This window comes from Lethenteron reissneri, chromosome 68, assembly GCF_015708825.2.
Source record: "Lethenteron reissneri isolate LAM-NWPU_2019-01 chromosome 68, ASM1570882v1, whole genome shotgun sequence".
NCBI lineage: Eukaryota > Metazoa > Chordata > Hyperoartia > Petromyzontiformes > Petromyzontidae > Lethenteron > Lethenteron reissneri.
In genome coordinates this window covers 573,490-634,437 of record NC_083846.1, presented here as the reverse complement: position 1 = coordinate 634,437, position 60,948 = coordinate 573,490, and the positions used below count along the sequence as shown (strand labels likewise).

Genomic DNA, 60,948 nt, shown 5'->3' with positions numbered 1-60,948 from the left:
AACCACACAACTACACAAACACACAACCACAACCACACAAACACACAACCACACAAACACACAACCCGGGCCCGCCGCCTCGTAGGTGACGCACACAGCCAGCGGTGAATCTGATGCCTCTGATGCCTTCAAAATTCCACCTTCGCTTGGTACACTGAGATGCAAAGCACACGCGACCGTTCAGGCTCGTCTTGATCCCCGAATTCAGCCGTTGGCAATGCCATTGTAGAGCTGCCTGTATGCAAATCACGCGGTGAGCGGTCCATGCCAAGCTGACGATTCGCTTTATTCGCCTGCCCACAAGCAAACTTCAGAGGGCACAGTGAGAAACAAAGAGGCGGCTGAAATGGACAATGAGCGAATATTCCGAGACGTGGTTTGCGATGCTGGCAAACACAGGTTCCAAGCACCTGTGCAAACTTCCATCTATCGTCGATGCCACCACCAAGTCCACCACCACCACTGCCACCACCACCAACTTCCACCACCACCACCCCATCACCACTTCCATCATGGGGTGGTGATGGGGTGGTATGGTTGGTGGTGGCAACGCTGGTGGAAGTGGTTCTGGTGGTGGTGATGCGGTGGTGGTGGTGGAGTTGGAAGTGGTGGTGGTATAAATGGTTATGGTGGTGGAGATCGGATGGCGGAAATTGTAGTGGTTGCATGAACGGCTCGTGGAAGTTTGCACAGGTGATTGGGATCTGTGTTTGCCATCGTTGCAAACCACGGCAGGTGTGAGCAAATACGACCTGGAACATTCGCATTGTCCATTTCAGCCTCCTTTCATATCTTACAGTGCCTCTTAAGTATGCTTGTGGATAGACAGCGTGAGATGTATTACACTGCCCGTGAATCAGAATCTGTATTTATACTGGAAGGGATCCGATGAGCTATATCGATCTTTTTCAGAGATGTCCAATCGGGTCACGTGGTCAGAACGTAACAACAACAAACACAAAACAAAAACATCTCACAGTCATATTCTTGGTTCTTTCGGTAAAGTCACGTAGAAGGGAGATAATAAAATAATATAAAAATAAAACAATAAAAATTATCACGTTTCGACTGCAACACAAGCAATCATCATCAGGTGTGAAATCCACTTTTTTCTAATTTTCTTGGTGTGGATTTCACACCTGATGATGATTGCTTGTGTTGCAGTCGAAACGTCGTGAGAATTTTTGTTGTTTTATATTTATATTATTTTATTATTTCCCTTCTACGTGACTTTACCGAAAGAACCAAGAATATGAATCCCTGCAGTCACGAAAGCTTTAAATAAAAAATCTCACAGTCAGTCCACTACGTGACTTTACCGAAAGAACCAAGAATATGAATCCCTGCAGTCACGAAAGCTTTAAATCAAAAATTTCACAGTCAGTCCACGGTTGCCCCCCCTACCTTAAAACTTGGCAGCGCGCAAATTCCTCACGGCCGAACGGCACTCGGGGAGAAAACGAAACACAAAAACGAAACGAGTGTAAACGGATTTGTGCTCTGCGATTTCGTCATCGTGTTAAGCTGCCACCCTTATCATCGCGGTGTCTGTTCAAGGTCGACTGATTTGTTTGGAGGAAGTTGATGGACCGTCACGATACACGTGTAACGGGTTCCGGAGACACTTGTAGAGGTAACTTCTTTATTACAATACAACACTCCAACAGTCCTGATATTCTGTTACAGCCTAGGTACACAGCCTAGCTACACAGCCTAGATACTCTAGATACTCTACTCTGGCTACGCTCGCCCTCACAAGGTCGTAGAGTCGGGAGTTCCAGAGTCCCAGCGCTGGCTCTCACAGCATCCCAGGGTCTTCAGATGGCTGGTCGTGGGTCTTGGGTCTTGAGTTACAACTGGGCCCTGATCGTCCAGGGAGCTCTCCTTTTATGCCTGGTCCGACGAGGGGTGGGGCCGTGTGCGCCACCAGACATCCCACAGAGCACACACAGCCCGTTGGCGGCGCCAAAAAGGCTTAAGCGCCTGGGAACCCAACGCCTGGCGCCCAAAGGCTTAAAAGTGTCTGGACCCCCTGGGAACCCAGTGCCTGGCGCCCAGAGGCTTACGCGTCTGGACCCACCTGGGAACCCAGAGCCTACAGCAGCCCCTCCCTTCTTATGTCACTACACACGCCAGCGACGCCGGTGATGCTTCATCTGAGACGGTCCATGGTCTTCCCCCTAGGTCGACTCAGCCTCAGAGTTAGTACCTGGTGCGGTGTAAAAAAACATCACCACTTGGAGAGACAAAGGCGGTCGGGCGTGGATGTTGGCCACCCACCGCCGCCGTGTGCCACAATGACGGCCTTCCCAGGTTGCTGCTGCTGCTACTCGCTAACAGCACTTGCCCCAACAGTCTGTTCGAGGCTATACGGAGTGACCTTTGTCTTTGTCTCGCTTGTGCATGGGTCAAATGCCACGCGCTCGGCGGATTACGGTTCGACCCAAAGCGACCCCCCGGTTAATACTTCCCTCGCACCTCTGATTAGGACGGTTGGATACGTATGGTGCAAAAGAAGTTCAACAACAACCACAATCCACGGCGTCATCATTGGCATAGTCCCACACATAAGAGACCCATAGACTCATAGAAACCCATAGACTCATGTGAAGACCCATAGACTCACACAGACCTATACACTCACACAGGGACCCATAGACTTACATAGAGACCCATAGACACATAGAAACCCATATACTCATATGGAGACCCATATAATCAAAGAAACCCATATACTTATTTAGAGACCCATAGACTCACACAGAGACCCATAGACTCACAGAGACCCATAGACTCACACAGAGACCCATAAACTCACATAGTGACCCATAGACTCACATAGTGACCTATAGACTCACACAGAGACCCATTGACTCACATAGTGACCTATAGACTCACACAGAGACCCATAGACTCACATAGTGACCCATAGACTCACATAGTGGCCTATAGACTCACACAGAGACCCATTGACTAACATAATGACCCATAGACTCACACAGAGACCCATAGACTCACACAGAGACACACAGACTCACATAATGACCCACAGACTCACACAGATACCCATAGACTCACATAGAGACCCATAGACTCACACAGAGACGCATAGACTCACACAGAGACCCATAGACTCACATAATGACCCACAAACTCACACAGAGACCCATAGACTCACACAGAGACCCATAGACTCACACAGAGACCCATAGACTCACACAGAGACCCATAGACTCACACAGAGACCCATAGACTCACACAGAGACCCATAGACTCACACAGAGACCCATAGACTCACACAGAGACCCATAGACTCACACAGAGACGCATAGACTCACATAGTGACCCATAGACTCACACAGAGACCCATAGACTCACACAGAGACCCATAGACTCACAGAGACCCATAGACTCACACAAAGACCCACAGACTCACACAGAGACGCATAGACTCACACAGAGACCCATAGACTTACATAGTGACCCATAGACTCACACAGAGACCCATAGACTCACACAGAGACCCACAGACTCACACAGAGACGCATAGACTCACATAGTGACCCATAGACTCACACAGAGACCCATAGACTCACACAGAGACCCATAGACTCACACAGAGACCCACAGACTCACACAGAGACGCATAGACTCACACAGAGACCCATAGACTTACATAGTGACCCATAGACTCACACAGAGACCCATAGACTCACACAGAGACCCACAGACTCACACAGAGACGCATAGACTCACACAGAGACCCATAGACTCACACAGAGACCCATAGACTCACATAGTGACGCCTAGACTCACATAGTGACCTCTAGACTCACACAGAGACCCATAGACTCACACAGAGACCCATAGACTCACACAGAGACCCATACACTCACACAGAGACCCATAGACTCACGCAGAGACCCATAGACTCACACAGAGACCCATAGACTCACACAGAGACCCATACACTCACACAGAGACCCATAGACTCACGCAGAGACCCATAGACTCACACAGAGACCCATAGACTCACGCAGAGACCCATAGACTCACGCAGAGACCCATAGACTCACACAGAGACCCATACACTCACACAGAGACCCAGAGACTCACACAGAGACTCACACAGAGACCCAGAGACTCACACAGAGACCCACAGACTCACACAGAGACACATAAACTCACACAGAGACACATAGACTCACTGTTACAACGACGGAAAGGAAGAGATAGCGGGCGCGCTGTTGCCCATCAACCACAACACGAGGCTGGAGACCCGAGTCCCCCATGACCTGGGATTGAACTTGGACGCCTCCCATGGCGGCTCACTTTTCGGGACGACTGCGCCACCCAGTGGCACTACGGGAAACAGATCTCACAGTGAGACGGCGATTCACAAAATACATGAACAGGCAGGCAATGAACGGGCAATGCGTCTCTTCCGACAGTTCACCTGCATTGGTCCAAGCGACCCCGCTACGTCATGAATGACGCCATACCCCGCGTCATTGTGCTATGACGCGTGCTCCAGCAACACGTGGCCATTCGCGAGCAAGGAAGCGTGGGAGAGGCGCTTGCTGGGGACCTACACCGGCAGAGAGACCCCCGCAGGGTTAGATACGGAGTGATCTTCATGCAGCAGTGGATAGGCCTTGGTGGTGGTGATGACACGATGAATATATGGAGAGAGACACGCGCGCTGAGAATCACACAGAGAGACTGACACGTGGACTGGAGAAAACACACGCGGGTAGAGACTTGGAGATCTTCATGCAGCAGTGGGTGGGCTTATTATAACAACCTTTCTCAAAATAGAGTAATACAGCTGAGTGCACCGTGCCTGGTAAGATGAAGCAGAGTTTAGGTTTATTTGCTTATATTTTTTTAAGCGATGGGTTTACCTTTCCTATACTTTGCACTGCTTTCGTGTTTGTTGTGCTGTTGTAACGTTCTAATCCCGTGCTCCCTTACTGACAGTGCCGGATTCTCCTCGTAGCAATAGTAGTAGCTACTACACGTGTAGTAGCTGCTACACGTGTAGTAGCTACTACACGTGTAGTAGCTGCTACACGTGTAGTAGCTACTACACGTGTAGTAGCTGCTACACGTGTAGTAGCTACTACACGTGTAGCAGCTGCTACACATGTATATATTTCCATTTTGAAAATAAAACATGCTTCAAATCGCTTTAAACTATTGTCATTGTAGTGCGTATTTAATGTGGCTCTGCACCCTGATGTTGGAGTGTTGTTATAACAATTAGTGTTGTTATAACAATTCTATATATATTTAAAGTTGCGCATTTTGATGTGACGTCATATTTCTCCCGCCCCCCTCGTCACACATCGTCACAAATGTCTGACCCGCCCCCCCCCTAGGTTCGTGACGTCATTTATGGACGGCCCCTTAAAGCTTTCGTGACTGCAGGAATTCATATTCTTTGGGTCTTTTGGTAAAATCACGTCGATAGGTTTAAATAAAATAAAAATAAACGACGACGTTTCGATCACAACACAAGCGATGTTCGTCTCTGTCCTCCTGATGACGGCTGCTTTACATTGCCACACGATGACTCAGTTGGGCCCCTACCTGCTAAAATCAACAACACAGGTTTAAAGTAAATACAATAATCAATAAAAAAAACCATCGACATTAAACGCCGCCACTCGCACGGTGGATTGGGACCGAGACGTCCCCTGGGCGTGACCACAAGCTGTCTCACAGCAAATCGCCGCGGACCCCTTTGCGGCGTAGGAACCTCGCCGCAGGGAGCGTGGTGGCGACCACGGTGGGTGCGGTTGACCGCGGTCCCTCGTGCCCCCCACCGACAATGGCGGCTTCCAGTGGCGTGATGGAGTCGTGTAGCGCGCTCCCCTCTCCTCCACCTCCTCCTCCTCCACCTTCCTCTTCAGCGTCATCACCAGCGCTGTAGAAAGTTGTCCACCTCGCCGCCCGCCCGACCGCCCGCGGTGAGAGTCGTGGCCGCGTTCTCCCCGCGCGATGCTGCTGCTCCACTCGGCGCTGATGGTCATCTCCCGTCGCGCCATGCCTCTGGCTCATGAGCAGTTGTTCCTCTTAGACGCAAGGTTCGTTTAACCGAGGGATGGACGTGCTAAGGAGAAGACAAATACATGCTGGGGCCCGTTGGGAAGTCGTAAGACACCTGGAACAGTCTGTACAGTGGGACGCGTCCAGTGCGCGTGTACAGTACATCTCGCGACCTATACACCTCTTTGTGACGGATGTCCAGCAGGTTACGTCTACAGCACATTTACAGTATGTTAGTAGCATGTGCTGTGCTGCGTGTGTGTGTGTAGTGTTATACACGTGTGTGGGTAGTGTTATACACGTGTGTGGGTGGTGTTATACACGTGTGTGGTGTTATACACGCGTGTGTAGTGTTATACACGTGTGTGTGTGGTGTTATACACGTGTGTGTAGTGTTATACACGCGTGTGGTGTTATACACGCGTGTGTAGTGTTATACACGTGTGTGTGGTGTTATACACGTGTGTGTGTGGTGTTATACACGCGTGTGTAGTGTTATACACGCGTGTGGTGTTATACACGCGTGTGTAGTGTTATACACGTGTGTGTGTGGTGTTATACACGTGTGTGTAGTGTTATACACGCGTGTAGTGTTATACACGCTGTGTAGGTGTTATACACGCGTGTGTAGTGTTATACACGTGTGTGTTGGTGTTATACACGTGTGTGTAGTGGTGTATACACGCGTGTGGTGTTATACACGCGGTGTTGTTATACACGGTGGTGTGTGTTATACACGTGTGGTGTGTGGTGTTATACACGTGTGTGTAGTGTTATACACGTGTGTGGTAGTGTTATACACGTGTGTGTGGTGTTATACACGTGTGTGTGTGGTGTTATACACGCGTGTGTAGTGTTATACACGCGTGTGGTGTTATACACGCGTGTGTAGTGTTATACACGTGTGTGTGTGGTGTTATACACGTGTGTGTGTGGTGTTATACACGTGTGTGTAGTGTTATACACGTGTGTGGGTAGTGTTATACACGTGTGTGGGTGGTGTTATACACGTGTGTGTAGTGTTATACACGCGTGTGTAGTGTTATACACGTGTGTGTGTAGTGTTATACACGTGTGTGTGTGGTGTTATACACGTGTGTGTGTGGTGTTATACACGTGTGTGTAGTGTTATAGACGTGTGTGTAGTGCTATAGACGTGTGTGTAGTGTTATAGACGTGTGTGTAGTGTTATACACGTGTGTGTAGTGTTATACACGTGTGTGTAGCGTGTTATACGCGTGTGTGTAGCGTGTTATACGCGTGTGTGTGGTGTTATACGCGTGTGTGTAGTGTTATACACGTGTGTAGCGTGTTATACGCGTGTGTGTAGCGTGTTATACACGTGTGTGTAGCGTGTTATACGCGTGTGTGTAGTGTTATACACGTGTGTAGCGTGTTATACGTGTGTGTGTGGTGTTATACGCGTGTGTGTAGTGTTATACACGTGTGTAGCGTGTTATACGCGTGTGTGTAGTGTTATACACGTGTGTGTGTAGCGTGTTATACGCGTGTGTGTAGTGTTATACACGTGTGTGTGTGGTGTTATACGCGTGTGTGTAGTGTTATACACGTGTGTGTGTAGCGTGTTATACGCGTGTGTGTAGTGTTATACACGTGTGTGTGTGGTGTTATACGCGTGTGTGTAGTGTTATACACGTGTGTGTGTAGCGTGTTATACGCGTGTGTGTAGCGTGTTATACACGTGTGTGTAGTGTTATACACGTGTGTGTAGCGTGTTATACGCGTGTGTGTAGTGTTATACACGTGTGTAGCGTGTTATACGTGTGTGTGTGGTGTTATACGTGTGTGTGTGGTGTTATACGCGTGTGTGTAGTGTTATACACGTGTGTAGCGTGTTATACGCGTGTGTGTAGTGTTATACACGTGTGTGTGTAGCGTGTTATACGCGTGTGTGTAGTGTTATACACGTGTGTGTGTGGTGTTATACGCGTGTGTGTAGTGTTATACACGTGTGTGTGTAGCGTGTTATACGCGTGTGTGTAGTGTTATACACGTGTGTGTGTGGTGTTATACGCGTGGGTGTGTAGTAAGCTGGGAAGTGGTGGCGGTGTTGGCTATGCACGTCTCGTGATCCGGCACCGTGGAGGCGAGGGTTGGTGGTTCACACAGAGATGGGCCACGAAACTCCTCCCTCCCCGCGGGTGGGTGTCGAGGAGGAGCCCCTGGCTCTGCCTGGAGGAGGCGGTACAGCGACGCGTGTAAGCCAATCTCATTTAAAGAACGAAACAGGTGGACTTCTTCACAAATGTGGCTGTCGCCTGATGAAGCTGGTTGTAATTACTGGCCAAACGTCGTACTCGGATGGTAAATGTTGTGGCTTAGCTCTCCAACACACCGGTTAGTGCTGTACTAGTGACGAATTGGCACGTTCTGTTTACGTGACAACCCTTACTAGTTGGCTGTGTCGGGTGGTGGAGGGTTTAACGACACATTTTTTACGCGATCTCACCCAAAAGAAACCTCTTATGGATGATATTGGTCCCGAAAGCCGACGTGCTAAACTAATGTCCATCAGTTTATTTCGTCTGTACGGGGATAGAACGTTGTCCTCTCGCGCAAGGTATGGGTTTCTTCAGGTGGCCGCAGAAGCACATCTGAAAGCGCGCGAAATAAGTTCAACAAACTTGGGTACGTGACGAAGCACATGGCTGCCTGTAGTCTGGGATGCTCTTCCCCCGCACCACTGAGTAGCACGCTTGGCTACGTACGGTGCGAATGAAGTTCAACATAAATGGTGGTGGTGGTGATGTTAATGATGTGGCCGTCTGGAACGCTCTTCCCTCCGATATTAAGAAGCCATTGGAGCTCTGCATTTCTAAATAATCTAGATTGAAAACTCGTTTCTTTAAAATTACCTTTTGTGTTTAGTTTGTTATCCTCCCGCATCTCCGATTGAGCACGCTTGGCTACGTACGGTACGAAAGAAGTTCAATGTACACACACAGAGAGAGAGAACTCCCGCCATTTTGCTGATCCTCGTCCGTTGAAGGAGTGCAGACCACCTGCTCGAGTGCTCCCCCTCCCCTCCTCCGTACGGATGATGTCGGGTTGTAACCTCCAGCCAAACTTCGTATGTCCTTCGTATATCCAGCGAGGTCCTCGTTTTTATAACGCACCACTGCTCGTAGTAGCGGTAGTCAAGTTAATCGAAAAAAATTCCCAATACACAAAGTAGTAACGGCAAATTAGTCATGATAAAGTTTGGCGAGATGCGACGGACTACGCACGCCACGCGGTGAGATGCCGGGACATCTGCGTGACCGTGTCGTTCCACGTACCGTATCGCTCAGCAGTGCAGCCCAAGAAAGTAGCCCACCGTCGACCGCTCAGAAACTGTGTTATAACCACGGCGTGCGGTCCGCTTTATAATGGCGCATTACAATGGAGCGCGTTCCGCATTATAACGAGTTTGTGTGCCGTAGACTACATGAGTGGTGCTTACGTCACTGGAGCTGATTGTACATTTCGATTTCAGATCGGAGTCGGGAGTTGTGCGACTCCATTAAACACCAACGCACCTGGCGCTGAACCGCCGCTGAACCACCACTGAACTGCTACTAAACCACCACTAAACCACCACTAAACCACACCTGAACCACACCTGAACCACCACTGAACCGCAAGTGGACCACCACGGAACTGCCACTGGACCACCACTGAACTGCCATCAAACTGCCGATCCGGCGCTGAACCCCAGAGCCGATGCTCGCCAAGTCCATGGCAAGATGTAAACCGGTTACTGCTCGGTGAGCCCCGCTAACCGGTTAGGTGAGCCCCGCTAACCGGCTCGGTGAGCCCGCTGACTAGAAGAGCAAGACGGCGCAGACGGCAGCAGCGGGGACGGCACCGGGGCCACCATGCGGCGCTACAGCCAGATCTGGAACTTCTTCGAGTTGAACGCGGACACACCGAACCGCGCCGACTGCAAGCTGTGTGGCGCCAAGGTGTCCCGGGGGGGGCGGCGCGCCTCCGACTACACCACCACCAACCTCATCAGCCACCTGTGGCTGCACCACAAGGTCGCCTACCAGGTGAGCTGGCGGCGTTGTGCGGAATGTTAACTGCCTCGCCCTGGTGTCTTCCGGTTGTTCACTCCACATTTAGGATCAACGTCACACGTTTAGGGGAGTTGGCTGCTGCTATGAATTCCCGCACGATGACGATAGGCCGCTTCGTTGAGCTGTTATCATTTGTGATGTCTTCGTATATAGTTTAACACGTAGGCTTCTGAATATAAATCTGTCGTTAAACCCGCCACCACCCAACACAGCCAATTAGTAACGTAAAACAAAACGTGCCAATTCGTTACTAGTGTTGCACTAAACGGTGTGTTGGAGATTAAACCCACAACATTTACAATTCGAGTACTCTATATAGCTCAGTGGGCCTTACCTGGTAAAATAAAAAAAAACTGTTGAGTTTCTCGGTGCACCTTGAGGCCGCCATCGTGTGAAGTGTGGAAGGCTCGCCGGACAGGCCCAGGTGTAATATGGGTTGACCTCCTGAGATGACTGACAGATGCACCACCTGCACTCCCCCCCAATGTAGCACCACTTCCACACTATAAAATGATCAGCCACTTCGGGCAGCAATTCGTGATGATCAGGTCACTTCTGATTTAAAAAAAAAGCGACGTAGCTCAGTGGGTCAAATAAAAAAAACTTTTAGTTTCGTCACATTGAAGCCACAGCCAGAACTGTTGGCAGGCAATAAAAAATACTTATCCTGGGAAGCCACAATAAGCCTCCTTCTCAGCAGGGTCTTGCCTTGGGTATTCATGTATGTTTACATGTGTTTAATTTCCTTGGCACCGTACGTAGCCAACCGTGGCTAATCGGAGGTGCCGGAGAAGGGGGAAGTGCTGTTAGCAAGTAGCAGCACCTATGAAGGCCGGCACACGAGGGGGTAGGTGGCATTGGTGGCCGCGAGCGGACCGCCGGGTTCGTAGCACAGCGCGCTAACACCTAAACTACCGCTCCCCACTATTACCAATAACACAGACACACAGACGCACGGTCACACGCACGGCCAACGCCGGTAGCCCGGTACGGGGGGGGGGGGACGTGGCGGAATCGGCTCTAATGCCAGCGGAACGGCGGCGCCTGCCAGGAATATCGCAAGCGGCAGAAGGTGCACACAGCCCACGTGACTTCCTCCACTCACCCCCACCACCACCACGCCGTCATCGGCGCCATCGCCGGGGGCGGCGCCATCATCGGCGACCCCGTCGGCAGCAGCGGCAGCAGCGGTAGCGCCGGCAGCGCCGACGACTTTCCAGCGGCCAAGCGGTGGTGCGTGGAGGCTGGAGAGGAGGTGCCGCCAGTGCTCGTCGGCGTGCCCGGCGGGGCCGGCACGCCGGTGGGGGCCGGTGGCGCCGCCGGTGGCAGCGGCGCCGTCGACTACTTCTCGGCGTCGCCCAACGTGCCGAGCGCGGTGGTGGTGGCGGCGGCCAATGGGAGCGAGGGAGGGCCCCACGACGGCCTCGTGGAGATGAAGTTCTGCATCAATGAGGTTGGTCAATTTGGGGGGTGGGGAGGCTAGAGGCAGGATATGGTTAGCAACTTGGAGGATGGGAAGGGGACATGGAGGGTGAGTGGTGGAGATGTGATTGGGCATGATGTGGTGGTGGGGGGGTGGTGGTGTTCATGGTAGTGGTGGGGCAAAAACAACTCCCTATTTCGGGGGTGCCGGATGGTAATGCTGTGGTGGATGTGAGCAATGCCATGGAGGGATGGACAATTCCAATAAGCTATACCCTTCATGGTGCATTGTAGCCACCACAAGTGGCCAAATTGGGGCTCTGGACAGGTGCGAGGGGATGGTACCCCCACTTTCAATTCACCTACTCCTAAACTACGTGAAAAATATCGTACTAAGTTTGTACTGAAAGCTCCGGGGAGACCGGCGTCTATGACGTCTCCTGGCCAAATCCTATTTGGCGGAGCCAGGAGATTGAATCCTTACCCTTGGAGTTCCTCTAGAAATGGCAAAAAGTCATTGCGGGTGGCCACGTGGAATGTTTGAATGCTCACTGCGGAGAAGAAGCTGCCACTCCTCTGTCAGGAGCTGGCCCGGTACTCCCTGGATTTCTGCCGTATTCAGGAGGTCCGGTAGACTGGCTCTGGCTCCAATCACCATGAGGGGTGGACAGTCCTCTACTGGGGGCAGGAGACTGCAAAGCAACAGAGAGTGGCTCTTCTTGTGAACGAAAGAATGAAGAGGGCGTGGGAGTGTGGCTGGGAGGTGTGGGAAGCTGTAAGCCCCAGTCTCCTGTGGGCTCGCCTCCCCATCAACCAGAGGCAAGGAGTGGTGGAGGTGGTTGCTTATGCCCCCCCGAAGATCAGTGGAGGGATGCAGTCAAGGCCAATGAGTTAGATGCCTTTTATGACCTCCTGTCGCAGTCGCAGCATTATCTATTCCTCGGCTGCGTAATACTGGAAGCTAACTTGTCTGTCGCTCCACATGAAGCTTCGGGTCTTCTCGGCCACGGTCATGCCCTCCCTTCTCTATGCTTGCGAAACGTGGACCCCCCTATTAGAACATCTTCACCGGTTAGAAACATTTAGGCTGGTCTGCCTACGATCCAGCCTGGGTTTAACCAGGGCTGGATTATGTGAGAAGCTCACTAATCCTCGAAAGATGTGGACAAAGTCCCATCGGTGAGCTCCACCAGCAGGTAAGGCTGCATTGGCTGGGTCATTTAGCCCGCGTTCCCAGCCACCGCATGCCAAAACAGCTTTTGTTCGGCTGGATAGAGGGGGCTAAACAGGCGGCACAGGCTAGAGAAAAGATGGAGTGATGTGGTAGAAGAGGATGTGGAGCTGAGTGGACTTGCCGACGACTGGTAACACCAGTGTCGAGATGGGCCTCTGGAAGAGGCTCGTGATGGACAATAGAGGGCAGAGAAGCGGCGCTGACAACAACGAGCGGAGCCTTGGGGGGCTAAAATGCAGTCAGCGGGCGTTCGACACTTCACGTGGCCTTAAAGTATACATAGCCTGGCACAAGCCACTTATTGGCGAATGCTGGTTGTTAGTGAAGGGGCTTGTAGTGGTGGTGGTGATGGGTGGTGGAGGTGGTGGAGTTGGTTGCGGAAGTGGTTCTGGTGGTGATGCGGTAGTGGTGGTGGTTGTGGTGGTGCTGGAGTTGGTGGTGGCATTTCTGGCTTTGGCCACAATAGCATCTCTGGTCTTCCCCAGGTAAAGGGCAACGTAAGCAACGTCTCCATGGAAATACCCTCACAATTTCAACATCATCTGCAGCATCATCAGCAGCATCATCAACATCATCAGCAGCATCAGCAGCAACAGCGTCCGCAACATAATTATCAGCTGCAGGTGCGTGGCCACACGCGGGGCCGTCCTATGGCGTCGCCGCGAACGTTATCATCATCATCGGCGCCGGCGCCGGCGTTCGCCCCGTTCTGCGCGATGCGCGTCGTGCCCCTGGACTGCAAGATGGTGGAGATGGTGGCGCAGGACGGGCGCCCGCTCTCGTGCGTGCGCGACGCGGGCTTCCGCCGCCTGCTGGCGCACCTCTCCCCGGGCTACCGGCCCGGCTCGCCGGCGCTGCTCGCCGAGCGGGTGGTGCCCGACGTCCTGGCGGCGCTGCGCGCCCGGCTGCTCTGCCTGCTGGGCAGCGCCCGCAGCGTCGCGCTGTCGGCCCGGAACGCTGCGCGCCGGCGACGGGGAGCCCTGGCTACTGATGGCGGCCCACTGGCGCCAGCAGCAGCAGCAGCAGCGCCGGCGGCAGGGTTGCCGGCGCCGCGCGCTGGTGCGCTGCGCGCCCACCGACTTCGCGCCGCCGCGCGCCGCCGCCGTCGCCAAGGAGCTGCAGAAGGCGATCTTCTGGGGCGTGCGGCGCGTGTCCGTGCTGCTGGTGTGCGGCGGCGGCGGCGCCGGCGATTTCGCCGACGACGCGGAGGCCGTGGGGAGCGCGGAGGAGCTGGCGCGCGAGGCGTCCGCCCTGGCGGCGCTGCCCGCGGCGCCGTGCGCGTCGCACCTCCTGCGCGTCGCCGTCGCCCGCGGAGCGTTGGCGCTCGCGGCCACGGAGCGGCTGCTGCTGGCAGCTGCGCGGGCGGCACGCCGGCCGCGGAGACGCCGACTCGCGACCCCCACCCGCCGGCGCAGCGGGCCTCGCCGGCGGGTGGACGAGCGCGTACCGGCTGCTGCGTTCCGCTTCGGCGCGCCGGCACAAGCAAGGCGGCGGCGCGACCAGCACGAACTGGAGCTCTCCGCGTCTATCGGCGAGCCAGGAGCGGCTGCTGCAACTGCTGGCGCTGCTGCTGCGGCCCGTGGCGGAGGTGGCGCGGGAGCTGGCACGCCCCGACGCCACGCTGGGCGCCGCCATCCCCCTGCTGCGCGTGCTGCTGCGCTCACTGGCGGCGGGGGCGCCGGCTTCGTCCGGGGAGCGCCGGACGCTGGCCGCGGACGACGCCCGCGGCTCCGGCGGAGGCAGCGCCGTCGAGGAGGAGGAGGACGAGGAGGAGGGTCTGCGCGCGGGGCTGCTGGCGCCGCTGGGCCGCGCGCTCGAGGCCCTGGAGTCGTGCCGCTGCGCCGCGCTGGCCACCGTCCTCGATCCGCGCTTCAAGTGCGCCTTCTTCTCCGGCGACGGCGCCGCCGCCCGCGCCCGCGCCTGGCTCCTCGAGGACGCCGGCGTTGGCGGCGGCGACGACGGCGACGACCGCGACGGCGCCGGGCACGGCGGAGCGGCGCGCTGCAGCGCCGGCGGCTCCTCGGAGATTTGGAGCCGCTTCGAGGAGGTGATCGCGGAGCACCGGCCGGCCGGCGCACGCCTCTCCCCGGCGGAGGAGGTGACGGTGTACCTGCTGGAGCCGCCGGTGGAGCGCACGCGGTGTCCGCACGCCTGGTGGGGCGCGGGCGACGGAGCCGAGGACGCTGCCGGTGCCGCCGCCGGCGCGTTCGCCGGCGGCGGCGGCGATTGCGGCGGCGGCTCCAGGTTCCCCCGTTTGGGCCGTTTGGCTCGGCGGTTGTTGGCCGCGCCGCCGACATGCGGTTGCGGTGACGGTGACGGCGAGGAGGACGATGGTGGCGGCGTTGATGACGGCGGTGACGGCGGCGACGGTGGCGGCGACGACGCCGGCGACTGCGTGTGGGGTCAGCGAGTGCCGCATTCGTGGCACGGCGAGCTCGGAGCGGCGCTCCTGGTGATCCGGCACGGGCTGCCCGCCGTGGACTACGCCTACTGAGTCGGGCAGAGCGCGCCGGTGCCCGGCACCGGGAACCCGGCGCCGGTCTCGGGCCACCGCGATTTTTGCCGCATTTTGGCGAGGCCGGTGTCGCCAGAAAGTGTTGGCGGCTCTGGCTCCGTTTCGGCTCAACGGCACGCCGGAAGAAGCGCCCGCAGCCTGCCATGCCGGCTTGGCTCGGACGCTGTGCCGGTGGGGAAAGTGGAAATCAGACCAAAGCAAATATTCACCCGCCATGTCGCAACTCGGCGGGGCCTTACCGGGTGTAAGATAAATGTAATCGTTTTAACTGTGCCGCTATTCCACCGGTTTTAACGGGCGTGGGGAGAGTCATTCAAAAGCTTGGAGATTCGTTTTTATTCATACAATCGCAGTGGCGGTGTTTTTGAGTTTTTGTTTAGTTTTCCCCTTGCCACCTTATTAATAATAGTAATCCGCTAATGGTCCCGGTGCTGCTTATGTGGTCTAACATATACAACGGCACGGCAGCTTTGACGGCTTGAAAATAATACAGAAGATAGGCCTAACTTTTTGCGTGCTCTGGTCTAACACCGTTTGAGAGGAGGCTCTAAAGAAAGCTGTCTCTGGTGTGAACCAATCAGTTTCAAGGACAATGCATATATTATCGGTGTTTTTTTTTTTTGCATTCTGACCACAAGCATTGTGGTTAATGCAGACATGATTCCTTGTAAAAGGTTTCAGTTTGGTCTTTTAACATCTTAACACAACTGTTTTGTTGCCAGAAAAAATGGGAAGAAACTATTATCATCGGCCTAACTTGTTTGTGTGCATCTCTTCTGACAGCAGCTGTTCACAGTTGCCTCCGTCACCTACTTTCTAACATTGATCTCGCTATCGTTATTGTATTATCATTGTTTTTTAATATATATGACAGCAATTGTAATACATATATACAGCCCTTTGTCGTTGCACTGCTTGGATGATGGTGTCCCCCACCACTGTCTGGTTGTGAATTGGGGGGGGTGCTTTGACCATACTTCACCGAGCCAGTCGGTGAGGATTGGTGGAGCCGGGAGTTGGAGGTCGAAGCAGCCTGTGGCTGGGAATGGAACATGGGCGTTACCGGCCCGCATAGCGGCACTGTGCTCTTCACTGCATGACCGCCAACGTAGCTTACGGCTGTTGTGAAATTTTATGGACGGTACAAAAAAAGACAGATCCCCCATGTAGCCTGAACAGGCTGTTGGGGCAAGTGCTGTTAGCGAGTAGCACCTGTGAAGGCCGGCACGGCACACGAAGGGGGGGGTGGGTGGCCAGCACCACGCTCGGCCACCTTTGTCTCCCTCTTGGTCGTGCTTACATGCCGCACCAGGAACATTACTCATTTTAGGCCGAGTCTACCCTAGGGGAGTCCCAGGACCAGTTCAAATAACCCTGACTGGTGTTGGCCGTGAGCGGGAATTGAGCTCGGATTGCCGGGTTCGATGATGATCTCAGTGGGCCTTGCCTGGTAAAATAAAAATAGTTTGGTAGTGCAGCGCGCTCACCGCTACACGACCACTCGCCAATGATACAAGTCACACACACACGCATTTGTTCTGTGAAAAACGTGAAGGGAGCCTTTGAGACTCGGCGAGGCTTTCCGGGGCAAACGGGCGTCACGACATTGATGAATGCACGACGTTCCCCTCCAGGATTAACAATGGGTCGGTCAAGTTTTATTTCAACACTTTGTAACACGCAAGCCTGTCGAGAAACTTACCATTTCGCAAGCAAAACCAAGAGCCGTTCCGTAAGCAGTACGCATGGTCTGGTGCCACTCGCTATGCCCCCTTGGGAAAGGTCTCGGAGTCATCTGGGATCGAATCCCGCCTCTCCATCTGGTCGCTGACCCAGAATCTCATTCTACTCGCGACCGAGTCCTCTGCACCAATGCCTCGAGTACTGTGACTCTGCGTACTGATTGGCACCAACAACAACAACCGCCATTCGCCACAATAATGGCGGTTGTTGTGATTGGCACCTAATACTCACCCACTGACTCATCTACTCGGGATCTTCTCTGCGTATGTGCCTCTCGTACTGCGGCGACGTGGATCGAGTGGCACTCCGCAACTCGCCAGCTCCCCACTCACTTCCGCACTCAAAGCCCCCTCTTCCTGCGGATCCGGAGCCGCACGCGGTGGCTCTTGAAAGATGCTGCATCGTGACGTCACTTGTTAAGGCCCGCCGGCTCGTATTCAGCGCTCAACGAAGTGGTGACTTATCGCCACGTGGAAATTTATAGCAGCATCCAAATACTCTGAACGTCTGACGTTGATTCTATAAGTGAAGGGAAAAACCGGAGGAAAATCCACGTGACCACGGGCAGAGAGAGAACACGCAAACTCCAAATATACAGTTTAACACGTCGGCTTTTGCGACCAATATCCATGAAAAGTTTTGTTGGGTTAGATCGCGTAAATATATAAATGTGTCGTTTAAACCCGCCACCACCCGACACAGCCAACCAGTGAGGGTTGTCACGTAAACAGAACGTGGCCAATTCGTCACTCGTACAGCACTAGTGTATAGTGCAGTATATAGTAGTGTATAGTGTAGTGTATAGTGTATTGTAGTGTAGTGTATAGTGAAGTGTATAGTAGTGTAGTGTATAGTGTAGTGTATAGTGAAGTGTATAGTAGTGTAGTGTATAGTGTAGTATACTCGTACAGCACACCGGTGTGTGTTGGAGAGCCAAGCCACAACATTTACAATCTGAGTACTGTGACGTTTTGCCAGTAATCACAACCAGCTTCATCAGGCGACAGCCAGAGTTGTTGTGACTTGGCTCTCCAACACACCGGCTAGTGCTGTACTGGTGACGAATTGGCCACGTTCTGTTTACGTGACAACCCTTACGAGTTGGCTGTGTCGAGTGGTGGTGGGTTTTAACGACACATTTACGCGATCTAACCTCAAAAAACCTCTTCCAAATATACAGCAGCAGGCGTCAGGCTCGGGATTGAACCCACGACCTCCTGTATACCGTGCGAGGTAGCTAACATCTCGCCACCTGCCCACTAACCTGTGCCCCGACACCACGACCGTCTTGACTGCGATCCATGTCTCGGCTCTGTCGAGCACCCAGTAAACAGGAATTCTCTCAACTCACAGCGACTTCAGTTTAGCAGCAAACGGACAACAACAGGAGGCTGAGACCTTGATGATAACAATGCTGAGTGTTGAGTGGCACCCTAATACACGCACACACGCACACATATATATAAATAATAGACAATTTATATCATCGGAAATGTATGATCTGTATATTCTATTTTCTAGTACAACATCGAGTGTTGTCATGTCACATGGATATGTACACGAGCAGATAAACTAAAACTACGATCAACTTTTTATTTTACCAGATAAGTCCCACCGAGTTCTGTAGCTCGTTTTCAGAAGCGACCTGGCCACCACAAATGTTGATAGCTCAACGAAGTGGCTCATCATCATCAGCAGCATCGTCGTCATCGTGTGGAAGTGTATGGCCGCAGTCAAAGACTAAACGCGTGACGTTGAGTCTAAATGTGGAAGGAAAAACCGGACCACGGGGAGAGGGAGACACGCAAACTCCAAATATACAGCAGCAGCAGGCATCGCCAGGGTCGGGATCAAACCCACGACCTCCTGCACACCAGGCGAGGGAGTTAACATCTCCTAGCCGCACCGTGGCGCTCTGGAGGTGGACGGGAGGAGGCTCGTTTTGTCCTGCGAGCGCTGTGGGTTTTGTTTTGTCTCCCCAGTTTCTGGGTAGTAAAAACGCTTTGACCGGTCACGCTTTCCCCCGCACCTCATTGCGTAGCTCAGTTGGCTACGTACGGTGCGAAAGAAGTGCAACGTGCATGCGTACATCCGTCATCGTGACCGCTTTCCTCCAGGGCTGAGTCCCGAACAGCAACGCAACTTGACCCTACCCCCGTGATAGACAGATGGGTACAAAGACAAAGATCCCACGTATAGCCTGAACAAACTTTTGGGGCAAGTGCTGTTTGCAAGTAGCAGCGCCTATGAAGGCTGTCATTGCACACGAGGGGGTGGGTGGCCAGCAACCACGCCAGGCCACCTTTGTCTCCCCAGTGGCGATGTTTACTACACACCGCAGGTGCTCATTTGAGGCCGAGTCGACCTAGGGGAGGCCCAGGACCGGTTCAGATAATCATCACTGGTGTTAGCCGTGAGCGGGAATCGAACTCGTGTGGCCGGTTTCGTAGCGCAGCGCGCTCACCGCTGCACCACCACTCCTAACACGCACAAAGACAAAGATCCCCCCACATAGCCTTCACGGACTGTTGAGTCAAGTGCTGTTAGCGAGCACCCTCCACACAAAGACAGACACCAGTAACCGACATTCACCACGAAGCGACGGTGACGTCGTGGTGCTTGTGTGCCAGGCCAGGTGCACTTTGAGGCCACGTGAAGTGTGGAAGGCTCGCTGACAGGTGACGGGACAGACCCAGGTGCCATGGGTTGACTGACTGAGATGATTGGCCGATGCACCACCTGTGCCCCCTACTGCCTGGTGCTTCGCTCGTGAGCGTCGCTCCTCTACCCTCCGTTGTCATTGGAGGGCGACTGCCTCCAACTGCCCAGTAGCGTCCTTCACGAGCCTCCTCCACGGAGGCCGATCTTGACGCCGCTGGTACCAGTCATCGGCAAGTCCGCTCAGCTCCACGTCCTCCCGTACCACATCACTCCATCTCTTCTCCAGCCGGTGTCGTGCCAATTGAAACGGGCACACGCAGACACACGACACAGCGATAATGATTTTCTACAGGGCAAGCCCGCTAAGGGCAACACAACTTTTACGCGAGGGATTCCGGTTCACGTCAGTCCGTCTAAATGAGAGCCAGCGCGGTCCCACGTCACGCACAGACGGACGGACGGACGTACGGAGCTAACGTGTTTGAGACTCCGCGTCGCCGTTGACGACAGACAGGCTGTTGACGAGCCGCTGCAGATCCCCACGCTCCGCCTCCAGCCTAACCTCCGCCTCCGGCAGGCCATCCACGTCCACCAAACTTCCACCCAGCTCGTCCCGGAGGCCCCGGCTGTCCTCCATCTCGCGCCGCGCCTCGTTGATCAGCACCCCCATGGGGGCCGCGTAGTCCGGATCCCGGCCCTCGCCGGTGGAGGAGGAGCTAGCGCCGAGGTCCTGGTAGTCCGGGTAGAGAGAACCCCTCCGCCGATGGACTATGGAGTTGTCCACCATGCTGTCGACGATATCGTCTGGAGCTGCAGGCAAAGGGACGATGTATGTGTGTGTATGTTGAACTTCATTTGCACCATGCATAGCCAATTGTCCTCATCAGATGAGTGGGGGAAAGCCAAACAAACTCAACACAAAAATAAGTTCAAAAGAAATCGGTTTTCAATCTGGGTCGTTGTGTGAGTCGATGGGTCTCTGTGGGAGTCGATGGGTCTGTGTGTGAGTCTATGGGTCTGTGTGCGAGTCGATGGGTCTGTGTGTGAGTCGATGGGTCTCTGTGTGAGTCGATGGGTCTCTGTGTGAGTCTATGGGTCTCTGTGTGAGTCGATGGGTCTGTGTGTGAGTCGATGGGTCTCTGTGTGAGTCGATGGGTCTCTGTGTGAGTGACTGGTGACCAGTCTGAGACCGCCAACTCACTGCACTTCAGAATCTCCGTGGTTGGGGCTGAAACCCGGAGTGGAACCCAGCCTCTTGGTGTTGCGGGCTCAGCGGCATCAGCGGCTACCGCCCCATCTCTCTTCTCCCCGATGTCTCCCGACTCTCCGAATGCCCGGTACGCTCTCGTCTTTCCCACTCCTCATCTTCTTCTAACTCTCTCTAGCCCCAGTTCCAATCTGCTTCTCGTCCCTCTCACCCGGAACGGCTCTTGGGCTCACAGTCACCTGGCTACCTGCTCACGCCGCTGGCCTCTCCTGGCGGCACACTCGGGGGTGGTGATGGTGCCTTGGCAACTGCGACACCCAACCGCGGGAACTCCTTGCTCCTTCAGGGTCAAAGGGACGTCCCAGACACTCGCAAATCTTCACATCTCGACGGAGAACGTATCGGTTCAACACGGCTCTTTTTGATTTAAAGCTTTCGTGACTGCAGGGATTCACCTTCTTGGTTCTTTCGGTAAAGTCACGTAGAATGGAAATAATAAAATAATAAAAATAAAACATACTAAAATAATTATTTTATTATGTTTTATTTTTATTACTTTATTATTTCCATTCTATGTGACTTTACCGAAAGAACCAAGAAGATGGCTCTCTTTGGTTCTTTACAAACTTCTTCGTCACTTTTTCTTTACTTGGTTGTTAACTATTTTCTGCCTTTCCGCGCTAAGCACCCTTTATACATTTACATTATTATAATACTCGTGGACCCGTCCTCACGGTCGACCACCCCAGACTCTCCTCTCTCTCTTCTCTCGGCATCTGCTGTGGCACACCGCTCTCTGGCGACACTCCCATCTCTCTCTCTGCGGTCTCATTCAATCATTGCCACTTCCCTCTCCGCCCCCCCCCCCCCCTGTACACTGCCGCTGTTCCCCAATTCTCTGTTCTTGGTTCCCTAAATTGTATCTCTCCATCTCACCACTCGCAACGTTGCCTTTTCTCTCTTCAGTTATTTTCTTCGCCGAACTTTCCCCCAGACGCCTCTTAACGGACGGCATCCAAAATGTTCTCCTTCGCCCCCGACTCCGACTCCGCCTCTGGCAGCCGGCCTCATCTCTCGATGCAATCTTGGGCGTCACGTCTCTCTCCATAGACCCTTCACAAAACTCAAATTCTCTCTTCCCCCAAACTCCCGTTCCCCTCCTCCGTTCTCTTCCCCTCCTTTTTCCAGTTCCCCTCTTTCCTCAGCCCGCACCCTTCCTTGGTGTCACCTTCGACTCTTCCCTCACCGATCGCAACTCCGCCACGACCCCTGCTTGCCGGTTCCACCTCTGCTGCGAAACTCCTCATCCATTCCCTTATGCGTACCCGTCTGGACGACCGCGACTCTCTTACCCTTGGTCTCCCCATTTACTCTTCAACAAATCCCAAACAACTCTGCCCGGATCATATTCGACCATTCGCTACAGTTCCCATACCCCGACCCTCCTCGTGCAACTGCACCGGCACCCCGTCTCCTGCCTGTTCCTCACGCTGCTCTACACCCGTCCCTGCGTGGCCTAGCCCCCCCCCCCCCCCACCGCATCTTGTCACTCTTGAATCTCTCTGTGTCGTCTTCTCTCTCTCCTCCCCCACCCCCTTCACTGGAACAAACTCACCCCTCCACATCACCTGCGCTCACTGTTTCCGCTCCTCACTCAAAAACTCACGGTTCCCTAGTCCACCCCACGGCCCCCTCAATATCTCCCTCATGACCACCGCCATCACTCATCAACCCCGTTCATTCAATCCATTCATCATCGATTGTCATCAATTTCGCTTTCACCGACTCCCCGCATCATCACAGTTGTGCGCTCCCTCACTCTCGTCTATGCGCCTCACCTTCCACCGTTACATTCACACACGCGGCGTTGTCACGCGGCGTTGTCACGCAGCGTTGTCATTGTGCCGTTGTTAATTCTCCGCAAGGGGCCTCGATTAGGCGCCGTGTAAACGACTTTCTCAGAGAACCGGCTCGGCACCACTGGCGCCGAGCCACTCCGGGGGGCGCCTCCAGACGCACGGGCAGGGAAACTCACCACCACCGTCGTCGTCGTCGTAGTCGTCGTCGCTGGGCATCAGCTCGCTCATCTCGGCCCTGACGAGGTCATCCAGGAGGTTGGGGAGGGTGAAGACGTCGCTGGCGTCGTCCACGGCCGCCTCGAAGATCCTCTCCACCGCCTCGTCGCCATCGTCGCCGCCGTCGCCGCCGTCGTCGCGAGGGAAGAGCACCGCATAGTCCTCGTCGGGAGCCTCCACAAACACGTCGTCACCCTCGTAGTCGCCCTCCGTCGCCACGGCGCCTGCCTCGGTCCCCGCGGCGCCACCCTCCGTTGCCATGGCGCCACCCTCCGTCGCCGTGCCACCACCCTCGGTCGCCATGGCGCCACGCTCAATCGCCGTGCCACCATGCTCGGTCGCCATGCCGCCACCCTCCGTTGCCATGGCGCCTCCCTCGGTCCCCGCGGCGCCACTCTCCATTGCCATGGCGCCACCCTCCGTTGCCATGGCGCCACCCTCCGTTGCCATGGCGCCACCCTCCGTTGCCATGGCGCCACCCTCGGTCGTCATGGCGCCGCCCTCCGTTGCCATGGCGCCACCCTCGATCGTCATGGCGCCGCCCTCTGTTGCCATGGCGCCACCCTGCGGAGGGGAAGGGAATGGCTTATCCAGCCACTGCCGCATCTTCAAGGCCCTGGGTTCTGCCAGAATTTCGCCACGCTCAGTTGACAGGGGGTGACACGGGGGGGGGGGGGTGACGGGGGGGTGGGGGTGACGGGGGGGGGGTTCCATCCTTTCTGACGCGTTGGGCTACAGACGGTGCTCTGTGTCATGGGAATCGGCGTCACGCGTTTAAAAATAACAATTCCATTTATGTCGCGCCTTTCATCAAGAAAGCGCTGCATTGGACACAGCTGCAGCAGACGGCATCAAAATAAATATATTAGAAATACATTCTAAGAATCAATTTACCAAATGAACTAAAAGTTTAAAAAGCGGAAGTATCTAAGTAGGTTTTAGGACCCATTTCTAAAATGTTCACCGACTCTGAGAGAGATCTCCTCCGATAGCTCGTGGAAGATCGTTCCGTAGCCTGGGGGCTACACGAATGCAGAGAGAAGATCTGCCCCAACACCCTAGGGGCCTTGATGGGTGCAGCACATACATGATGTCGGCTGCGTAAGATGGTTCACTGATTTGTAGGTTAATAGGATTTTAAACTGGATTTTGTGTGAAACTGGAAGCCAGTGCAGGGAGGCCATAGCGGGTGTAATATGATGTGAACAAGGTGGTCTGCTGAACACACGAGCAGCCGCATTCTGAACATTTGACTATTGCAATACATAGCTCAACCACTTGGTTGAGCTATCATTTATGATGGCAAGGCACTTCTGAAAAAAAAAATGTAATAGTTTAGTTTAGATGGAAAGCATTGGACTGGTTTTAACTGCACTGGTTTTAACTGCACTGGTTTGGACTGCAGCTGGTTTGGACTGGACTGGACTAGTTTGGGCAGGACTGGACTGGGCTGGACTATGGACTGGACTCCACTAGTTTGGACTGGGACTGGTCTGGACTGGTCTGGACTATGGACTGGACTGGACTAGTTTGGACTGGACTGGACTGGTCTGGACTATGGACAGGACTGGGATGGGCTGGACTATGGACTGGACTCCACTAGTTTGGACTGATCTGGACTATGGACTGGACTAGTTTGGACTGGACTGGTCTGGACTATGGACTGGACTCCACTAGTTTGGACTGGACTGGTATGGACTGATCTGGACTATGGACTGGACTAGACTAGTTTGGACTGGACTCCACTAGTTTGGACTGGGCTGGTATGGACTGATCTGGACTATGGACTGGACTAGACTAGTTTGGACTGGACTCCACTAGTTTGGACTGGGCTGGGCTAAGCTAAGCAGGCTCGCACCTGGTCCGCCTCACGGAGTCGCTGCGGCGTGACGCTCGCCACGAGCCCCTCAGAGTCCGTTCCGTTGTGGAACGAGCCAGCCACGTCAGGCTCCTTCCACTGCTGCTGCTGCTGCTGCTGTGACATCGTCTGCGAAGGCATCAGCGTCATCAGTGGACGGTGGTGCTGGATGAGGTGGGGGGAGTAGTGAGGGAGATGAAGACACTTGGTGTGTGAGTTCATGCACAGCAGCAGCAGCAGCCAGTCGCCACGAGGTAGCGGTGACGTCGCCACAGCACTCGTGCCAGGCACGGGTGCCGTGGTGGGGAGATGTTGACTACCTCGCCTGGTATACAGGAGGTCGTGGGTTCGATCCCGACCCTGACGCCTGCTGCCGTGTACTTGGAGTTTGCGTGTCTCTCTCTCATCATCATCACGGTGGCTAGGAGATGTTAACTACCTCGCCTGGTCTACAGGAGGTCGTGGGTTCGATCCTGACCCTGACGCCTGCTGCTGCTGTATATGTGGAGTCTGCGTCTCTCTCCTCGTGGTCACTGCGTGGATTTTTCTCCGAGTCCTCCGGTTTTCCCCTCCACATTTAGAATCAGCGTCACGCGTTTAGAGTAGATGGCTACTGCTAAAAATTTGAACGTGATGATTATGATGCTGTTTATCCAATTTCGTTGAGCCGTAATTTGTGATCGGTCGCTTCTGAAAAATAACTACGCAGCTCAATAGTGAGGCCTTAGCTGGTAACAAAAGAAGAATGTGAAACAGGTTAATCGTTTTTAACGCACTCGTGACACACTCTGACGGACACGCGGAATTTGCCGTACAGATTATTACCGCGGCTACACAAACAGCGCTCGTTGATATCCGGGATGTGAATCTTGAAATCTCCGGAACGTGTCCAGAGCAAAAACAGGGGTGGTCCAGATGTCTTGTGATCATCCCCACATTTAAATTAGAGCCCTCACAATTATGTTTTATTTCCTTTGCTTATTAAAAATACATTTACAAATCGTTCTGCGTCTCTGACACGACCACTATGAACCTCCTGAGAGACACAGACCCAGAGATTGAACCCAGCATCTCTCAGCTGCGATGGTCTCTGTGTCTCTGACACGGCCATTATGAACGTGACACTGCTATTATGAACCCCTGCGACACATCAAGACACACAGACCCAGGGATTGAACCCATCATATCAATACCCTCAAATACACAAATGTCTTATCAATGCCCCCATGCCCTTATCAATATCCCAACGCCCTTATCAATGCACCAATGCCCGTATCAATGCCCCCACAATGCCCACCTGTCAATACCCCACCATGCCCTTATCAATGCCCCCATGACCTTATCGATGCCCCCATGACCTTATCAATGCCCCCATGACCTTATCAATACCCCAATGCCCTTATCGATGCCCCCACCATGCCAACCTGTCAATACCCCACCATGCCCTTATCAATGCCCCCATGACCTTATCAATGCCCTCACCATGCCCACCTGTCAATACCCCACCATGACCTTATCAATGCCCCCATGACCTTATCAATGCCCCCATGACCTTATCGATGCCCCCACCATGCCCACCTGAGAGTGGGCGGTGTCGTCTCGAGTGCTCGGCTCAGGAGCGGCGTGGAGGAGGAGGAGAGGGAAGAGGAGGCAGAGGACAAGAGAGAGATACATGGTGGTGTGATGTGGGTGTTGGTGTGATGTGGGTGGTGTGGGTGGTGTGATGTGGGTGATGTGGGTGGTGTGATGTGGGTGGTAGTGTGATGTGGGTTATGGTGTGATGTGGGTGATGATGTGGGTGGTGTGGTGTGGGTGGTGGTGTGATGTGGGTGATGGTGTGATGTGGATGGTGGTGTGGGTGGTGTGGTGTGGGTGGTGGTGTGATGTGGGTGATGGTGTGATGTGGGTGGTGTGGTGTGGGTGGTGGTGTGATGTGGGTGATGTGGGTGATGTTGGTGGTGTGATGTGGGTGATGGTGTGATGTGGGTGGTGAAGTGGGTGGTGTGGGTGGTGGTGTGATGTGGGTGGTGTGGGTGGTGGTGTGATGTGGGTGATGTGGGTGGTTGTGTGATGTGGGTGATGGTGCTGGTAATTGTGTTGATGTGGGTGTTTGATGACGGTGATGTTAATGTCGGGGATGTTGAAGGTGGTGGTGATGGTGGTGATATTTAGTGATGATGATAATGGTGATGTAATGTTTATTTTGGCTACGTTGATTGTGATAATATAAATGAAGATGGTGATGTTGGTTGTGATATTAGTGATGGTGATATTGATCGTGATGATATTGATGGTTATGCTGCTGCTGTTGCTGATGAGGATGCTGCTGCTGATGATGCTGTTGCTGATGATGCTTTTGATATTTCTGATAATGCTGATTATGCTGAGACAGTTCGCTGATGCTGCTGTTGCTGATATTGCTGATTTTGCTGATGACGATATCGCTGATGATGATATCGCTGATGATGATGTCGCTGATGATGATGTTGCTGATGATGATGTTGATGATGATATCACTGATGATGATGTTGCTGATGATGATGTTGCTGATGATGATGTCGCTGATGATGATGTTGCTGATGATGATGATGTTGCTGATGATGATGTTGCTGATGATGATGAGGATGCGGTTGCTGATGATGATGTTGCTGCTGATGATGATGAGGATGATGATGTTGCTGCTGATGATGTTGCTGATGATGATGTTGCTGATGATGATGATGTTGTTGCTGATGATGATGAGGATGCGGCTGCTGATGTGAGGAGGAGATGAGACAGGACCAAGAGCTGCAGCGAAAGAGGGGCGGACCAATAGGAATCGATCCACATATTCCCTTACTTGGACACCAACCTATCGATTCCCATTGTTTCCAATGGCAAAAAAATTTCCTCTGCTGAACTGATTCATTAAAATAAGAATTTTTAACGATTCTTCGATATTCGATTCCACCTCCGCTGGATTCCAACGCTGTAGCTTCAATTGCGCAGTCGATTCCAGTGCGCATCAATTCCGGTGTTTCGATTCCACTGGGGATTTACGATCTCATCGATTCCACCAATCACCGCCAGCAGCATCATCACTGCCACCCATGGTCCATCCACTGCTGGATGGAGGCAGATGATCTTCAGTAACGCGTTCGGTTTGTGCGGCCATGAATCCGATTCAATTGGACATCGAATTCGTGGTTTCTATTCGTCATTTTGGTAATCAGAAGATGTTTACTGCGGGAGGAATACAATTAGCTGTGAAGCTGTTTTAGTTTGCAGATGTCCAGCTGTGATGAGTGCCAATGCGCACCCACCTGGTTAAATAAAGGATGTGAATCACTAGAGATTGAATCTCAGTGGGTCTCTCATCTGGTTTAATAAAGGATGTGAATCACGAGAGATTGAATCTCAATGGGGCTCTCAACTGGTTAAATAAAGGATGTGAATCACTAGAGATGGTGAATCTCAGTGGGTCTCCAATGGTTAAATAAAGGATGTGAATCACTAGAGATGGTGAATCTCAGTGAGGCTCTCATCTGGTTAAATAAAGGATGTGAATCACTAGAGATGGTGAATCTCAGTGGGTCTCCAATGGTTAAATAAAGGATGTGAATCACTAGAGATGGTGAATCTCAGTGGGTCTCCAATGGTTAAATAAAGGATGTGAATCACTAGAGATGGTGAATCTCAGTGAGGCTCTCATCTGGTTAAATAAAGGATTTGAATCACGAGAGATTGAATCTCAATGGGTCTCTCATCTGGTTTAATAAAGGATGTGAGTCACTAGAGATGGTGAATCTCAGTGGGTCTCCAATGGTTAAATAAAGGATGTGAGTCACTAGAGATGGTGAATCTCAGTGGGTCTCTCATGGTTAAATAAAGGATGTGAATCACTAGAGACGCTGTCGCCTCGACAGACCTGGTTTTCACCTGAGGACGGCTGCTTGCGTTGTGGCCGAAACGTCGTGAGAATAATTTTATTATGTTTTATTTTTATTATTTTATTACTTCCCTTCTACGTGACTTTACCGAAAGAACCAAGAAGATGATGTTCTTAACTTTCCTCTACTTTACACACCCCTATCGTGCGTTTTGTGTTTTCTGTTATAACCCCGTGCCCCTAACTGGACATCTGTGAACAAAAGAGCTTTACAGCTCATCGGATTCCCCCTGAGGTGTCAAAACTGACGCCGTGGGTCGTGCACATTTCGTCCCAGCGAGCTGCCGCTAGAGGCCGCTAGAGGTGCCGCTAGAGGCCGCTGTCACACCGAGGGAGAGGGCAGAGGCTGCGGGTCCAGATCTGTCTTCTTGTGACTCGCATTCTCACTAAGACGACGCTGAACTCATCTTCTTGGTTCTTTCGGTAAAGTCACGTAGAATGGAAATAATAAAATAATAAAAATAAAACATTATAAAATAATTCTCACGACGTTTCGGCCACAACGCAAGCAGCCGTCCTCAGGTGAAGAATTGGTCTGTCGAGAAGACAAGAGTCTGAATAAAACACCCCAGGCTTGGAGCGTCTATTTAAGCTGCTGGGTTGGAGGGGGAACAGCGCCTTGACAAAATAATTGCATATCAAGAGGAATTTAGCATATTTATGGGAAATGCAGATATGGGATTAGTACAGCTTGTTAAATGCGTAGGAGGTGGGCGGGGGGTTTATGCTCTGTCTTCTCGACAGACCTGTTCTTCACCTGAGGACGACTGCTTGCGTTGTGGCCGAAACGTCGTGAGAATAATTTTATTATGTTTTATTTATTTATTTTGTTTTTTCCATTCTACGTGACTTTACCGAAAGAACCAAGAAGACGAATCCCTGCAGTCACGGAAGAAGCTTTAAATCGAAATTTAGACGCTGAACTCTGCAGCTCTTTGCTCAGAGGCGACCCTGGCAATCACAAGTGACGGCCGCAAGTGACGGCTTATCATCGTCATCATCATCACCACGTGGAGATTTACAGCGGCAGCCAAATAAATACTCTGAGCGCGTGATGTTGATTTTAAATGTGGAGGAGGGGGAAACCCGGAGGAATCAGAGACAAATCCTCCACGCGACCACGGGGGGGAGAGAGACACGCAAACTCCAAACAGACAGCAGCAGGCGTCAGGGTCCGGGATGGAACCCAGGCCCTTCTGTGCACCAGGCGAGGTCACTAACATCTCCTCGCCACCGCGGCGCCCCTTGGTGACGGCTGGATCACACTCCAGACTTATATTAAAACTGCGCTACAGACTCCTGTGTCCCAAAATCCATTCCACAATTCGCTTCGGATCTCCTTTTTAAACCACTCCAGGCTCTTATATCTGAAGCTCTGCTCCAGGTTTTACCTGAGGCACCCGTCTTCACCTTGGGAGCCACACTCCAGGCTCCAGTGTACCACAATACAGTCAGTATAAGCTAAAATCCACTCCGGATGTTATAAATTCACTCCACGGTCGTCTTTACGGCACTCTGCTTCAGGGTTTTCCAAGGCGTGGTCGGCTCCGCCTTTGGAGTGGACTCCAGGCTCCAGTATAGGGGACTCCATTCCGGATCTTCCTCTAAGTAATCCCAGGGTCTCGTCACTGAAACAAAGCACCACTCCAGGCTCCTGTGCTTGAGACTCCACGCCAGGTTGTTGTACGCGGCATTTCGCGCATGGAACAAAGCTCCGCACTGCATCCTCTCGATAATGAGCCTCCAGGCTCTAATGTATGCGACTCCATTCCTGGTTTTCCTATAAAAAATACTCCAGGTTCCTGTGTATGATACGCCGCTCCAGACTCCTGTGTTATAGCACGCCACTCCGGGTTTATGTGTGTGGATTACCACTCCTGGTCTCAATGTGTGGGGAGCGGTTATCTGAACCGGACCTGGGCCTCCCCTAGGTCGACTTGGCCTCAAACGAGTACAGCACCTGGTGCGGTGTGTAAACATCGCGAGTCGGGGAGGCAAAGGCGGCCGGGCGTGGTGCTGGCCACCCACCAATTCGTGTGCCACAGTGCCGGCCTTCATAGGTGCTGCTGCTGCTCCCCTAATAACAGCACTTGTCCCAGCAATCTGTTACAGCCTTACGAAAATAGACTCCATACTCCTATGTGTAAAACTCCACTCCTGGTTTCACATTAAAATAATTCCAGGCTCCTCTATTAAATACTCCACTCCGGGCACACGCTAAAAACAGAGTTCCAGGCTCCTGTGTGAGACTCCACTCCGGGTACTCGCCACGACGACAAATCCCGGGCTCCTGTACGGAATACACCACCTCGGACACTCGCTGCTACAAAACCATTCCAGGCTCCTGCCTGAAAGACTCCACTCCGGGCAGTCGCTAAAATAAGAGAGTTCCAGGCTCCTGCCTGTGAGACTCCACTCCGGGTACTCGCTGCTGCTACAAAACCATTCCAGGCTCCTGCCTGTGAGACTCCACTCCGGGTTCGCCGGTGTAGAAGAAATCCGACTCCGGGTTTCCCCCCCGCCGCTCCCCGAAGACTTCCCCGGCTCCGCCTCGTTGCGAGGAGCGGCGGCGGCAGCGGCGGCGGCAGCGGCGGAGTGGATCGGGAAGACCTCGTGGAGATCTCGCTCTCGCGTTCGTCCCTTGAATCGTGACACACAGACACAGATACACAGACACTCACACACAGACACACACACAGACAGACATACACAGACAGACATACACACACAGACACACACACACACAGACAGACACCCACACACAGACAGACATACACACACAGACACACACAGACACGCACACACACAGACAGACACACAGAGACACACATAGAGACACACAGACACACACAGACAGAGACACACAGACAGACACACACAGACACACAGTGACACACAGACAGACACACAGTGACACACAGTGACACACACACACACAGACACACACAGTGACACACACACAGACACACAGTGACACACACACAGACACACACGACGAAGGGTGACGCTGGAGAGAGTTTGCGAGCGACCTGAGCGAGGTCGATGGATCCGGGCCCCTGTCCGCCACGTGGCCTTGCTGCTGCTGCTGTGACGTCACAGCAGCAGCAGCCGTCATTGTCTATCCGCTGCTGGATGAAGGCCTCCTGCGTGTGTAGCCGAACTTCTTTCGCGCCGTACGTAGCCAAGAGGCGCTGATCGGAGGCGCGAAATCCACGCGACCACCCCGGGGGTTAAACTTGACGCCTCGTACAGTAGTGGTGGTAGTGGTGGTGGTTATTGGTGGTGGTGTTGGTGGTGGTAGTGGTGGTGGTGTTGGTGGTGGTAGTGGTGGTGGTGTTCGTGGTGGTGGTAGTGGTGGTGGTAGTGGTGGTGGTGTTGGTGGTGGTGGTAGTGGTGGTAGTGGTGGTGTTGGTGGTGGTGGTGGTGGTGGTGTTGGTGGTGGTAGTGGTGGTGGTGTTGGTGGTGGTGGTGTTAGTGGTGGTGGTAGTGGTGGTGTTAGTGGTGGTAGTAGTGGTAGTGGTGGTGGTTAGTGGTGGTGTTGGTGGTGGTAGTGGTGGTGTTGGTGGTTAGTGGTGGTGGTGGTGTTGGTGGTGGTAGTGGTGGTGGTTAGTGGTGGTGGTGGTTAGTCTGGTGGTGGTTGTGGTAATTAGTAGTGGTGGTGGTAGTGGTGGTAGTAGCGGTGGTGGTGGTAGTGGTAGTGATGGTAGTGGTGGTGGTGGTAGTGGTGGTTAGTGTTGGTGGTGGTTAGTGGTGGTGGTAGTGGTGGTGGTGGTTAGTGGTGGTGGTGCTGGTGTTAGTAGTGGTAGTGGTGGTGTTGGTAGTGATGGTGGTTAGTGGTGGTGGTGGTAGTAGTGGTGGTTAGTGTGGTGGTGTTTGTGGTAATTAGTGGTGGTGGTGTTAGTATTGGTAGTGGTGGTGGTGGTGTTAGTAGTGGTGGTGGTAGTGGTGGTGGTTGTGGTAATTAGTGGTGGTAGTAGTGGTGGTGGGACGTCTGCCGGCCTTTGGCTGCGATTCCGTGCCAAGTCTCGACCATCAACCACTGCCAGCGGCACGCAGAGTGACGACTTCTTCTCATCGGCCCCCTTCTTTGTGTTCCACCATTGCAGTTTTGTCGTGAACATCCAAAATAAAACCCTGAAGGGAACCACAAACAACAACAACAACACACGAACCCCAAAGAAGAGTCCGCGGAACTAAACGTCGCGGAACTAAACGTCGGAGAACTAGCTTCGAGAGAAGATGGACGCGGAATACGCTCAAGCCACGGAGTCCATCGAGATGAACGAGTCACCCAAGAACGGTAAGCGAATCCCGGCCTGGTAACGTGGAATGTCCGTCTGCCCCACGACCAGGGTGGCAATCCGCCGCTGCTGCCCCATGCGTGACCTTCCGCCGTGCTGTTGGGTCATTGGGGGGATTGTTTTGACCATACTTCACCGCGCTGGTCAATGAGGTGTTGCTGGGTTGAGTGGTCTTCATCTTCATCATCTTCTTCATCATCGTCGCGATCCATGGGGCAGAGAGCCCCGAGGAGGAGTCCACTACACACTGCGTCATTTGTTTGTTTACACTTCACTCGCTGTCGTAGTGCCAGTGTGCTCAAGTAGTGCACATCGTGGTAGTGTAGTGTATAGTGTAGTGTATAGTAGTGTAGTGTATAGTGGTGTAGTGTATAGTGTAGTGTATAATGTAGTGTATAGTAGTGTAGTCTATAGTAGTGTAGTGTGTATAGTGTAGTGTATAATCGTGTAGTGTAGAGTGTATAATAATGTAATGTATAGTGTAGTGTATAATAATGTAGTGTATAAGAGTGTAGTGTATAATGTAGTGTATATTGTGTAGTGTATAATGTGTATAATAGTGTAGTGTATAGTAGTGTATAGTGTATAATGTAGTGTATATAGTGTAGTGTATAATGTAGTGTATAATAGTGTAGTGTATAGTAGTGTAGTGTATAGTGTATAATGTAGTGTATAATCGTGTAGTGTATAGTGTATAGTAATGTAGTGTATAGTATAGTGTATAATAATGTAGTGTATAAGAGTGTAGTGTATAGTGTATAATAGTGTAGTGTATAAGAGTGTAGTGTGTAGTGCATCATAATCATCACGACGGTCCATGAATGGGCAAATATCCCGTAGCACACCAAGTCATGAGCCTCCACGTGCCTCTCTTGCCGCGTCGTGCCAGTCTGCTGAAGTCGTGGCCACTCGCGTCTCGTGCCATCGTGTTCTGAACAACAACCACCACCACCACACACTTTAAGATGTTCTACTGTTGTCCATCTTACTACTTATGCGTGTGTGTCCATGAGCTCCACTTCCCATCACCGCATCACCACCACCATCAGCCTTGTCTCTGACTTCTACGTTGAGGAATTCTGTGAATCCAGCTTAGACGCAGCAGCAGCAGTAACCCCGTGGCACTCCAGTGAACATTTCGAGTGTCAATGTCTTATTCTCGGTCAGTCTTTAGCTTCTTGTTAATGGCCCGAGTTTCGCAGAGACACACACACAGAGCCATCATCACCACCACCACTCGTTCTGTCTTTGCAGTCGTCTTGTGTGCCCGTAGACTTCACATGTTTCACAAGAGACGGTCCTTAACATTCACGATCTTACCGCGTTTCGATTAATCTCTTTTTTCTCACTGCCCTCTCTACCACGCCAATTCTCACTCCTGCATCCTTTGCCATTTGTGTGGTAGTATATAACGTAGAGTACAACAATGGATGTTACGGCCTTGCTGTGGTCGTAACCCACGTGTGTACTGTCAGCAGGATTGTTGGACAGGATTTCAATGTCCTTGTACGCGACTTTGTGATTGGTTTTTATATAGAAGAAAACGTTACAGGGGAGGGTCGATAAATGTGGTACTAGTTTGTTGGGGAACTGGATATGGGATAAAAATCCCAAAGAGCAACTCTCCCTGTGAAAGACAAACTTGTGTGCAATAATACTACGACTTTCATCTGGAGCTTTCGTGACCGCTGGTTATCCATCATCTTTGGTTCTTTCGTTAAAGCCACGTGGGTAGAAGTACAATAGATGACGACGTTTCGATCGCCACACAAGCAATCGTCAGGTGGGGGCCGTTCTCCCTACGCGACACGACAACTTTAATTGTCTACAGCGTCATGCACGCTGGAAGCGTCCCAATACGCTGCACATGAATTATTCATCTTCTTGGTTCTTTCGGTAAAGTCACGTAGAAGGGAAATATAAAATAATAAATATAAAACACAATAAAATACAATTCTCACGACGTTTCCGCCACAACGCAAGCAGCCATCTTCAGGTGAAGAACAGGGCTGTCGGAAAGACAGCGTCTGAATGAACACCACCAAGCTTGGCAGCGTATATTTAAGCTGGGTTAGGGGAGGAAGAGCGCCTTGACAAATGAATTTGCATATCAACAGAGGAATTTAGCATATTTATGGAAAATGCAGATATGGGATTAGTCACTACTTGTGGAATGTGTGGGGGGGGGGGGGTCTCAAAGTCATATTATGCTCGTGTATTATGTAGGATTAGCAGTAATAAAGGGAGGAAATAGAATTAGCAGTAATACAAAAAAATTAATGATTGTATTCATACCAAACCGAAACCCATAAAACAGCCACTCCCAAACAAAACCCAACCTTGATCAACAACAACAGCAACGCTACCACGTGTGTGTGTGTACACCACGTGTGTGTGTACACCACGCGTGCGGCAGTAGCGACCTCCTCTAGGTCCACTCGGACTTAAATTAGTACCCGTAGTCCACCGCTGGTACGGTGCGTTAATAAAACCCACATCAGCACTGGGGAGACAAAGGCGGCCGGGCGTGTGGTGCTGGCCCCCAACCCACTCACGAAGGACCTCGTGTGCCGGGACAGCCTCGTTAGGTGCTCGCTGACAGCACTTCTCCCAGCAGTCTGGGCAAGCTATATGGGGGATCTTTGTCTTTGTGTGTGTGTGTGTGCTCGCTAACAGCACTTGTCCCAGCAGTCTGGGCAAGCTATATGGGGGATCTTTGTCTTTGTGTGGTTGTGTGTTTGTGCTTGCTGACAGCACTTCTCCCAGCAGTCTGGACAAGCTATATGGGGGATCTTTGTCTTTGTGTGTGTGTGTGTGCTTGCTAACAGCACTTGTCCCAGCAGTCTGGGCAAGCTATATGGGGGATCTTTGTCTTTGTGTGGTTGTGTGTGTGTGCTTGCTGACAGCACTTCTCCCAGCAGTCTGGGCAAGCTATATGGGGGATCTTTGTCTTTGTGTGGTTGTGTGTGTGTGCTTGCTAACAGCACTTGTCCCAGCAGTCTGGACAGGCTACATGGGGGATCTTTGTAACTTCAATGGCACCGTGCACACGTGTTTAGATTAGCACGGTTGGCTGCGTACGGTGCAGAAGAAGTCCAACTTATCCACATACACGTGATCAGTGCTCGTACCGTGGTGGGTAGGGATGTGATGATGCGTTGTGACGTCATTTGTTGTTGCTTTTGTAGGGGTTATTACGGGAGAAACGGCGGACAACAAACACAGGGCTGTCGGCACTCACATACACGGGGGGTCACACCGACGTCCGCATCAGTTATTGCCCACGCCCCCAGCCCTCGGAGGCGATCCCTATAAAAGGTGGAACCCAAAGAGCTCGAGGCAGTTCGACACGAAGCTGACCAGTGAAGATCCAAGACTCGGAGATTAGGCCCTGGGACTCCCCGGTCTCGCCGTCCTTATAAGGGCCGAGCCGGGTAAGCCAGTGGCGCGGCCCAAGAGCTTCCAGACCGCTGCCCTTATCAGGGCAAGGCTGGTTAGCTGGTGCCGAGATCTGTGCTTGCCAGGGCCAGATCAGTCAGCCTCCCGTAGCCCAGTAGAGGAGGACTGGGGGACAGGACAGAGGGCTTAGTACTAGGGTGGGTTTCCCATAGTACGGGTGAAGGGGCCGATACCCCTTCAACTATTGTATCTGTCCCGGAGTTAATAAACAGTGTGTCTCAACTTCCTCATCGTCTCCTCATCAACTTACTACATCTGGTGTTGGAAGTGGTCCAAGCATGGATACGAGACGGAAGACTCGTGCCCAAGACCCAGGAGAGGATGACGACGAGGGAGGGGCAGTGCAAGACATCGCCGCCGACGTACCTGCACAACTGCTGCCGGCTCCGACATCGGCGGGGCCGTCGGAGAGGGCCGGGACGTCGACTGACGAGTTGGCGTTGGCTCACTCGCGGCTGGCGGAGCTCTTGTATGCAGCGGCCGCTATGCTGGAACAAATAACTCGCCTGGGGCCGGGAGGAGCGACGCGGCGGGAAGATGGACAACGCCCGCCAGAAACTCCCGCCTTTACAACAGCGGGGCGACTCGAAAATCCCGCCACGAAGACAGTAGGGGCGGAGGGAGGAGTCCCAGCTCGTCACGCGGGAGACGGTGCCCAGCCAGCAGCCGCCACGTCATCGGCGGAGGCGGGTCGCGGTGGCAGCCTATCAGGGGTTGAAACGTCACCACCAGCTGACGCCAGCACCGACCATACAGTACGGGGACGCGCTACGGATGCTGCAAGAGACGCTGCAAGAGGATCGGAGACGGAGCCGACATTCCAGCAACGCCTGCCGGCCCTGCAGGTATTTGTTGCAAGCGACGGCGATTGGGGGGGGTTCCAGCGCCGGTTCTTGGCCCACCAAGAGATGGCAGGCTGGTCGGACAACGAGGCGCTGTGTGCTCTCCCGGCGTTATTGGACGGCGACGCCCTGGGCACCCTCACTGCTGCACCCAAGTCGGCACGCTCCACCATTCAGTCGGCGCTGCAGCTGCTGGCCACCGTTTATGGGCCGCCCTCCGATTGTCGCCAGCTCTTCTATGAACGGCAGAAGGGTGATAAGGAATCGCCACTCGCTTATCGCACGGCCCTGCTGTCATTGGCGAAAGACGCTTTCCCGCGTATGGATGAAGAGGGGATCGATGCGATGGTGGCCGAGAAAATTTTGCTGCTGGCTGACGATCTGGACTTCACCATCTTAGCGCAGGACGATGCGGATATGTCATCACTGCGGGCTGCAAGGCACATTCACGCCAATCTCATCTCCCAGCGGAGGAAGGCGAACAAAGCTGCTGCACGACACACCGTGGCGGCAACCTCTTCTGGAATGGAGGGAGCCTTCGCTGCGGATCGTTCTGCAGGATGGCGATCTGCCGAGCGACCGGCTCGGGACGTTCCAAGCCACCGAGACCAGCCCAAGTCCTCTGGAACGCTCGTCGTCTGCTATAATTGTGGCCTCCGGGGCCACGTGGCGTCCGGATGCCGGGCTCCTCGACAGCGCGGTGCGAGACCTGGAGCTGCGGACGGCCCTCCTCACAAGCCTTCGCAACATCCTCGGGCAAGTCATGGCACCCCACATGTTCGGCCTGCACACACACCCACTTTCCTATCGCATGGTCCGATACACAATTCTCGGGGGTTGGGTGCTGGTGCGTCGGGTCGCGGCATGTCGGGGAGGGCGCTCCAACCGGGCCAATGGTCCGAGTTGGCTCACCGAGTTGTGGCTGCATCAGCGGGGTCGTCCGTTGTCGCGGGGCATATTGACGGGGTGGAGGTACGGCTATTGGTCGATACGGGAGCTTCGGCAACTATCATTTCAGATTTGATTTATAATATCCTGCCCGTTCAGAGTCGCCCGTTGCTCCCTGTCGATATACCGTTTTACGCTGCGAATGGGGGCTCGTTGGGTATTATCGGTCAAATTCGAGCGCAAATTTCGATAGGGGACATTAAACTATCTGGCCCGGTGTTCGTCTCCTCCTCGCTGGCTATTCCGTGCCTGTTGGGGACAGACTTTTTGGCCAAATTGCCCATCAAAATTCTGATTGACCAGCAATGCATCGAGCTTCCATCGGGCCGACGTATGACGTTCCTACCTGCCACCCCTGCCGTGCGTGTTGCCTGTGCTACGGTACAGGCGCTTGTTGCTCGGACGGTGCGTGTACCCCCGGGGGCACAGATGTTGGTACCCCTGCGCTTGCGTCGACCGTTCGATAAAGGAGTCTCTGACCGGGGCGTTATTTTGGGACCATCTAGAGCCGGGGTGAGTGGGCCAGATCTGGTGACGGCCCAGACTATTGTTAAAGGGGATGGGGACCCGTTTATCGCGGTCCTCAATGTCGGGACACGGACGGCAGTGGTTTCGCAAGGTACCGTGTTCGCACATGCGGTTCCGGTACCTGCGGAAACGCCGATCATTGGCCAGGTGGCCACCGATTCTCAAACGCGATTAGCCTCAGACGCTGACGAGGTTTGGCTGGATGCGTTGTGTGCTGAGTCACCTGACCTGTCTGACGCACAACGTGCTAGATTACGCGCCTTATTGCGAGAATTTTCCGACGTCTTCAGTAAACACAAATACGATATCGGATGTACCAAATTGCTACGCCACCATATTGACACCGGTGACAACGCCCCTATCCGCCAAAATCCTTTTCGGTTAAGTCCCGCCGAAAAGGATCATGTCAAATCGGCTGTAGATGACATGTTGAAATCGGACATCATTTCTCCCTCGACCAGCCCTTGGGGTGCACCCATAGTGTTGGTCAAAAAGCACGACGGGTCCCTAAGGTTCTGCGTTGATTTCCGGCGATTAAATAAGATCTCGGTGGCCGATGCTTATCCGCTTCCTCGAATGGACGAATCGCTGGATGCCCTCGCGGGATCGCGATTCTTTTCCACTTTGGATTTGCTCTCAGGATTTTGGCAACTTCCCTTGGACGACGAATCCAGGCCCAAAACAGCTTTCCGAACGCCGCACGGCCTCTTCCAATTCAATCGCTTACCCATGGGATTACACTCTGCTCCCGCGACGTTCCAGCGCCTGATGGAATTGGTCCTCGCTGGCTTGCAATGGGAGGTGTGTTTGATTTACCTGGATGACGTTATCGTATTCAGTAAGACGTTCGAGGAACACCTTGATAGGCTTCGGGCCGTCTTTCTCAAAATGCGCGCTGCTAATTTGAAATTCAAGCCACAAAAGTGCCATTTGCTGCGCGAATCTGTTAAATATTTGGGTCACATCGTCGGCCGGTCAGGTATCTCAACCGATCCCGCCAAAACGCGTTGTGTCAGCTCCTGGCCTATTCCCACCTCGGTGGGGGAGGTTAGAAGCTTCATCGGCTTTGCTTCATATTACCGCCGGTTTGTTGCGGACTTTGCTTCCATCGCTAAGCCACTACATGCCTTGACGTCAAAAGGGGTCAAATTTCATTGGGGGCCGGTGGAGAACGCCGCTTTTGTCTCTCTTCGGGATGCCCTGGTGGGGGCCCCGCCGTTAAGCTACCCCGATTTTTCCATGCCGTTCGTGCTCGACACGGACGCAAGCAATACCGGGATTGGAGGCGTGCTGTCACAAATTGTGGGTGGCGTGGAGCGCGTTGTGGCTTATGGTAGTAGAGTACTGTCCCCGGCCGAGCAGCGGTACTGCGTCACCCGCCGCGATCTGTTGGCTATCGTGTTCTTTATCCAACAGTACCGACCATATCTGTACGGCCGGCATTTCACCGTCCGTACAGATCATGCAGCGTTGCAGTATGCCCTATGAATTAACCAGCCATCGGGGCAGTTGTCCCGATGGCTCGAGATCATGCAGGATTTCGATTTTGAGACAACTTACCGGAAGGGGATTCGCCACACCAACGCCGATGCCCTATCACGCCTGCCGATCGCCCCGGATTGCACTTGTTTCTTGGGTTCGGGCCGTTGCAAATCGGCAAGTGACGGCCGGGATCGGGTTCTTGCGGCCGCAGTTAATACTCCTTCGGACGCTGGTCCTATTTCGGAGGGTGGGAGTGATTCCCTACTTGGCTTGTCAAGTACTGAGTGGGGTCGCCTCCAAATGGAGGATGCGACCCTCCTGGCGCTACGACGTCGCGCGGAAGGATCAGGTCAAGGGAAGTCGGGCGTTGACTCATGGGGGTGGTGCCAGGGCTTACTCATGCATTGGGACGGGACGATCCGCCGTCACAGGCTGGTGGTGCCTTCCACGTTAAGGGGTAGGGCTGTATGGGCTGCTCATGAACGGCTCCTGCACCTGGGTACCCTCAAAACACTTGCCATGCTCCAGCTTAATTACTTTTGGCCGGGCATGGCAAGAGACGTGGACGATCTGCTGCGGTCCTGTACCCAGTGTGCACAACGGAAGCCGCCGGCGAAGGGAGCCAGTCCACCGCTCCAGTCCATTTCGGTCACCCGGGTTAACGAGCTGGTCGCCCTTGATATTTTGGGACCGTTTCCTTCCACGCCGAGGGGTAATAAGTACCTGCTGGTTGGCGTGGAATATTTCACGCGATGGCCTATGGCTTGGCCCCTCGCCAACCAGTCCGCAGCGGCCGTTGCGGAGGCTTTTGTTCAGGGCTACGTCCTCGACAAAGGCGCTCCGGAACGGTTGTTGACCGATCAGGGAAAGAATTTCACTAGTACCCTTTTACACGAGGTATGTGGCCTTCTGGGTACAAAGAAAGTTCGTACCTCGCCTTACCATCCACAAACGGATGGGATGGTGGAACGCTTGCATAGGACTCTTACGTCCATGCTATCCCACCAGGTATCTGAGTCCCAAAACGATTGGGATCTACGGATCGGGGGAGTCCTGGCGGCATACAGGATGGCTCCTCACGCGGCGACCGGGTTCTCGCCATTTTTTTTTATGTATGGTCGCGAGGTTGACCCGCCTGTCGCGACTCAGCTGACGATTGCCGCGCCTCATGCTAAGTCGAAAATCGCCGACCATGTTAAATTTAACATCCTTCGCTTGGCGGAGGCACGGCAGGCGGCCATGCAAAACTCTGACTCTCGCCAGAAACAAAACGAGAGATTGCGGTCGCGCCGGACTCACACGCACGAATGGCACCCGGGCGACCGAGCATGGTTGCACTGCCCTCAGGTGCCATTGGCCACCTCGGCTAAGTTGTTGCGACCATGGAGGGGCCCCGTTGAAATTGTGCAGGTTGTGCGGCCTCAATGTGTGCGCATTAAGTGGGGGAAGCGTCGGTGGTTTGTGCACCCTTCACGGTTAAAGCCATTTTTTGCTCCGCACGCTTCCTCCCACGTAAATGGCCGAACATGTGGGGAGTCCTCTGACTCCGGGGGGGCGGGATCGATGCCAGCCTCTGATCCACTAATGACTGTCCCGTCTTCAGGAGCCCCAGGACTGAAGCCCTCTGGGCTGCCAGCCTCCCCCGTGGGGGGCGGCGCTGGCACGTCCGGGAAACCGGACGACCAGGCACCTGCTGATGCGACACCTGCCACTGACTCTACCAAGCCGGCCCCTTGTGACGGGCCCGCTGCACGGACTCGCGCCAAAACGCGCCGGTTGTTATGATTAGCTTTCCGCGCGTGTTCCGTTGCTGCGGAACCCGCTCATTGTATATATGTTTTTTTAATGGTTGTATGTGTGTGTAATAACGATGACCACGCTATCTGCTTGTTGCTTGCTGTCCATGTAAGTGTGTGCGTGTGTTGGGAATGGACGGAGAGTCTGCTGTGGTTGCTGAGTTTCAAAGGGAGTGTGTGCGCTGCTGCGTGGAGTTGTTATCTTGATGGTAAAGTTAATTATTAACGTGGGAGCGTCGGGTATCCTGTGCTGTACCATCTCGTGGGTCACCGTGCGCGATGGGCTTAATTGAAAAAAAAAAAATGTTTTTTTTGGGCTGTATTATGCTGCGAGGTGCTGTGTGCGATGCGGTCGTTGCATGAGAGGGAATAACTGTGTTGTGGTTGAAAAGTTACGACGGGATTGATGGTGTGTTGGTCGCCTGCAGATTTGCTTGCTATTGTGCTTCAATGTACGCGTGTGATCGCGATATGCTGATTGCATGTGCTGTTATACCGTTCTGTATATGTGTTGCGGTTCCGGGTGGGGGTTTTTTTTTTTTTTTTAGGGAACCATCGGTTGATGTTACGCTTGTTCTTGTTATTGTTACTGTTACGAGGCACACGTGTATTGACGGTGTTAATCTTTATTCTTGGGGGTTGAGGGATTGTTGCAGCCGGGACGGCTGCGAGCTGTACAGGGGGGGGTGATGTAGGGGTTATTACGGGAGAAACGGCGGACAACAAACACAGGGCTGTCGGCACTCACATACACGGGGGGTCACACCGACGTCCGCATCAGTTATTGCCCACGCCCCCAGCCCTCGGAGGCGATCCCTATAAAAGGTGGAACCCAAAGAGCTCGAGGCAGTTCGACACGAAGCTGACCAGTGAAGATCTAAGACTCGGAGATTAGGCCCTGGGACTCCCCGGTCTCGCCGTCCTTATAAGGGCCGAGCCGGGTAAGCCAGTGGCGCGGCCCAAGAGCTTCCAGACCGCTGCCCTTATCAGGGCAAGGCTGGTTAGCTGGTGCCGAGATCTGTGCTTGCCAGGGCCAGATCAGTCAGCCTCCCGTAGCCCAGTAGAGGAGGACTGGGGGACAGGACAGAGGGCTTAGTACTAGGGTGGGTTTCCCATAGTACGGGTGAAGGGGCCGATACCCCTTCAACTATTGTATCTGTCCCGGAGTTAATAAACAGTGTGTCTCAACTTCCTCATCGTCTCCTCATCAACTTACTACACTTTTATAAGTCATTTAATCAGATGCAGCACAATGCAGTCATTTATATAACTTATTATTCGATCGTACGGCTGATGATGTCAATTGCAGAGCAACAACTCTACTAAGTCACATTGCGGTGACCAGGCCACAGAGCAGAGGTCGCAACCGGGTACCCGATACCCGTACCCTACCCGATACCCGGCTACCCGTACCCGGCCGGGTAGGGGTACCCGTTTGCGACCCTGGTGCGGCCGGGTACGGTTAGGGGTAGGCCGTGAGTCACTGGTGAGTAACTGTTTGTCACTCATTTCCCAACGTCTTGTCTCTTCTCACAATTCAAATTCCTAGAATCAACCCACCCGCGCCTGCAACATGGCTTCATCCCAGAGGTCACAATCAGGTACCCGGCCAGGTACGGGTAGGGTACGGGTAGGGTAGGGGTACGGCCGGGTACGGGTACGGGTACCCGTTTGCGACCCTGGTGCCGCCGGGTACGGGTAAGGAATCAAAGCCCGTTTGCGACCTCTGCCACAGAGTGAGGAGCCAGCGGAGTGAGTGTATCCTCATCATCCTCATCATACTCATCATCCTCATCATCAGCTGTCATGTCTTCACCTTCGTATGCGTGGGTCTCGGGGCAATGGGTCGCTTCACGCTGTCACTGACCGTCGCTTCTGGACAGGTTTTAACTTGGCATGGGTTGACTCGGGTAGCCGCATCAGCTGCTGCTGTGCCTTGCGCAGTGGGTGATGCGGTGCAGTGTGGACCATAGGCAGTGAAACATGAGAATAGGTGTTTGCCCGTTCTGGCAACACCTCAGGAGTTGTGCTAAGACGTTCAAACACCAAATAGAAATCTTTTGCCAGGCATCAAGTCTGCATTCAACACACATGTGGCAAAACATGCAAACAAGCGTGCTCTGATGATCATCATAATGTTACGCGTTGACGTTGAGACTGATTGGCCTGCACCAGAGACTCACCGCCAGTGTCAGAGGACATCGCCACAAAGGCGATAACAGTACAGCAGTCATATATATTGGGTCGTTTGTCCAGAATTACAATTGATGAAAAATAAGAATCGGCTGTCGCCTCTCTGCCAATAAAACCGGGCTTGTGTTGAGATGTTCCAACCCCAGGTAGATACATTTTGCAAGACAAGGCAAAAGGTTAAGTTTTATTGCCAGAAAGGGTAAAACAGTACTTTACTTTTCGCAATTTTTGATACTGGCAGAAAGGTCCCATTGATATGAGCTTCGTGGAAGATGAAACCCCAGGAGATCTCCTGCGTTGGATCTTTCACAACAACGTGCTGTTTGTGATTTATTTTAAACTCCATTCAGCTCTCGCAAGCTTCCTCGGGGGTAGAACTCGCATGGTTCAAGGTGAAGAGCTTGGCAGTGAGTTCCAGCGATCGCGAGGGACGTTGTTGCGGTCCTGATGGATGTCCAAATGCAATTGCACCTCTAGACCTGTCACAGGAAGAATACATTTCGATATGATGTCACGTGGAAACACGTGGGCCTGAAGTTTTGACTGTAGTATGAATGCGCGTGATAGCAGCAGCATGGTGTTTCAGGATCTCAATGCCAATGGGGAGGTCTCTGTGTGTCTCTGTATCTCTACGAGTCTCTATCTCTTTGAGTCTCTATCTAGAGTGTCTATGGGTCTCTATGAGTCTCTGTATATCTACTTACATAATGCAATGTGGTTCAGGATCTCGATGTCTGTGGAGATCTCTATGAGTCTCTGTGTATCTCCATGGGTGTCTACCTCTTGTGTTACTATGGGTCTCTGAGTCTATGTGTACATCTGTGTCGTTATAGGTGTCTATGAGTCTCTGTATATCTCTCTTCTTACGTATGGCGATGTGGTTCAAGATCTCGATGGCCCAGTGTCGAGCTGCTGCTGCTGCCACGAACAGAGAGACAGACAGACAGATATGACAAAGAGACAGACACACAGAGAGAGAGGGTTCGTGTCGTGTCCGCTGCTCCACCTCCGTTGGAGGAGCGCAGACCGCGGTGGGTTCACCGAGTTGCCTGGGTGGCAAGGCCACACTCGCACTGCTCTGGCGTGTGTCTTTAATGTGTCGCTATTGGTCTCCATGGGTCTATTCGTGGCTGAGTCTACATGCCTCGTGGGGTGGAGTGAGATGAGAGGGGAGAGGTAGGGGAGTGCGTGGAGGGGAGTGAGATGAGAGGGGAGAGGTAGGGGAGTGCGTGGAGGGGAGTGAGATGAGAGGGGAGAGGTAGGAGAGTGCGTGGAGTGGAGTGAGATGAGAGGGGAGAGGTAGGAGAGTGCGTGGAGGGGAGTGAGATGAGATGAGAGGGGAGAGGCAGGGGAGTGCGTGGAGTGGAGTGAGATGAGAGAGGTAGAAGAGTGCGTGGAGGGGAGTGAGATGAGAGGGGAGAGGCAGGGGAGTGCGTGGAGTGGAGTGATATGAGAGAGGTAGAAGAGTGCGTGGAGGGGAGTGAGATGAGAGGGGAGAGGCAGGAGAGTGCGTGGAGTAGAGTGAGATGAGAGGGGAGAGGTAGGGGAGTGCGTGGAGGGGAGTGGAGTGAAATGAGAGAGGTAGGAGAGTGCGTGGAGTGGAGTGAGATGAGAGGGAAGAGGTAGGAGAGTGTGTGGAGGGGAGTGGAGTGAGATGAGAGAGGTAGGGGAGTGGAGTGAGATGAGAGAGGTAGGAGAGTGCGTGGAGGGGAGTGAGATGAGAGGCAGGAGAATACAGTGAATAATTTACAAAACTCCGTGTCTGCAGTCTTCAAGTGCATCTGGGACTCGCCAGGATTGTCGCAGTAACTGGGATTGATGTGACCACGTGTCCGTGTGTACTGCTGAGTGTACAGTAGTTTGGGTCTTGGCATTGTATAATCAGATCTGTCACTTTCTCCCCAGGCAACGTAAACTGAATAAGAATGTCATAATCTAGTGCAGTTACGCCAGAGGATATGTTGAGAGAGGTTGTGTCAAGTGCAGGGCATTAGTTAGAACAGAAGTGTCCCTGCTGCCTCGCTCGAGTTACATTATCTAGACGGTGGCTAGGAGATGTTGACTACCTCGCCTGGTATACAGGAGGTCGTGGGTTCGATCCCTACCCTGACGATGCCTGCTGCTGTATATTTGGAGTTTGCGTGTCTCTCTCCTCATCATCACCGTGGTGGCTATGAGATGTTAACTACCTCGCCTGGTGTTCGTGGGTTCGATCCCAACCCTGACGACGCCTGCTGCTGCTGCTGTCGACTTGGAGTTTGCGTGTCTCTCTCATCATCATCATCACCGCGGTGGCGAGGAGATGTCAACTACCTCGCCTGGTATACAGGAGGTCGTGGGTTCGATCCCGACCCTGACGCCTGCTGCTGCTGCTGTATATTTGGAGTGTGCTGGTAGTTGCCTGGATTTTTCTCGGGGTCCCCCGGTTTTTTTACCCCTCCACATTTAGAATCAACGCCACGTGATCAGAGTGTTTGGTCTGCTGCTATAAATATCCACGCGATAAGCCACTTGGTTGAGCTGTCATCTGTGATAGCCAGGTCGCTTCTGAAACAAGAGCTACGTCGTGGGCCTTAGCTGGTAGAATAAAACTAGTTTAGTTTATGTTGAACATTTTGGTACCTCCGATTTAGCCCGGTTGGGTACGTACGGTGCGAAATAAGTTCAACATACGTGCGTACAGTTGGCTCACCAATGTCCTGTTTATCGACCTGAAGAGCCAGTGGTGGAAATTCCACATTCCTATGACGGATGGTGGGGTGGATTTAAGAAACCTGACACCGCTTCAACTACCACGTTGACACCAGAGAGATGGAATCGAACAGGTGACATTGAGGTCACAGGTCAGAGGGCACGCTGCTGACCACTGCACTGCCAGGACCACTACTCGGATGGACGGACTAAATATAAACTCGTTTTTATTTTGTTGAAACTATTTGAAACTCTATTTGACCAGGTAAGGCCCCGCAACTGAACTGTGTAGCTCTTTTTCAGAAGCGAGCTGGCCATCGCAGACGACAGCTCAGCGACGTGGGTTAACATCATTGTCGTGTGGAAATTTATAGCAGCGGCCAAATACTCTGAGCTCACGGTGACGTTGACTCTCAATGTGGAGGGAAAACCCACAGGGCCCGGAGACAAATCCACGCAAGCGCGGAGAGAGAGAGACACGCAGACTCCAAATACAGTATACAGCAGCTGGCATCACGGTTGGGATCGAACCCACGACCTCCTGTAGACCAGGCGAGGTTGTAAACATATCCTAGCCACCGTGATGATTATGAGAGAGAGACACACAAACTACAAATATACAGCAGCAGCAGCAGGCGTCAGGGTTGGGATCGAACCCACGACCTCCTGTACACCAGGCGAGGTAGTTAACATCTCCTAGCCACCGTGATGATGATGAGAGAGAGAGACACACAATTTCCAAATGTACAGCAGCAGCAGCAGCAGGCGTCACGGTTGGGATCGAACCCACGACCTCCTGTAGACCAGGCGAGGTTGTAAACATCTCCTAGCCACCGTGGCAGACTGGTTGTCCTTGTCGTCACAGAATGTCATTGTTGTTAAATTATCATTGCTGTTATTATTCAATTCATCGGGTCACTTTCGTGTTTTCATTTCGTAAGCGGTTATTTGACTCCCCCCCCAGCCTCCCTCCCTCCAGTGACCCTGAACCATCGCGGAGTTTGTTGCAGGGCAGAGAGTTTATGTCGATTCTCGCTGCTGTCGAGCGAGCCGTGGTGGCGGGATGTTGACTCCCTCGCCGTGTGTACAGGAGGTCGTGGGTTCCATCCCGACCCTGATGACGCCTGCTGCTGCTGTATATTTGGAGTTTGAGTACGAGGTTGTTGGTGAATTGGGTATGGGCTGTAGCCCAAAAAGCAAAACCTTTCCCTCTTAAATATAAGCAACACATTCGTCTACAGTGATAATAATACTTTATTTTTTTGAAGCGTCGTTCATGCTAATAGCATTCCATAACACTGTACATTAATTAGATAGTAACAGATAGACATATTATGAGTCAATTTGAACTCGTATACGTTATTTATTTAAGGGGCACCACGGTGGTGAGATGTTAACTCCCTCGCCTGGTCTACAGGAGGTCGTGGGTTCCATCCCGACCCTGACGGCGCCTGCTGCTGCTGCTGTATATTTGGAGTCTGCGTGTCTCTCTCTCTCATCATCATCACTGTGGCTAGGAGATATTAACTACCTCGCCTGGTCTACAGGAGGTCGTGGATTCCATCCCGACCCTGACGACGCCTGCTGCTGCTGTGTATTTGGAGTCTGCGTGTCTCGCTCTCTTCCAGCGCTTGTGTGGATTTGTCTCCGGGTCCTCCGGTTTTTCTCTCCACATTTGGACTCAACTTCACGGCGCGTTTCGAGTATTTGGCTCCTGTAAATGTCCTCACGATGATGATGACGATGGGCCACTCCGTTGAGCTACGATTTGTGATCGCCAGGAGCTACAATGCTCAGTGGGGCCTGACCTGGTAAAATAAAACATAGTTTATACAAAAACAATTACCCTTTACTCTTTGATAAAAAGGTTAAAACCTCCTCTGATATTTTGATACTGTATGTGTTTGGGTGCTTTGTTTACCTGCCTTGTGCTTGGCACTGCTGTCGTGGTTGTGTGATTGTTGTTGTCACGTTCACACCCCCTGCCCCGATTGGACATCTGTGAAAAAAAGCTTTATTGCTCATCGGATTCCTCCGGCATAAATAAATATTCTGATTCTTGCGTGCATCGTGACCAAATCCCATATACAGCCACTTGCAAGCAAATGGAAGATAAATAACCCCGACTGCTGCTGCTGCCAAGCAAACATAAAACAATAATCAAAATAAATAATTGGCACCAAACCAAAAAGCACCAACAACCACCGTCACCACAACTACCACAACAACAAAAGTTTTCGCAGCAAAGAAAACAATTCAATGGCTGAGCCCCCGTCGTGTCAAGGAGAGGAGGCGTTGAGTCGGCCGCTGTGTTTGTGCGACCTCAGGCAGCAGCAGCAGAATGGGACCTTTCTGCCCTGTATCAAAGTATGAAAAATAAGAAGAGGTTTGCAGCCTTTCTGGCAATGAAAACAGGAGGAAGTTGGTTTTCGATTTAAAGCTTTCGTGACTGCAGGGATTCATCTTCTTGGTTCTTTCGGTAAAGTCACGTAGAAGGGAAATAAAATTAAAAAATATATAAAACATAATAAATACAATTCTCACGACGTTTCGGCTCATTCAGACGCTGTCTTTCCGATAGCCCTGTTCTTCACCTGAGGACGGCTGCTTGCGTTGTGGCCGACACGTCGTGAGAATTGTATTTTATTATGTTTTATTTTTATTATTTTATTATTTCCCTTCTACGTGACTTTACCGAAAGAACCAAGAAGATGAGGAGTTGTATTAAGAGGTTCAAACGCCAATTAGAAACCTTTTGCCAGGATTCAAGTTGCTGCATTAATTCCACAGAGTACTTGTGGTGAACATGCACACACAAACACGGCTCTCATAAATAATAATAATACAGTGTATGGGCATTGTTCTTCTTGGTTCTTTCGGTCAAGTCACGTAGAAGGAAGATTAAAAAATATATAATGAAAATAAAACATAATAAAACGTGAGAATTGTATTATTTATGTTTCATTTTTATTATTTTATCATCTCCCTTCTACATGACTTTACCGAAAAAACCAAGAAGATGATTCCCTGCAGTCACGAAAGCTTTAAATCGAAATGGGCATTGTTGTGTAGTGTTGTACAGACGGACTCTTCAACGTCTTTTGTAGCACACACTTTTATTCGTCTTATGAACACAGTCCCTATGCACTGAGGGGTATACGGTTCCCTCACACATTACACTCAGAACGTACAAGCCTCTGCACCCTACAGGCTACTTAACATCCCGCTCTTCCAATGTCCTCTGACTGGACCTAGGGAGATGTCTCCCCGACCACTGGTTACTCTGAACCCTAGCCCTTATAAGGGCTGGAGGGCTTGGTCCAGGGTCCTAGGCTTCTTCCGCCGTCTTGGGTCTTCGTGTCGTCGAACTCCCCGAGAGCTCTGAGCGCTCTGGCTTTATACTTGTTCGTGGCCGGGTTGTCCAATCCCCGGCCACCTTGTGGAACCCTGTGATTGGTCGTTCCCAATCTGCTTTAGGATCCCAATTCACCCTATCTGACCCTGACCGTTAGGTCGCGCGGGAAAACCTTGTTTACGGTCAGCTCTCACAACTTGTGAGACCCTGACCGTTAGAAAGAGCGGGAACACCTTGTCAACGATTTGCTCTCCCAGTTTGTGAACATCGAGTGGGTAACTCTACTACAGTTGTTTAAACGGATTGGCCTGCACCAGAGGCAGCCGCCTTGTTCTGTATGGCCTCGACTCACCACCAGTGTCAGACCGGAGAGCATCGCCAACAGGCGAACCACACCAAACCAATCTTGACTTGGAGCTGTCCTGGCTGCAGGAATCCATCCTCTTGGGTGCTTTCGGTAAAGTCACGTGGGTAGAAGAGAAAATAATATTCATATCGCGACGTTTCGATCGCAACACAAGCGGTCGTCCTCGGGCGGAAACAAACCATCCAGCAGTGCTGCAGTGCTGCAGTGCTGCAGTGCTGCAGTGCTGCAGTGCTGCAGTGCTGCAGTGCAGCAGTGCTGCAGTGCTGCAGTGCTGCAGTGCTGCAGTGCAGCAGTGCTGCAGTGCTGCAGTGCTGCAGTGCTGCAGTGCTGCAGTGCTGCAGTGCTCGTGTCGGAGCATTTCTAGCTCGGCGTGAACTTTCATGATTTTGCTGCTCACCGCGAGATATAAACGCTCTGATACGTGCACACAGACTCGATTGGTCAACGCAGACTCATTGCAAAAGGAATCTATTTGGTGTTCTGGTTTTAACATCTTAGCACCTCCTGTTGTGTTGCCAGCAAGGCGAAGCGCCGATTTCTAATCTTTCCCACGGCAGCAGCAACAGCAGCGGAGAGAGATTTTTCGTTTTAGATGTTGCGCGTGCCCCTCCTCGTGCTTCGACAAAGGGGCCGTCCATAAATGACGTCACGCACCTGGGGGGGGGTCAGATATTTGTGACGATGTGTGACGAGGGGGGGTTTGAGAAATGTGACGTCACATCAAAATGCGCAACGTTAAATAAATACAGACAACACGTTCTACTTAATTAAATAGACTTTTTAATAAATGTTTTCTTCTACAACATCAGAGTGCAGCGCCGCATTAAATACGCACTACAATGACAATAGTTTAAAGCGATTTGAAGCATGTTTTATTTTTGGGGGGGGGGGAAGCAGAGCTTTGTGACGTCATATTTGAGGGAGGGGGGGATCTGACTTTTTGTGACGCCGTGCGTCGAGGGGGGGGGGGGGTCAAAAATCGTCCTAAATCGCGTGACGTCATTTATGGACGGCCCCAAAGTCTCCCCGCTCGTCCCGGTCTGTCCGCTGACGAGTCCCGAGTTGGTGGCTCCGAGTCCCGAGTTGGTGGCTCCGAGTGGGCTCGTGTGGCGGTGCCGCCCGTGCAAGCGCCGCGATTGTGCGAGCGGCCAAAACGAACGTCCCGATCGTCCGGCGTCCCGTCCCACGTCTGTGATGCATTAGGCGGGGGGCCCTCCTCGTCCCCCTCCTCCTCCCCGTGACCCGTGGATCGCACCACAGTCGCGTGATGTTGACGATCTCGCCTGGCATGCCAGAGGTCGCGAGTTAGAGCCTGACCCTGATGCAATTTACGTGATCTACATTGAAGACGGATTTCTTTAGAACTGCTTTTGGGTGTTTAGTTTGTTGTCCTTCCTTCCGCACCTCCGATTAGCACGGCGGGCAAGAGCAGAGCCTCACCCTTCTGGCGAATTTCCCGATGATGCTGGATGCAATTACCAGCGAAACGTCGTACTCAAAAATTGTAAATGTTGTGGTTTCACGCTTCAACGCACCGGTGGGCTAAAGCAGTGAACTATTTGTCTTTTGTCAACGTGACACTTTTTTGCTGATTGGCCATGTCGTGTGGTGGAGGGTTACGACACATTTATAAGTAACGCGATCTCACCCAACAACGTTGATTATGAATAATATTGGTCGCGAAAGCCTGCTACGTGTTAATCTGGTGTGAAAGAAGTTCAGCGTACACGCGTAACATTTGTAGTTTTTGTTTTTCTCTCTCCCCGGGGTCGCGTAGAGTTTTCTCCGGGTCATTCGGCGGTTACCCTCCACGTGTCGAGCCGACGTCACGTGTCTTGAGTGTTTGGCTGCCGCTTTACAACTCCCACGCGATGATGATGATGAGCCACTTGGTTGGGTGCATCATTTGCGATAGGCAGGTCGCTCATGAGAACTATCTACGCAGCTCAGCGTTGCCGTACCTGGTGAAACACAAAGTGGTTTGGTGGTTTGTAGTCTTGTCTAGGATTTGCAGGAGGCCCGGCAGCACCTACACGGAGTGACCGAGCAGCACTTCCTGGGCTCAATCTCAGCCGGGCGATCTCACCAATCTCAACAATCTCACCAATGTTGCCGCTGGCGGAGGGGTGGGGGGCAGGGGAGGATGGGGGGGAGGATGGGGGGGGAAGAGGATGGAGGGAGGGGGGAAGATTGACACGGGGAGGAACTACTAACCATATCCAACTCTTGATATTATTACTATTACTATATCCAACTCTTGATATTATTACTATTACTATATCCAACTCTACTTCGTGGTTCCTAAACCATTAGATGGGGAGGAGGAGGGGGAGTGCCACGGAGACGATCGGCACCCGCGCCTGTTCCACCAACACGCTCCACTCAGTCGCTGGCAGACAGAGACCCCCCCCCCCCCCCCCCCGTGTGGCCTGTCACAGACGCCCGGGCAAGTGGCGTGAGGAGCGGTGGCCGTGAGGGCGGCTCTGTGGCTCACCAGGGGCTCTGTGGCTCACCAGGGGCTCTGTGGCTCACCAGGGGCTCTGTGGCTCACCAGGGGCTCTGTGGCTCACCAGGGGCTCTGTGGCTCACCAGGGGCTCTGTGACTCACCAGGGGCTCTGTGGCTCACCAGGGGCTCTGTGGCTCACTAGGGGCTCTGTGGCTCACCAGGGGCTCTGTGGCTCACTAGGGGCTCTCTGACTCACCAGGGGCTCTGTGGCTCACTAGGGGCTCTGTGGCTCACTAGGGGCTCTGTGGCTCACGAGGAGCTCTGTGGCTCACCAGGGGCTCTGTGTCTCACCAGGGGCTCTGTGACTCACCAGGGGCTCTGTGGCTCACCAGGGGCTCTGTGGCTCACTAGGGGCTCTGTGGCTCACGAGGGGCTCTGTGGCTCACCAGGGGCTCTGTGTCTCACCAGGGGCTCTGTGACTCACCAGGGGCTCTGTGGCTCACTAAGGGCTCTGCGGCTCACTAGGGGCTCTGTGGCTCACGAGGGGCTCTGTGGCTCACCAGGGGCTCTGTGTCTCACCAGGGGCTCTGTGTCTCACCAGGGGCTCTGTGACTCACCATGGGCTCTGTGACTCACCAGGGGCTCTGTGGCTCACCAGGGGCTCTGTGGCTCACTAGGGGCTCTGTGGCTCACTAGGGACTCTGTGTCTCACCAGGGGCTCTGTGACTCACCAGGGGCTCTGTGGCTCACCAGGGGCTCTGTGTCTCACCAGGGGCTCTGTGGCTCACCAGGGGCTCTGTGGCTCACCAGGGGCTCTGTGTCTCACCAGGGGCTCTGTGGCTCACCAGGGGTTCTGTGTCTCACCAGGGGCTCTGTGGCTCACTAGGGGCTCTGTGTCTCACCAGGGGCTCTGTGGCTCACGAGGGGCTTTGTGACTCACCAGGGGCTCTGTGGCTCACGAGGGGCTCTGTGGCTCACTAGGGGCTCTGTGGCTCACCAGGGGCTCTGTGGCTCACTAGGGGCTCTGTGTCTCACCAGGGGCTCTGTGTCTCACCAGGGGCTCTGTGACTCACTAGGGGCTCTGTGGCTCACGAGGGGGCCGGTGGCTCACTAGGGGCTCTGTGTCTCACTAGGGGCTCTGTGTCTCACCAGGGACTCTGTGGCTCACTAGGGGCTCTGTGGCTCACGAGGGGGCCGGTGGCTCACTAGGGGCTCTGTGGCTCACCAGGGCAGCTCTGTGGCTCACCGCCGCCACATGTTTGGCTCGAGAGCGGCAGTCCCGTGACGTTCGCTTCTCCACCGCGTGCCCCCCTCCCACCGACTGTCGGCCTGCATAACAACGACGACACAGAGAGAATGAATGTTTACTTACCCCGCGAAACGAGAGCCCAAACTCTTTTTTTTATTTTTAGCAGAGATCCGGCATTGGGAGTTTGTGGCCAATGCCGCTGCCGCTGGGCGTGTGTGGGTTGAACTACGCAACATTGTTACTGCAGGGAGCCGGAGAGCATCCACAGTACCCACACGGAACAGGGGGAGATCACACAAACTCCACTCACTCTGTAGAACAGGGGGAGATCACACAAACTCCACTCACTCTGTAGAACAGGGGGAGATCACACAAACTCCACTCACTCTGTAGAACAGGGGGAGATCACACAAACTCCACTCACTCTGTAGAACAGGGGGAGATCACACAAACTCCACTCACTCTGTAGAACAGGGGGAGATCACACAAACTCCACTCACTCTGTAGAACAGGGGGAGATCACACAAACTCCACTCACTCTGTAGAACAGGGGGAGATCACACAAACTCCACTCACTCTGTAGAACAGGGGGAGATCACACAAACTCCACTCACTCTGTAGAACAGGGGGAGATCATACAAACTCCACTCACTCTGTAGAACAGGGGGAGATCACACAAACTCCACTCACTCTGTAGAACAGGGGGCGGTCATACAAACTCCACTCACTCTGTAGAACAGGGGGAGATCACACAAACTTCACTCACTCTGTAGAACAGGTGGAGATCATACAAACTCCAATCACTCTGTAGAACAGGGGGAGATCATACAAACTCCACTCACTCTGTAGAACAGGGGGAGATCACACAAACTCCACTCACTCTGTAGAACAGGGGGAGAGCATACAAACTCCACTCACTCTGTAGAACAGGGGGAGATCACACAAACTCCACTCACTCTGTAGAACAGGGGGAGATCACACAAACTCCACTCACTCTGTAGAACAGGGGGAGATCACACAAACTCCACTCACTCTGTAGAACAGGGGGAGATCACACAAACTCCACTCACTCTGTAGAACAGGGGGAGATCATACAAACTCCACTCACTCTGTAGAACAGGGGGAGATCACACAAACTCCACTCACTCTGTAGAACAGGGGGCGGTCATACAAACTCCACTCACTCTGTAGAACAGGGGGAGATCACACAAACTCCACTCACTCTGTAGAACAGGTGGAGATCATACAAACTCCAATCACTCTGTAGAACAGGGGGAGATCATACAAACTCCACTCACTCTGTAGAACAGGGGGAGATCACACAAACTCCACTCACTCTGTAGAACAGGGGGAGAGCATACAAACTCCACTCACTCTGTAGAACAGGAGGAGATCACACAAACTCCACTCACTCTGTAGAACAGGGGGAGATCACACAAACTCCACTCACTCTGTAGAACAGGGGGAGATCACACAAACTCCACTCACTCTGTAGAACAGGGGGAGATCACACAAACTCCACTCACTCTGTAGAACAGGGGGAGAGCATACAAACTCCACTCACTCTGTAGAACAGGGGGAGATCACACAAACTCCACTCACTCTGTAGAACAGGGGGAGATCACACAAACTCCACTCACTCTGTAGAACAGGGGGAGATCACACAAACTCCACTCACTCTGTAGAACAGGGGGAGATCATACAAACTCCACTCACTTTGTAGAACAGGGGGAGATCACACAAACTCCACTCACTCTGTAGAACAGGGGGCGGTCATACAAACTCCACTCACTCTAACAGGGGGAGATCACACACTCCACTCACTCTGTAGAACAGGTGGAGATCATACAAACTCCAATCACTCTGTAGAACAGGGGGAGATCATACAAACTCCACTCACTCTGTAGAACAGGGGGAGATCACACAAACTCCACTCACTCTGTAGAACAGGGGGAGAGCATTCAAACTCCACTCACTCTGTAGAACAGGGGGAGATCACACAAACTCCACTCACTCTGTAGAACAGGGGGAGATCACACAAACTCCACTCACTCTGTAGAACAGGGGGAGATCACACAAACTCCACTCACTCTGTAGAACAGGGGGAGATCACACGAACTCCACTCACTCTGTAGAACAGGGGGAGAGCATACAAACTCCACTCACTCTGTAGAACAGGGGGAGATCATACAAACTCCAATCACTCTGTAGAACAGGGGGAGATCACACAAACTCCACTCACTCTGTAGAACAGGGGGAGATCACACAAACTCCACTCACTCTGTATGACAGGGGGTGATCATACAAACTCCACTCACATCTGTAGAACAGGGGGAGATCATACAAACTCACTCTGTAGAACAGGGGGAGATCATACAAACTCCACTCACTCTGTAGAACAGGGGGAGATCATACCAAACTCCACTCACTCTGTAGAACAGGGGGAGATCATACAAACTCCACTCACTCTGTAGAACAGGGGAGATCACACAAACTCCACTCACTCTGTAGAACAGGGGGAGATCATACAAACTCCACTCACTCTGTAGAACAGGGGGAGATCATACAAACTCCACTCACTCTGTAGAACAGGGGGAGATCATACAAACTCCACTCACTCTGTAGAACAGGGGGAGATCACACAAACTCCACTCACTCCTCTGTAGAACAGGGTGGAGTCATACAAACTCCACTCACTCACTCTGTAGAACAGGGGGAGATCACTACAAACTCCACTCACTCACTCTGTAGAACAGGGGGAGATCATACAAACTCCACTCACTCTGTAGAACAGGGGGAGATCACACAAACTCCACTCACTCTGTAGAACAGGGGGAGATCACACAAACTCCACTCACTCTGTAGAACAGGGGGAGATCACACAAACTCCACTCACTCTGTAGAACAGGGGGAGATCACGCAAACTCCACTCACTCTGTAGAACAGGGGAGAGCATACAAACTCCACTCACTCTGTAGAACAGGGGGAGATCACACAAACTCCACTCACTCTGTAGAACAGGGGGAGATCACACAAACTCCACTCACTCTGTAGAACAGGGGGAGATCACACAAACTCCACTCACTCTGTAGAACAGGGGGAGATCATACAAACTCCACTCACTTTGTAGAACAGGGGGAGATCACACAAACTCCACTCACTCTGTAGAACAGGGGGCGGTCATACAAACTCCACTCACTCTGTAGAACAGGGGGAGATCACACACACTCCACTCACTCTGTAGAACAGGTGGAGATCATACAAACTCCAATCACTCTGTAGAACAGGGGGAGATCATACAAACTCCACTCACTCTGTAGAACAGGGGGAGATCACACAAACTCCACTCACTCTGTAGAACAGGGGGAGAGCATTCAAACTCCACTCACTCTGTAGAACAGGGGGAGATCACACAAACTCCACTCACTCTGTAGAACAGGGGGAGATCACACAAACTCCACTCACTCTGTAGAACAGGGGGAGATCACACAAACTCCACTCACTCTGTAGAACAGGGGGAGATCACACGAACTCCACTCACTCTGTAGAACAGGGGGAGAGCATACAAACTCCACTCACTCTGTAGAACAGGGGGAGATCATACAAACTCCAATCACTCTGTAGAACAGGGGGAGATCACACAAACTCCACTCACTCTGTAGAACAGGGGGAGATCACACAAACTCCACTCACTCTGTATGACAGGGGGTGATCATACAAACTCCACTCCCTCTGTAGAACAGGGGGAGATCATACAAACTCCACTCACTCTGTAGAACAGGGGGAGAGCATACAAACTCCACTCACTCTGTAGAACAGGGGGTGATCATACAAACTCCACTCACTCTGTAGAACAGGGGGAGATCATACAAACTCCGCTCACTCTGTAGAACAGGGGGAGATCACACAAACTCCACTCACTCTGTAGAACAGGGGGAGATCATACAAACTCCACTCACTCTGTAGAACAGGGGGAGATCATTCAAACTCCACTCACTCACTCTGTAGAACAGGGGGAGATCATACAAACTCCACTCACTCTGTAGAACAGGGGGAGATCACACAAACTCCACTCACTCACTCTGTAGAACAGGGGGAGATCATACAAACTCCACTCACTCACTCTGTAGAACAGGGGGAGATCACACAAACTCCACTCACTCACTCTGTAGAACAGGGGGAGATCATACAAACTCCACTCACTCTGTAGAACAGGGGGAGATCACACAAACTCCACTCACTCTGTAGAACAGGGGGAGATCATACAAACTCCACTCACTCTGTAGAACAGGGGGAGATCATTCAAACTCCACTCACTCACTCTGTAGAATAGGGGGAGATCATACAAACTCCGCTCACTCTGTAGAACAGGGGGAGATCACACAAACTCCACTCACTCTGTAGAACAGGGGGAGATCATACAAACTCCACTCACTCTGTAGAACAGGGGGAGATCATTCAAACTCCGCTCACTCTGTAGAACAGGGGGAGATCACACAAACTCCACTCACTCTGTAGAACAGGGGGAGATCATACCAACTCCACTCACTCTGTATAACAGGGGGAGATCATTTAAACTCCACTCACTCACTCTGTAGAACAGGGGGAGATCATACAAACTCCACTCACTCTGTAGAACAGGGGGAGATCATACAAACTCCGCTCACTCTGTAGAACAGGGGGAGATCACACAAACTCCACTCACTCTGTAGAACATGGGGAGATCACACAAACTCCACTCACTCTGTAGAACAGGGGGTGATCATACAAACTCCACTCACTCTGTAGAACAAGGGGAGATCATACAAAATCCACTCACTACTACTACGTGTTAGTACTACTACTACTACATGTTAGTACTACCACTACTACTCTGTATCTATGAGGCTCTTCTTGACTCTATCAAGACGATGAATTAATAATTAATAGGTATTTGGAGTTTTACCTTCTCCGGCAACAGAGGAGGAGTGAAGATGATCAAACATTCATGCGTTGAACCTCTTTCGCACCGTACGTAGCCAAGCGTGCTTCTCGGAGGTGCGGATTAAACACCACAATAGACACACACGCCTATTTGTTTATTGCAAGGCATCATCAAGTAGTCCGCGTTAACCACATACCTTGCTTGTGGCAAAGCAGGCAAACAAACTTGTTTTGATGATGGTAATAATAATAATATTAATCGCATCGTCCTTGAAGCTGATTGGTATACATCAGAGCCTCACCTTCGATTAGCACGGCTGACTATGTACGGTGTGAAAGACGTTCAACACACACGTCCATACAACAGCCTCCTCCTGTGTGGCCGTGCCTCTGCACCAGCAGCAGCAGCAGTGTTCGTAGACCAGAGAGCAACGCTAAGAGGCGATCAGCACGCAGGGCAATGGAAATAACAAAGCATCACAATAGATTTCGATTTAAAGCTTTCGTGACTGCAGGGATTCATCTTCTTGGTTCTTTCGGTAAAATCATAATAAAATAATAATAAAAATAAAACATAATAAAATAATTCTCAGTGAGAATTATTTTATTATGTTTTATTTTTTTTATTTAAAACATAATAAAATAATTCTCAGTGAGAATTATTTAATTATGTTTTCTTTTTTTTTCCCTTCTACGTGACTTTACCGAAAGAACCAAGAAGATGCATCACAATAGCTCGCGGGTCTATGGGTTTTCCCCCGTAAGTATTTATTATGGTTAAGGCTGCGCGGTCGTCTTAAATTAAACTAAAACGATTTGTTTTATTTAACCAGGTAAAGCCCACTGAGCTCCATCGCTCGCTTTTTCAGAAGCGACGTGGATATCACAAATGATAGCTCAACGAAGCGGCTTATCCATAATAGAGGTTTTTGGGTGAGATCTCGTAAATATATAAATGCGTCGTTAAAACCCGCCACCACCCGACACGGCCAACTAGGAAGGGTTACATCTTGACTTAAAGCTTTCGTGGCTGCAGGAATTAATATTCTTTGGGTTCAAAGAAAATAACAAAAATTAACAAAAACTAAGCGACACGTCTCAGACCGTGTTCGTGAACACAAGGCAGATCTGAAACACGGCAGGACCAATACCTCGGCCGTGGCTGATCATTGTTTTAATGCACTGTACCCCCCCCCCCAGGGTGGGGGGCACGTGGCACTGTACCCCACCACCCCCCCAGGGTGGGGGGCACGTGGCACTGTACCCCACCACCCCCCCCAGGGTGGGGGGCACGTGGCACTGTACCCCACCACCCCCCCCCCAGGGTGGGGGGCACGTGCCACTGTACCCCACCCCCCCCCCCCCCAGGGTGGGGGGCACGTGGCACTGTACCCCACCCCCCCCCCCAGGGTGGGGGGCACGTGGCACTGTACCCCACCCCCCCCCCCCCAGGGTGGGGGGCACGTGGCACTGTACCCCACCCCCCCCCCAGGGTGGGGGGCACGTGGCACTGTACCCCACCCCCTTCCCCAGGGTGGGGGGCACGTGGCACTGTACCCCACCCCCCCCCCCAGGGTGGGGGGCACGTGGCACT

General features: G+C 52.6%; 2 protein-coding genes across 9 annotated transcripts in view; one reads left to right on the top strand and one right to left on the bottom strand.

The window, feature by feature from the left end:
- Positions 1–16,692: 16,692 nt before the first annotated feature.
- Positions 16,693–26,556, bottom strand: LOC133360267 (uncharacterized). 2 transcript variants are annotated; one of them, XM_061578891.1, is made up of 4 exons: positions 26,424–26,556; positions 24,846–24,974; positions 22,948–23,551; positions 16,694–20,515 (listed from the first exon to the last, which is right to left on the bottom strand). In XM_061578891.1, exons 1-4 carry the CDS (start codon positions 26,517–26,519, stop codon positions 20,178–20,180), a joined length of 1,167 nt encoding a protein of 388 aa, XP_061434875.1. In that variant the 5' UTR covers positions 26,520–26,556; the 3' UTR covers positions 16,694–20,177. The 2 variants fall into 2 exon arrangements, with proteins under 2 accessions (XP_061434876.1, XP_061434875.1); XM_061578892.1 differs by lacking the exon at positions 24,846–24,974 and having other exon boundaries at positions 16,693–20,515; positions 26,424–26,545.
- A 4,711-nt stretch (positions 26,557–31,267) lies between these two features.
- Positions 31,268–60,948, top strand: part of LOC133360427 (anoctamin-5-like) — an 81,300-nt gene continuing 51,619 nt past the window's right edge. For 2 of the 7 annotated variants that reach the window (XM_061579146.1, XM_061579148.1), the window contains exon 1: positions 32,633–33,073. In XM_061579146.1, the coding sequence (XP_061435130.1) occupies positions 33,013–33,073 (61 nt within the window). In that variant the 5' untranslated portion in view covers positions 32,633–33,012. Of the gene's footprint in view, positions 31,406–31,436; positions 31,947–32,632; positions 33,074–60,948 lie in introns of those variants that run through there. The other 5 variants (XM_061579150.1, XM_061579149.1, XM_061579144.1 and 2 more) reach the window with 4 other exon arrangements.

Bases quoted from the DNA above. Each gene is read 5' to 3' on its own strand.
- LOC133360267 (XM_061578891.1), bottom strand. From the start codon at position 26,519: ATGTATCTCTCTCTTGTCCTCTGCCTCCTCTTCCCTCTCCTCCTCCTC. The intron at 23,552-24,845 runs GTGCGAGCCTGC...TCCCCTCCGCAG, and splicing joins GACTCCGTGAGGCGGACCAG to GGTGGCGCCATGGCAACAGA. The intron at 20,516-22,947 runs GTGAGTTTCCCT...CTTTGCCTGCAG, and splicing joins CGACGACGACGACGGTGGTG to CTCCAGACGATATCGTCGAC.